At 45.1% G+C, this 72,089-nt stretch overlaps 1 protein-coding gene across 1 annotated transcript; it reads right to left on the bottom strand.

The window, feature by feature from the left end:
• Positions 1-41,850: 41,850 nt before the first annotated feature.
• Positions 41,851-61,991, bottom strand: IGFBP5 (insulin like growth factor binding protein 5). Its single transcript, XM_056534768.1, has 4 exons — positions 61,078-61,991; positions 45,717-45,934; positions 45,455-45,574; positions 41,851-44,672 (listed from the first exon to the last, which is right to left on the bottom strand). Exons 1-4 carry the CDS (start codon positions 61,406-61,408, stop codon positions 44,541-44,543), a joined length of 801 nt encoding a protein of 266 aa, XP_056390743.1. The 5' UTR covers positions 61,409-61,991; the 3' UTR covers positions 41,851-44,540.
• Between the last annotated feature and the right edge of the window lie 10,098 nt (positions 61,992-72,089).

Genomic DNA, 72,089 nt, shown 5'->3' with positions numbered 1-72,089 from the left:
CTTGCCGGATCTTGTTGCCTTAGTGCCAGTGAAAGCGTTCCTTGTGTGTTCCTTGCCTGTGTTTCCAGACCTTCTGCCGTTGCCCCTGACTACGATCCTTGCTGCCTGCCCCGACCTTCTGCTACGTCCGACCTTGCTTTTGCCTACTCCCTTGTACCGCGCCTATCTTCAGCAGCCAGAGAGGTGAGCCGTTGCTAGTGGATACGACCTGGTCACTACCGCCGCAGCAAGACCATCCCGCTTTGCGGCGGGCTCTGGTGAAAACCAGTAGTGGCTTAGAACCGGTCCACTAGCACGGTCCACGCCAATCCCTCTCTGGCACAGAGGATCCACTACCTGCCAGCCGGCATCGTGACAGTAGATCCGGCCATGGATCCCGCTGAAGTTCCTCTGCCAGTTGTCGCTGACCTCACCACGGTGGTCGCCCAGCAGTCACAACAGATAGCGCAACAAGGCCAACAGCTGTCTCAACTGACCGTTATGCTACAACAGTTACTACCACAGCTTCAGCAGTCATCTCCTCCGCCAGCTCCTGTACCTCCTCCGCAGCGAGTGGCCGCTCCTGGGATACGCTTATCCTTGCCGGATAAATTTGATGGGGACTCTAAGTTTTGCCGTGGCTTTCTTTCCCAATGTTCCCTGCATCTGGAGATGATGTCGGACCTGTTTCCCACTGAAAGGTCTAAGGTGGCTTTCGTAGTCAGCCTTCTGTCCGGAAAAGCCCTGTCATGGGCCACACCGCTCTGGGACCGCAATGACCCCGTCACTGCCTCTGTACACTCCTTCTTCTCGGAAATCCGAAGTGTCTTTGAGGAACCAAGAACTCTTGTTCCAAGAACTGTCTAAAACCGGTTCCCAGTAACCCTTGCCGTAACTCTGTGGTTCCTCCAGTAACCGGTCTCCCTAAGGCCTATATGGACTTCGCGGATGTTTTCTGCAAAAAACAAGCTGAGACTCTACCTCCTCACAGGCCTTATGATTGCCCTATCGACCTCCTCCCGGGCACTACTCCACCCCGGGGCAGAATTTATCCTCTCTCTGCCCCAGAGACTCTTGCCATGTCCGAATACGTCCAGGAGAATCTAAAGAAGGGCTTTATCCGTAAATCCTCCTCTCCTGCCGGAGCCGGATTTTTCTTTGTGTCCAAAAAAGATGGCTCCCTACGTCCTTGCATTGACTACCGCGGTCTTAATAAAATCACGGTTAAGAACCGCTACCCCTTACCCCTCATCTCTGAACTCTTTGATCGCCTCCAAGGTGCCCACATCTTCACTAAATTGGACTTAAGAGGCGCCTATAACCTCATCCGCATCAGAGAGGGGGACGAGTGGAAAACGGCATTTAACACCAGAGATGGACACTTTGAGTATCTGGTCATGCCCTTTGGACTGTGCAACGCCCCTGCCGTCTTCCAAGACTTTGTCAATGAAATTTTTCGTGATCTGTTATACTCCTGTGTTGTTGTATATCTGGACGATATCCTAATTTTTTCTGCCAATCTAGAAGAACACCGCCAGCATGTCCGTATGGTTCTTCAGAGACTTCGTGACAACCAACTCTATGCCAAAATTGAGAAATGTCTGTTTGAATGCCAATCTCTTCCTTTTCTAGGATATTTGGTCTCTGGCCAGGGACTACAGATGGATCCAGACAAACTCTCTGCCGTCTTAGATTGGCCACGCCCCTCCGGACTCCGTGCTATCCAACGCTTTTTGGGGTTCGCCAATTATTACAGGCAATTTATTCCACATTTTTCTACCATTGTGGCTCCTATCGTGGCTTTAACCAAAAAAAATGCTGATCCCAAGTCCTGGCCTCCTCAAGCAGAAGACGCCTTTAAACGACTCAAGTCTGCCTTTTCTTCGGCTCCCGTCCTCTCCAGACCTGACCCTTCCAAACCCTTCCTATTGGAGGTTGATGCCTCCTCAGTGGGAGCTGGAGCTGTTCTTCTACAAAAAAATTCTTCCGGGCATGCTGTCACTTGTGGTTTTTTCTCTAGGACCTTCTCTCCAGCGGAGAGGAACTACTCCATCGGGGATCGAGAGCTTCTAGCCATTAAATTAGCACTTGAGGAATGGAGGCATCTGCTGGAGGGATCAAGTTCTCCTGTTATTATCTACACCGACCACAAGAACCTCTCCTACCTCCAGTCTGCCCAACGGCTGAATCCTCGCCAGGCCCGGTGGTCTCTGTTCTTTGCCCGATTTAATTTTGAGATTCACTTTCGTCCTGCCGATAAGAACATTAGGGCCGATGCTCTCTCTCGTTCCTCGGATGCCTCAGAAGTTGAACTCTCTCCGCAACACATCATTCCACCTGACTGCCTGATCTCCACTTCTCCTGCCTCCATCAGGCAGACTCCTCCAGGAAAGACCTTTGTTTCTCCTCGCCAACGCCTCGGAATCCTCAAATGGGGTCACTCCTCCCATCTCGCAGGTCATGCGGGTATCAAGAAATCTGTGCAACTCATCTCCCGCTTCTATTGGTGGCCGACTCTGGAGACGGATGTTGTGGACTTTGTGCGAGCCTGCACTATCTGTGCCCGGGATAAGACTCCTCGCCAGAAGCCCGCTGGTTTTCTTCATCCTCTGCCTGTCCCCGAATAGCCTTGGTCTCTGATTGGTATGGATTTTATTACTGATTTACCCCCTTCCCGTGGCAACACTGTTATTTGGGTGGTCGTTGATCGATTCTCCAAAATGGCACATTTCATCCCTCTTCCTGGTCTTCCTTCTGCGCCTCAGTTGGCTAAACAATTTTTTGTACACATTTTTCGTCTTCACGGGTTGCCTACGCAGATTGTCTCGGATAGAGGCGTCCAATTCGTGTCTAAATTCTGGAGGGCTCTCTGTAAACAACTCAAGATTAAATTAAATTTTTCTTCTGCATATCATCCCCAGTCCAATGGACAAGTAGAAAGGATTAACCAGATCTTGGGTGATTATTTGCGACATTTTGTTTCCTCCCGCCAGGATGACAGGGCAGATCTCCTCCCATGGGCCGAATTCTCGTATAACTTCAGGGTCTCTGAGTCTTCCTCCAAATCCCCATTTTTCGTGGTGTACGGCCGTCACCCTCTTCCCCCCCTCCCTACTCCCTTGCCCTCTGGTCTGCCCGCTGTGGATGAAATTTCTCGTGACCTTTCCATCATATGGAGAGAGACCCAAAATTCTCTCTTACAGGCTTCATCACGCATGAAGAAGTTCGCGGATAAGAAAAGAAGAGCTCCCCCCGTTTTTTCCCCTGGAGACAAGGTATGGCTCTCCGCTAAATATGTCCGCTTCCGTGTCCCTAGCTACAAGTTGGGACCACGCTATCTTGGTCCTTTCAAAATTTTGTGTCAAATTAATCCTGTCTCTTATAAACTTCTTCTTCCTCCCTCTCTTCGTATCCCTAATGCCTTTCACGTCTCTCTTCTCAAACCACTCATCCTCAACCGTTTTTCTCCCAAATCTGTTCCTCCCACTCCTGTTTCCGGCTCCTCGGACATCTTCTCGGTCAAAGAAATTTTAGCTGCCAAAAAGGTCAGAGGGAAAAATTTTTTTTTGGACTGGGAGGGTTGTGGTCCTGAAGAGAGATCCTGGGAACCTGAGGACAACATCCTAGACAAAAGTCTGCTCCTCAGGTTCTCAGGCTCTAAGAAGAGGGGGAGACCCAAGGGGGGGGGGTACTGTTACGCCGAGCGCTCCGGGTCCCCGCTCCTCCCCGGAGCGCTCGCTTCACTCTCCCCGCGGCAGCGCTCCGGTCACGTCCTCTGACCCGGGGCGCTGCGATTCCGCTGCCAGCCGGGATGCGATTCGCGATGCGGGTTGCGCCCGCTCGCGATGCGCACCCCGGCTCCCCTACCTGACTCGCTCTCCGTCTGTTCTGTCCCGGCGCGCGCGGCCCCGCTCCCTAGGGCGCGCGCGCGCCGGGTCTCTGCGATTTAAAGGGCCACTGCGCCGCTGATTGGCGCAGTGGTTCCAATCAGTATGTTCACCTGTGCACTCCCTTGCCGGATCTTGTTGCCTTAGTGCCAGTGAAAGCGTTCCTTGTGTGTTCCTTGCCTGTGTTTCCAGACCTTCTGCCGTTGCCCCTGACTACGATCCTTGCTGCCTGCCCCGACCTTCTGCTACGTCCGACCTTGCTTTTGCCTACTCCCTTGTACCGCGCCTATCTTCAGCAGCCAGAGAGGTGAGCCGTTGCTAGTGGATACGACCTGGTCACTACCGCCGCAGCAAGACCATCCCGCTTTGCGGCGGGCTCTGGTGAAAACCAGTAGTGGCTTAGAACCGGTCCACTAGCACGGTCCACGCCAATCCCTCTCTGGCACAGAGGATCCACTACCTGCCAGCCGGCATCGTGACAGTATGAAGCTGCTGCACCCGTATTCCTCAAGTTCCTGTGACTGTATGAAGCTGCTGCACACATATTCCTCTAGTTCCTGTGACTGTATGAAGCTGCTGCACACATATTCCTCTAGTTCCTATGACTGTATGAAGCTGCTGCGCCCATATTCCTCTAGTTCCTATGACTGTATGAAGCTGCTGCACCTATATTCCTCTAGTTTTTGTGACTGTATGAAGCTGCTGCACCCATATTCCTCTATTTCCTGTGACTGTATGAAGCTGCTGCACCTATATTCCTCTAGTTTTTGTGACTGTATGAAGCTGCTGCACCCATATTCCTCTAGTTTTTGTGACCGTATGAAGCTGCTGCACCCATATTCCTCTAGTACCTGTGACTGTATGAAGCTGCTGCGCCCATATTCCTCTAGTTCCTATGACTGTATGAAGCTGCTGCACCTATATTCCTCTAGTTTTTGTGACTGTATGAAGCTGCTGCACCCATATTCCTCTAGTTCCTATGACTGTATGAAGCTGCTGCACCCATATTCCTCTATTTCCTGTGACTGTATGAAGCTGCTGCACCCATATTCCTCTAGTACCTGTGACTGTATGAAGCTGCTGCACCTATATTCCTCTAGTTCCTATGACTAAAGCTGCTGCACCCATATTCCTCTAGTTCCTGTGACTGTATGAAGATAATCCTTCATCCAGTGAAATGCTGAATTATGTCACAAACCCTCCGGTCACTGTATGAAGAGGGCACCAGGACAAGATCATTACAAGTGCTCCAACCACACACAAAGCTGCAAATTTTTTTGTGCTTCTGACTGAGGTGCAGGGTGTATAGATCCTGTGCTTGATGCCCAAGATTGTAGAAGCCACGGGAAATTTGACTGTGGTACGTTACTCGGCTCGTTGTATCACTTCATGACACCAGGGCACCGTTAACCTACACTGTCCGAGGTTCCAACAGCTTCTCCTTGGCAAGGCGTGGGATAATAAATACACCAATGCCAGGTTACGGATAACTGTCTTTACTGAGGCAGAAGTAGTTGTTACAATCCTCACAGCACAGATTAGAGGAGGGGCAGAGAAACCATTGGGAGCCCTTTAGACTTGCTGGGACTTGTAGTATTTTACACCCACTTGGCTTTACTTGCTGCAGATTTAGGACTTTAGACTTAGTTCTGAGGACTCTCACACTGACTCCCATGCTAAATATTTTCTTTAGGCTTCCCTTGAATCACCTCACACTCCTGCTGACTCTTCTCCCCACTGCACTCACACTGAGCTCGGCACTCCACACACTCTCTCTCTCTCACCTCCAATTAAAGCGCAACTGTCATCAATATTTACCCTCTAAAAGTCATGCACAGTTGGATAGGTGTTGCCTATCCTCTTTTTCAGCGCTGGGATCACGTGTAGTAAGAAAGTCCCTGAGCCACGCCTATCCGACTGTGCATGACTTCGATAAAAGCAGTTTTTACCGTCATAAAGACAGCGGTTACACAATAAAAAGTGTCCCTGCATTACTGTGCCACACTGCTTTTGCATGCTGTGTATAACTTTAGGGGGTAAATATTGATGACAGTTGTTCTTTAACACTCAACTTTATAACTCCTCCCCCCTACACCAAATATGGCCTAGCAAGGGGGCAATCAGGGTCACATTGGTACTCCGCATCATACTGCGGTGACCCACGGTGTATGGCGGGACCACAGGGTGTAGCGGTGTAGGTGGCCGGGCCAGAATGTATTAACTCCTTGGGCAAGATGTTGTTAACCCCTAGTGTTCGTGACGCCAAAGTTTTTTTTGGGTACCGGAACCACACAAATGGTATCTCCGTTATTCCAATGGCTAGGCAGTGAAAGGAGAGTCCACAACCAGTTATGGTTTAACGGACGCTTTCCTGAGGTCAGATAGATGTTATTATCTTCACAGTTAGGCCAGAATCCCAGAGAGGTGGCCGGGAACACAGAAAGGGCCCTGCAGCTTGCTGGGATTTGTAGTTCTTGTAATAGACTTTAGTTCAGCCACGCAGTTTAGAATAGACTTGATCAGTGTCCTCACTGTAGTGGAGACAGCAGACATAGATGAGATGACAATGTGGCTGGTGTGTGGGCTTTGTGGCCTCCAGGTGGACTGGACACAGGATCTGTGATGTCTGTGCTTTACTGTCCTCAGCAGAAAGAGAGAGAATTGTAATGGCCGCCCCTTATATAGAGGGGGGGGGGGGCTGAGCCAAGGCCCATTGGTCAAGCTGCGAGTCATGTGTTAACCTGGTGCTCTCTGGGTAACATCATGTGACAACATAAATATAACATGTGACATCTCACAGGTCCTTTAGATGACCTCTCACAAGTCCTTACAATACACTCGGCTCCCATCTCGGGCTGTTACTCTGAACGCTCCGCGCCACCTTGCCAGCCCGCCCGGAGGAACAGCCCGAGATGGGAGTCGAGTGACCAGAACGTTTGCGGTGAGTGCAGGACACCTGTCCGTTTCTTCTATTACCATTAAAATGCAATCATTGCAATATATATATATATAGAGAAAAATTAGCGCCACTCCGGCAAATACATGTGATAAATATATGTATAAACATTAACCAAAAGTAAGTGTTCTCATATTCTTCAAGGATCGAAGGTGGAGCAGCATTCCATTAAATGTAGAAGACAGAAATCAGGGAGCACATACAAAAATCAGGAACAGTTATGAGTGACGCCACCACGAAATGTGCTCCCTGATTTCTGTCTTCTACATTTAATGGAATGCTGCTCCACCTTCCATCCTAGTAGAATATGAGAACACTTACTTTTGGTTAAAGGGGTTCTCCAGCATAAGGTGATTTTAGTACGTACCTGGCAGACAGTAATGGACATGCTTAGAAAGGGTCTACGCTTGTCTTGGGGATAAATGGCTATGCTGTGAGATTACCATAACACTGTGGCTAGCTTTTTGTGAACTGGTATTTCCTATTTAACTTTTCTTTTTTGTCTACAAATCCCATAATTCCATTTTCCTCCCTCCCACCCATTGAAACATAAATGAGCTGCATTCATTCAAAAGACCTGTGGTTTTCAATCAGGGTGCCTACAGCTGTTGCATTAGTTGCAGATTGATCCCTCCACCCATTGAAGCAGACAGGCTCCCTGTCATCAGCTGACTAGTGATGTCAGGTCTCGGCCTTATTGCAACCTGGGAAAAAGCTGAGACAACAGTAATTTTGTATGCTGGTAAAAATAAATATTGGGGTGAATATCACAGAAGAATTGTGAGAAAACCGTCACACACAGGTACAGACACTGTATTATGGACTAAACGAACTTTACAGCCCCTGTAGCATAGTCAAATAAAAAAATTCCTGGAATACCCCTTTAACGTTTATACGCATATTTATCACATGTATTTGCCGGAGTGACAAGTGGAGATTCTCCCTTTTTCTTTTATATATATATATTGCAATCATTGCATTTTTAATCTTTTGAGGACCAAGCCCATTTTCACCTTAAGGACCAGAATTTTTTTTTGCACATCTGACCACTGTCAATTTAAGCATTAATAACTCTGGGATGCTTCAACTTATGAATTTGATTCTGAGATTTTTTTCTTCATGACATATTCTACTTTATATTAGTGGGACATTTTCGTCAATACTTGCATCATTTCTTGGTGAAAAATTCCAAAATTTCATAAAAAATGCTAAACATTTTGAGTTTTTCTAACTTTGAAGCTCTCTGCTTGTAAGGAAAATAGACATTCCAAATAAATTATATATTGATTCACATATACAATATGTCTACTTTATATTTCCATCATATAGTTGACTTGTTTTAACTTTTTGAAGACATCAGAGGCTTCAAAGTTTAGGAGCAATTTTCTAATTCTTCATGAAAATGTCAAAATCGGAAATTTTGAGGGTCTTGATGTTAGAAATACCCCATAATGGACCCCATTATGAAAACTGCACCCCTCAAAGCATTCAAAATGACATACAGAAAGTTTGTTAACCCTTAAGGCATTTCACAGGAATAGCAGCAAGGTGAAGGAGAAAATTTAAAATCTCCATTTTTTACACTAACATGTTCTTGTAGACCCGTATTTTTCATTTTTACAAGTGGTAAAAGAAGAAAAAGCCCCAGAAATTTGTAACCCAATTTCTCTTGAGTAAGGAAATACCTCATATGTGGATGTAAAGTTTTCTGCAAGTGCAGTAAAGAGCTCAGAAGGGAAGGAGCGACAATGGGATTTTGGAGAGTGAATTTTGCTGAAATGGTATCTGGGGGGCATGTCACCTTTAGGAAGCCCCTATGGTGCCAGAACAGCAAAAAACTAAAACACTTGGCATACTATTTGGGAAACAACACCCCTCAAGGAACGTAACAAGGGTACAGTTAGCCTTAACATCCCACAGGTGTTTGACAACTTTTCGTAAAAGTCAGATGTGTAGATGGAAAAGTATATATATTTTTTTATTAAAATGCTGGTTTTCCCCCAAATTTTTCATTTTTACAAGGGGAAATAGGAGAAAATGGCCCCTAAAATTTTTAACCCCATTTCTTCTGAGTATGGAAATACCACATGTTAGGACGTAAAATGCTCTGCAGGCGAACTACAATGCTCAGAAGAGAAGGAGCGACATTGAGCTTTTGGAGACAGAATTTGTTTGGAATGGTAGTCAGGGGCCATGTGCGTTTACAAAGCCCCCCGTGCTGCCAGAACAGTGAACCACCCACATGCGACCCCATTTTGGAAACTACACCCCTCATGGAATGTAATAAGGAGTGCAGTGAGCATTTATCTCCCACTGGCATTTGACAGATCTTTGGAACAGTGGGCTGTGCAAATGGAAAATTACATTTTTCATTTTCACAGACCACTGTTCCTAAAATCTGTCAGCCACCTCGTCATGCCAGTCTCAGGACCCCCCAGGCGTTAACACGGGATGCCTGGTGAACGATTTCAGCAGGCAACCCGTTCCATTCACCGCCCCGTTACCAGCAGTGAATGGAAACTCCGAGGGTGTACAGGTATGCCCTTGATCCTTAAGTCCCAGAGCACAAGGGCATACCTGTACGCCCTTGGTCCTGGTGGGGATAATGTATATTAATAAAATAAATATTTTTATATGGTAACAAGTGACTCTGGTTTTTCTTTTCAGGTAATTGCTTGGTTATTAGTTCTATGAATCTTAAAGGAGAAGTATCTTGGAAGAAAACCCCACGGGGGCTGCCACAGCCCCTCCATATAGCTCTATGGGAGAGCTGTTCGGCAATCTTTGGCTCTCCTTTCTGTCTGACCACAGTGCTCTCTGCTGACACCTCTGTCCATTTTAGGAACTGTCCAGAGCAGGAGAGGTTTTGTATGGGGATTTGTTCCTACTCTGGACAGTTCCTGACATGGACAGAGGTGGCAGCAGAGAGCACTGTGGTAGGACAGAAAGAAAATTAAAAAAAGAAAAGAACTTCCTGTGCTTCATGCAGCAGCTGATAAGTACTGGAAGGATTAAGATTTTTTAATAGATGTAATTTACAAATCTGTTCTGGAACCAGTTGATTTAAAATCCCCCCCCCCCAGTGGAGTACCACTTTAAAGCATCACCTGAGCAGCAGGGCCCAATGCAGGCACCTGAAGCAATGTTTACCTGACAGGATGCTCTGGTACTGGGACACCACAATTTTATAACAAATTCATGACTTCAATCCAGAGCTGCAGCAGAGTGAAGTGTAATAGCTGTTCAGATACAATGCGAGGGTTCTTTATACTAATTCAGAGACGGCCACCGAGTCCATCTTTTTTCTCCTGCAATGAGAGTGTTTTTAGTATGAAGAATTAAAGGGGTATTCTGCCCTTAGACATCTTTGGATAGGGGATAACATGTCTGGTCGCAGGGATCCCGCCCCCATGTGACGTGACATCATGACAGGCTGGGGCGTGGTATGACGTCACGTCGCCTCTCGGGAACCATTTCCAAAACTGGAGCAGCATCCGGCATTCTGTGCTGCGTCGTGACGAGACCCCAGCGATCAGACATCTTATCCGATATCCTTTGGATAGGGTATAAAGTGTCTTAGGGCAGAGTACCCCTTAAAAGCCACGGGGTGAGTTCCTATTTCTTTATTATTACTTGTTGGCTCATACATTACTGGACTGCACTTTGTGTTCATGTTCAGATCAAAATTTGATAAAAACACAAAAAACAGCACAAAAACATATTTTTCTGTAGAATAATGGGGGTTTTAATGGAAAATTGGCTGAAAAAATGTCTGCAGTGTTTGTAATAGTTGCAAATATTACACTCATTACATTACAATTACGACAATGACGACAATAATGACCAAGTGATGTCAGGAAAGCACCGCAGAGTTTACCTATAGTCCATGGAGTGAACAGACATTTATGGGGCTATAGGGACATCTAGTGGCAGGAAGATAGAATGCAGATTAAGTGTGACTACAGCTAATACCAGGACCATTATAACACATTGAGGGACCAAGCTCAGGTGTCCGTGAGCACCCCCCGCAGTCTGATCCAATCTATGAAAAGGCAAAGATGATGTACACTATTACACATAACACTTTTTAGTGAGTTACACAAATTAAAAATCCATATATACAAAATAAGAGCAGATAAGAGCAGATACTAAGACTTATACCCAGTATACAGGACATGGGAAGTGTTACTGTGCAGTGTATATATATATATAAGGGCAGATACTAAGACTTACACCCAGTATACAGGACAAGAGAAGGGGTACTGTGCAGTATATATATATATATATATACACATAATAAGAGCAGATACTAAGACTTATACCCAGTATACAGGACAGGGGAAGTGTTACTGTGCAGTATATATATATATATATATATATATATATATATATATATATATATATATATAATAAGGGCAGATACTAAGACTTACACCCAGTATACAGGACAAGAGAAGTGGTACTGTGCAGCGTATATATATATATATAATACAAGAATATGGGTGCACTACTGTGGTAGATGTAAACAATACATTGGCTATCCCTCAACACTGATGTTAAAATTGAGACATTCGCCAGTGTATCCTTATATGAAGGACACACCAGAGCCCGCACACCAACGCCAGTATATCCTTATATGAAGGACACACCAGAGCCCGCACACCAACGCCAGTATATCCTTATATGAAGGACACACCAGAGCCCGCACACCAACGCCAAGGTTTCTCAAATTGGTGCGAGACCTAACGCTAATCCTACCTGTGCGTGATAAGCAAAACAGGGGCCAGTGGGCAATTACGGCAGCATTCGGCTGACTCACAACTTCCTTCCAGATACCCTCCAGTGTTACTACGCACACATACAATGGGAGGAGGCAAGCTGCAAGCCCCACCTGAGTTGGCTAATATGGGTGCCTGGCCTCACAGGTGCTTCCTTAATGCTGCCTGATAGATATTCAAGGCGCATTAATGTTGGAGTTTACACACCTCCAAATTTAAAATTTAAACAAACAACAAAAAACGTGGTCTCAAATGGCTGGAGGTGCTCAACCCCAAATGCGGTTGTGCATTTATACTGGGGGAGCAGATCCTGCCCTTGTAGTCCGTTGCTAGGGGCGATCCCCAGCATAAAATGCATACAATGGAGGATGCCTGCAGCGGACTACAAGTGCCACAATAGAATCCTACACCAGATAAACGGTGCGGATGTGTAACAATTAGAATACAATACAAGAATATGGGTGCACTACTGTGGTAGATGTATACAATGACATTGGCTATCCCTCAACACTGATGTTAAAATTGAGACATTCGCCAGTATATCCTTATATGAAGGACACACCAGAGCCCGCACACCAACGCCAAGGTTTCTCAAATTGGTGCGAGACCTACGCTAATCCTACCTGTGCGTGATAAGCAAAACAGGGGCCAGTGGGCAGATACTAAGACTTACACCCAGTATACAGGACAAGAGAAGGGGTACTGTGCAGTATATATATATATATATATATATATATATATATATATATATATTAAGAGCAGATACTAAGACTTACACCCAGTATACAGGACAAGAGAAGGGGTACTGTGCAGTGTATATATATATATATATATATATATATATATATATATACTGCACAGTACCCCTTCTCTTGTCCTGTATACTGGGTGTAAGTCTTAGTATCTGCCCACTGGCCCCTATATATTAAGAGCAGATACTAAGACATATACCCAGTATACAGGACAGGGGAAGTGTTACTGTGCAGTGTATATATATATATATATATATATATATATATATATATATATATAAGGGCAGATACTAAGACTTACACCCAGTATACAGGACAAGAGAAGTGGTACTGTGCAGCGTATATATATATATATATATATATATATATATATATATTAAGAGCAGATACTAAGACTTACACCCAGTATACAGGACAAGAGAAGGGGTACTGTGCAGTGTATATATATATATATATATATATATATATATATATATATATTAAGAGCAGATACTAAGACTTATACCCAGTATGCAGGACAGGAGAAGTGGTAGTGTGCAGTGTATGTATGCATATATATATATATATATATATATATATATATATATATATATACACATACATATATCTATTCACACACACCACATACCTATATAACTATATACACCATATACCTATTTACACACACCACATACCTATATAACTATATACACCACATACCTATATAACTATATACACCACATCCCTATATATATATATACACACACAGAAACATATACCTGTACAAATTTATTATATAATATACACATTGTGGTTTATTTACTAAGAGTGTTGTGTAGGTTTCTTTGTGGGGTTTAATTCCCTACAATTTATTTTCCACGGTATTTACTACACTTTGCACTTTTCCCTACATTTTCCTATTTTTTTACACATGTTCTGATCTGTCGGGTTTTCCTCGGCTCAAATCCACCACATTTTATGTGGAAACCTTAGTAAATATGTTGTGATTTTTCAAAACTGTCTGGACAACGCCCCTTTTGTTGGGACCACCCCCACTTTATCCTGTGGTCACTCCCCCCTTTCGGGTTTTTCTTGTAAAATGGAGTTTTTGTTCTTTTTTTTGTCGCAAATTGTGTCACAAGGGACGTGCAACACAATTTGGGCGCAAAACCTGACAAAAAAGAGTCGTGATCACGTTAGCAAATAAATCTCATTATATCATTATATATATATATATATATATATATATATATATATATACACATATACACACTCACACACAAAAACAATAATCAATAATAAACACAACAAAATAAGAATTTACTCATAATATCCTCCACCTTCCCTATAACCTACACAAAAATATACACAAAATTTTAATCTAATATACATTTTTTTTGTAACAAAATACATAAATCTATATCTTATAAATCTCCCTTCTTTACCTAAACTTAACCAAAACTTTACCATCCCTATACATAAATACATATATATATATATACAATACCTATACAACCCCTATGCATATATACAAACCCCATACAATATACAGTCCCTATACATATATACAACCCCTATACATATATACAACCCTTATACAATATACAGTCCCTGCAATGAACAAAGTATTCAGCTCACCCTCAGCGGCCCCACGTGCACGGACTGTGCAAGGCAAGCACCACATCAATAGAGAAAATAGGAATGTCCAGCGCAGATGGTCGTGCAAAGAAGGTAGTTCTTTATTGGATAAAAGCCATAACAGGAGGAAAAGTAACGCGTTTCAGGTGCGTTTAGCACCCTTAGTCGTACAATATGCAGTCCCTATACATATATACAACCCCTATACATACATATATACAACTCCTATACATATATACAACCCCTATACATATATGCAACTCCTATACATATATACAACCCCTATACATACATATATACAACTCCTATACATATATACAACTCCTATACATATATACAACCCCTATACATAAATACAACTCATATACATATATACAACCCCTATATATATATGCAACCCTTATACATATATACAACTCCTATACATATATACAACCCCTATACATATATACAACTCCTATACATACCGTATTTATCGGGGTATACCACGCACCGGCCTATAACACGCACCCTCATTTTACCAAGGATATTTGGGTAAAAAAAAGTTTTTTACCCAAATATCCTTGGTAAAATGAAGGTGCGTGTGTGTGCATGTGTATACCCAGATACACCGTTTCTTACCCTGCAGAAGCCCCCAGGAAAGGCAGGGGGAGAGAGGCCGTCGCTGCCCGCTTCTCTCCCCCTGCCTTTCCTGGGGTCTAGAGCCCTGCTGCCGGCCCTTCTCTCCCCCTGCTATCGGAGCCGCTGCCCCTTCTCTCCCCCTGGCTATCGGTGCCGCTGCCCCTTCTCTCCCCCTGGCTATCAGTGCCGCTGCCCCGTTGCCTCCCCAATCTCCGGTAGTAAAATTAACTGTTGCCGGGGTCGGGTCCGCACTGCTTCTCGCTCCGGTGTGGCGTCCCCTGCGTCGTTGCTATGCGCTGCATGTCACTCGTCATTGCGTCTTGCAGCGCATAGCAACGACGCAGGGGACGCCACACCGGAAGCCAGAAGCAGCGCGGACCCGACCCCGGCAACAGGTAATTATACAACCGGGGATTGGGGAGGCAATGAGGCAGCGGCACCGATAGCCAGGGGGAGAGAATGGACAGCGGCACCGATAGCCAGGGGGAGAGAAGGGACAGCGGCGCAGATAGCCAGGGGGAGAGAAGCAGCGGCGGCAGCAGGGCTCTACACTCCAGGACAGGCAGGGGCAGAGAAGCCGGCAGTGATGGCAGGTCTCTGGACCTGCAAAAGCCGCTGCAGTTCATTGATTTAAAGCGCCCACTTTAAATCATTGAACTGCAACGGCTTATCGGCGTATAACACGCGGATAGACTTTAGGTTAAAAATTTTAGCCTAAAAAATGTGTGTATAAATACAGTATTTACAACCCCTATACATAAATACAACCCCTATACATATATATAACCCCTATACATAAACACAACCCCTATACATATGTACAACCCCTATACATATATACAACCCTTATACAATATACAGTCCCTATACATATATACAACCCCTATACATATATACAGTCCCTACACCATAACACCAACCCCTCAGGGCTCCGGTTCGATGTCTGTAGCCGCCTACATCTTTTCATCTTTATCAAAACAAAACAAAAATGTCTGGTGACAGCTTCAGCCCATCACCAGGGAGGAGATTACTCGGTCAGGGCACCTTAAAGGAGAATCCCCCTCCACAGGGAAGAGGCTGCAAATTACCTAAACTTTTCATACTCCAAAGAACAAACATTCAGTAAGTGTAGAGTGTTCTTACAAACCTCGTTCATGGGGAGGATTTTCTATCTCGTCGACACTAAACACCTTGCTTGCCACGTGTGATACCTGACCACTACACTGACTAAAAATGAAGTGCACTGGTCCCGAACACCCAGATCTTTGAAAGGCCCATAAAGCCACTCAGCATAGGAAAGGGTAGCCAGCCGCAGCCAGCCGATAGAAGCTCCCACCCTTTGATATACCTCTACATTAAAAGGGCACTGAAGCTGGAAGTGGTCCATGTCCTCCAGCACACCCCCACACTCCTCCCGGGGACAACCCTTTTCATCGGAGTTCCTGTACTTCAGATTGCCCCTTACATATAGCTTACCATGGAAGCCTCACCAGGTCAAGTCCCAATACTTCAAGGGGATCCTAGGTAAATTTAAAAGAGACAACCCAATCCCTTGATCCCGACCTGGGCAATCCTTGAGGGCCAGTGGTTTCTGGAAATGAGTCAGCAAGACCCTGTTATCGAGGATTTTCCTCGGTAGAGTTCTTACCTCCTACATCCTCAGCCTCCACCTCCTGATGACCTTCAGAACCAGGGCAGCATAAGTCGGGAGATGCCCTTGTGGCGTGCGAGGATCCTTCACTTGACCGCCTCTCTCCCATTTCTGGAAGAAAGGCTGAGCCCCCACAACATTAGGAAGAACAGACTGTAGACCCGGGCCCAGAGAGGTTCTGGCAAAAGGCTGACATTGCCCAAATAGATTAACTACGGGAAGAAGAAAGACCTGATCAAGAAGACCCCTTCCCTAAAGGTCAAAGACCAACCTTTCCACTGTTCCAGTCTTTTGGAGACATCGTCCAGTCTGCTTTCCCAATTTTGTGTGAGGTAATCCCCGGGACCAAATTCGATGCCCAGAATTTTTGCAGATTTCAGGGGCACAGGGAGGGTGTCTGGGAGACAAAACTCAGGGTCTCCACCTCCCAACCAAAGACTTTTGCACTTGTCCCAGTTGATCTTAGACCTGGATGCCTCAGAGAGCACCCATTCCACCTCCCCTTGCGAAGAGACAAAAAATGGAGATGTCATCAGCGTACGCCACTACCCATAAGGCAGAATCCGGCCCCGCTGGGTCCATCCTCACCCCCGCCAATGGTCCCTGATCGATCCATCGAAGGAAGGGGTAGATCACGAACACATAAAGCAAAGGGCTTAAAGCCCTGACACACACCAGACTCCACCCCAAAAGGGCAGCCCACCCAACCGTTTACTAATGGAAAAGTCTCAGCCCCTGCATACAATGTTCCCAGCCAATCCACAAACCCCCCCCGGCAGACCATATTTCAAAAGAGTGGACGTGAGATACTCATGATCAATTCGATCAAAAGCCTTTGCCTGGTCCAGCAGAAACCCCTTCCAGTGACCAGCCCAACCCTGCTCCATGGCCTCATGGACACCCAGCACCGCATCAGTGCTACGACTGGGAAAAGAGCAGTCCTGGGACCCCAAAAGGAGCTGGGGTGCAAATCTCACCAACCTGTTGAATGGCACTTTTGCCAGGATCTTTCTGTCCACATTGAGAAGCGCTATGGGACGCCAATTCTCAATGCGGGACGAGTCTTTACCCTTTGACAGGATGATCAGAGCCGACCTCCTCATTGACTTCGGCAGAGTGCCCGAGGATAGACGCTCATTTATTACGTCAGTCAAGAGGGGAACCAAAGTGTCCTTAAAGGTCTTATAAAACTCGGATGTTAAGCCATCCGGCCCTGGCGACTTTTTGAGGGAAAACCTCTCAATCGCCAGCTTTACTTCCTCTTCTCTGATCTTCTCTGTCAAAACACTAAGAGAGGGGTCTACTCCCGACTGGGAAATGGCATCATCCAGGAAAGCCGACATCCTGCCCCGATCTAGAGCCCTCTTTCCCAAGAAGTGCGAGTAAAAGGCTCTGACGACCTCCAGGATCCCCGATCTGGACTTCGTTCAGAGATCCTGTACTATCGATCAGGCCGGTCACGTTCTTACAATCCACTGACATCTTACAGCTCCGGCAAGGGTCGGGCGAGCGGTACTTCCCGAAATCCCTCTCAAAAACCAAAGATGCGTGTCTATCATACTGGCACTTCTTCAGCAAAGATTTCACTATGGAGATTTCCTCTCGGTCACCTCCAGTCTAGACCAGAACCTCGAGTTTCCTCCTTAGTACCTGATAGAGGTGATCACTATTCAGACTCCTAAGGTTCGCAGTCTGGCAGAAGAATCTCGCCACCCATTTTTTGAACATCTCCCACCACTCTGACTTAGTGCTGCTTAAGTTCAGTAATGGTACCTGGCTCTGCAGAAACTCCTCAAAGGACCGTCTTATCTCCTTGACTTTCAGGAGAGACAAATTCAGCTTCCACAATCCCCTTCCCATCCTGGGGGTCTCTGAAACATTCAAACAAAACTTAAAGGGTACCTCTCATCAAATAAACTTTTGATATATTTTAGATTAATGAATGTTGAATAACTTTCCAATAGCATGTTAATGAAAAATATGCTTCTTTCTATTGTATTTTTCCCGATCAGTCCTGTCAGCAAGCATTTCTGACTCATGCTGGAGTCCTAAACACTCAAAGCTGCCAGCCTGCTTTGTTCACAGCCAAACAGGCTGTGAACAAAGCAGGCTGGCAGCTCTGATTGTTTTCCTTTGTGAACAAAGCAGACTGGCAGCTCACAGTGTTTAGGACTCCAGCATGAGTCTGAAATGCTTGCTGCCAGGATGGGAGGGAGACCCCTAGTGGTAATTTCTTCATAGTGGAAAATTAAATAGAAAGAAGCATATTTTTTAATAACATGCAATTGTAAAGTTATTCTGCATACATTAATCTATAATATAACAAAAGTTTTTTTGATGAGAGGTACCCTTTAAAAAGTGGTCAGAGAACTCTACCTCCCCAACCTGCAAAGGTGAAGAGACAGACTCCTCCTAGACCTAATCTCTCTACCTCTAAAGTAAGTAAACCCGCTGTGACCTGGGGTGTGCGGAATAGGGACATCCACCAGGTGAGACTCACTAGCTATTCTATTCAAGGCGACGCAATCGTAATTTAGCCGATCCCTAGAGCCTGCTCTATCGCGAGACCTTGTGACAGTATTAAAGTCTCCTCCAAAGAGGACCTGCCGGCTAGTAAAAAGTAGGGTCTTAATCCTCATGAAGAGACTTTTCCGGTCCCACCTAGTCTGTGGACCATAGATGTTTATAAGGCGGAGCTCTTGTCCCTTCATGAGGATGTCTAATACCAGACATCTCCCCATTTCTAGCTTGATAACATATGTGCATTCTACCTGAGCGGTTTTAAAAAGAACAGCCACCTCGCTATACGGCTTGGCTGCAAGAGACCAGTGAGAGGGCCTATGGCACCACTCACGCTTCGCCTTATGGATAGCAGTTAATTTGATAGCCTGGGGGAGTAGGGTATATGGGGTGTAGCTGTGCCATGACTAAAGGGTGTCTGGTTAACCCTTGCTATTGATGATGCCAGGGTGAGGGCTCCTCAGTAATGCTTGTCCTACGACCACCCTTCCCAAGGGCGATAGGGAGGTAGATAATAATAATATCTGTCTTGTGGGAGTGTAGGGTGTTTAGGGTGTCTTTGTGCAGGATAGTTAAGGACGCTGTTAACCCTTGTCACTCGTGACGCCAGGGTGAGGGTTAAATGCTGTGTTCTTGATAGGCCTATTGCCACCCTTCCCAAGAGCAATAGGTGATGCAGGAATAAAGGATTGTCCACAACCGCTGTTAACTGAAAACTTGCAGGAACTTTTACTGAGGAGTTTCTGTGCATGTAGTAACAGTAACAGTTCAGATAACAAAGTCTCTTTACATACAGCTTGAGCAGCAATTGACAGTCGGTTGGGATCAGATAATCCCAATTTAGCTTCTGAAGGATTATATAGCATAGATCCGCTGGATTTAGGGGAGTAATTAGGTCCAGTGATCTTGCGATGAATAGCGGGGAATTGCTTAGTCTATCCGCTATGTTAGAGGCCGAGGCTGCAAGGCTTTGGCCTAGTAATTTGTCTTGTAAGCTGCAGAGGTCCTACCTTTTCCAGAGTCAGCAACCCAAGAGAGGGATCAAGATGGCGCGGGTCCCTTATATGGGCGGGGGCTGGCCGTTTTGGATTGGTCCGTAACGACTGTCACTCACCGTTACAGTGCATTGTGGGTGAACACATCACGGGGACCTCCAAAGGTCCCAAAGCAAAACCACAGAGCCTCAACCCATCCACGTGTCCCACAGGTCCTGCCACGTTCCGAACAGGTAGATAACTAAATATATACATATATATATCCTTATACTTACATTAATATTGAATAGAACTGCTATATAGTTATAGACTAAATGTGAGGTCCCTGACGTCCTAGGGACTCTGGCTATGGGGACCTCTGTACAGGTAATGTATATAATACGGTACCGGGACACCACAAACCCCCTTACTTAAGATATGTCGACCTCGATGCCTGTCCCCTAAGGCAGAGGAACTAGGACTATAACAGGATTATATATCTATTTTTTATACATCCTGACAAAACCTAAGTAAACATTAAACACATTCACATTCTCTGGACAGTCTTACTAGTATCTTGACTAGACAATACTGAAGCTATCTAGACATTGAGAAGCTATCTAACCTTTAGTTTCTAGCTCCTTAACCATTTACATATAGCTCTCTAGAACATTTCTGAGGCTAACTAGACATTAGTACAGCTCTCTATAACCTTTAGTCTCAAGCTGTCTAAACATTTTGAAATCTCACCACATTTTTCTTTTTTTTGACACAATGAGTCCCCTGTTAGTACACAGAAGGGTATATTGGCTTGCCTGAGGCTATCAATAAGGACCAATAAGGACGGCTACTAGGGTCTATCGGCTACACGCTACTTACCCCTAGAACACGACAGTATAACCTAACTAGGTTACCTTTAGAAATACGTGTTTAATTCCACACTCGCAAGAGCACCTACTGGCCAGGTTGAACATCTCACACACGTAATAGAGAGAAGAAAAATATGAGTGTACCTAACAGTGGCAGGAATTGGGTATCAATAGGCTACAATTCCTAAGTGTTTCTGAAATGTGAGATATACTTCTATTTTTGTGTAGTACATTTAAGTGAGTAGTCTAGAGCACTGATAAGCACTGATAAGTGAGTTATCAAAGGTACCATGTGTGCAGGTACTGAATGTGAATCTTGGTACCTTAAGGGTAGTTTACCCTGTGTAGTCCTTTGAGACCGCCGCAACACCACCTCCGAGTCATCAGGAGTCTCTTCACTTGGTGATTCTTCAAGAACTTCAGTCCCCGAGGGACCAGCTAGAGGGCTGGTAACAGAAGCAATATCTTCGGTTGGACTGGGAGGTTCTCTGAAGTCAGGTGGAGAAGGTGCATCAAGACTTGGAGCAGCCACAGGAGTAGGACTGATGCTCTGTATAGCAACCAATGGTGGTTGATAGGGAGCAACAGCTATTGGTAACTGGCTGGGTGGAGCTGGAAATGGTATACCCCAATATATGGTAGGCTGATGAGAGGGGAACAGAGAAACGTCCATGGTGGGATGAATTCCTACTCCCGGCACGTATTCTCTCACTGGCCTTGTTGGAGGTGGAGTAGGTGGAGTAGATGGAGGTGGTCCAAGCAGGTCTTCTTGCAGGCACACTTTTATTCTGTTCCTGTGGACAACCTGCGGCTCGAACCCATCTTTCTGTATCTCATATACATCCGTTTCAGGGTAAGGAACTGCAGTAATGGTATAGGGTTCCGTTTCCCACAATGAGTCCAATTTATGGGTCCTAGGGAACTTTCGGAGCCACACCTTATCTCCAAGCTGTAAGGGCTGAGCCGAAGCATGTTGATTATAATCCTTCTGCTGGCGCCCATGAACTTCACCCATTTTCTTCTCAACAATGTTGTTGGCTTCCTCTATTCTTCGTTGGTGCTCCGACACCCATCCTTGGGAAACCTGAGGGGAATTGTTGAAGGGTGCCTGCAGCCCGAAGGTCCGATCCTTTGGTAATTGTCCGTGTCGGCCCATCATCAGGAAAAAGGGCGTATACCCTGTAGAACAGTGGACAGTATTTGTTACGCCTAGCGCTCCGGGTCCCCGCTCCTCCCCGGAGCGCTCACGGCGCCTCTCTCTCCGCAGCGCCCCGGTCAGTCCCGCTGATCGGGAGCGCTGCACTGTCATGGCCGTCGGGGATGCGATTCGCACAGCGGGACGCGCCCGCTCGCGAATCGCATCCCAGGTCACTTACCCGTCCCGGTTCCCTGCTGTCATGTGCTGGCGCGCGCGGCTCCGCTCTCTAGGGCGCGCGCGCGCCAGCTCTCTGAGATTTAAAGGGCCAGTGCACCAATGATTGGTGCCTGGCCCAATTAGCTTAATTGGCTTCCACCTGCTCCCAGACTATATCTGATCTCTGCCCCTGCACTCCCCTGCCGGATCTTGTTGCCTTAGTGCCTAGAGAAAGCGTTTACTGTGTTTGTCCATACTGTGTACTTGACCTCCTGCTATTGCCATATTGACTACGATTCTTGCTGCCTGCCCCGACCTTCTGCTACATCCGACCTTGCTCTTGTCTACTCCCTTGTACCGCGCCTTCTTCAGCAGTCAGAGAGGTTGAGCCGTTGCTAGTGGATACGACCTGGTTGCTACCGCCGCTGCAAGACCATCCCGCTTTGCGGCGGGCTCTGGTGAAAACCAGTAGCAGCTTAGAACCGGTCCACTAGCACGGTCCACGCCAATCCCTCTCTGGCACAGAGGATCCACCTCCAGCCTGCCGAATCGTGACAGTATTGTTGTAACTTTCCAGGAGTTCAGGCAACAACCGGGGCCATTCTCCATGTTTTGAGACAGAGGCAGCTCTGAGCATTTGGATGAACATTTGATTGATCCTCTCGCAGAGCCCATTCCCTTGGGAATGGTAGGCCATCGTCCGGAGCTTCTTGCAGTCATGCAACTGGCAAAGTTCTTGGAACAACTGGGCTTCAAAGTTGGTTCCGCGATCTGTGAGGACCAATTCAGGACACCCCAGAGGTTGGATCCAATGATGATAGAAGAGCTGAGCAGCTGTCTTGGTGGTAAGGTCCTTGACAGGGACCATGACCACCCACTTGGAGTAATGATCGACCATGGTCAGAGCATGGCAGGAGCCAGATCGAGTGAGGGCCAACTTCACATGATCCAAGGCAACAATCTGGTTTGGCCTCTCCGTACAGATGGGATGTAAAGGGGCCCTTGCATCCCTTCGCGGATTCTTGACAACATTGCACACAGAGCATTCAGCGCACCATTTCTCGATGTCTCCCCGCATCCCTATCCAGTAAAATCTTCTTCTAACGGTGGCTTCAGTCTTATGGACCCCGAAATGCCCGGACTGGTCATGATAGGCATTCAGGACCATGGCTGCATCTCTTCTAGGGACCCCAATCTGATGTATGCGATCTCCAGAAACTGGGTCCAGGGAATTTCGGTATACCAACCCCTTGTGCAGGAATAAGCGATTCCTCTGTCACCATAGCCGTTTCAATTCAAAGTCCCCTTGTGTCTTGTGCAGCCGAGTGGGCACTTTCTTATGGAGGCAATAGGTCCCCGATAACCCGGCTTTCGTCCTGAAGTGTCTTCCATGTGGACAAATCTTCAGGGACTTTGAGAGATTCAGGTTCGTCACCCTCTTGGGCAGTTAGAGCACTCTGGCTCACGAACCTTTGGTAGAAGGGAGACATCACCACATCTTACCACACATCTTCAGCAGGAGGTGCTTCCCCCGGGGCCATGCGAGAAAGTACATCCGCATTAAGGTTAGTTTTTCCGCTGCGGTACTTGATGTTGAAATCAAAGTTGGTCAACTGGGAGGCCCAGCATTGTTCATGAGCCCCCAACTTAGTGGTGTTCAAATGGGCCAAGGGGTTGTTATCAGTGTAGACCGTGAAGGGAGTAGCAGACATATAGTCTTTAAACTTCTCTGTAATGGCCCAGACCAAGGCCAGGAGCTCCCGTTTAAATGAGCTGTAGTTAGTGTCATTCTTTTCGACACCTTGGAGATGTCGGCTGGCGTAGGCAATTACCCTCTCTTTGCCATCTTGTACCTGAGATAAGACTGCTCCCAGACCTTCGAAGCTAGTCTGTATATAAACGGAACGGCAGGCTGTAATCAGGATATGCCAAAATAGGGGGTTCTGTGAGGAGGTATTACAGGGCGCGTAAAGCATCTTCTTGTTCTTCGGCCCACTGTATGGGTAGCCTCCCATTATAATTCTCCTGGGCAGTTCCTCTCAGTAACTTGGTCAAGGGTCCGGCAATTTGGGCAAAGTGGGGGATGAAGCATCGGTAATAACCAGCAAATCCCAGGAAACTTCGGACGTCTCGCACCATCTTGGGTGTAGGCCACTCTGTCACAGCACTCGCTTTGTCCGGATCAGGCTGAACTCCTTGGGCACTGACGACATGTCCCAAATAGTGTACTTGCGGTTTCAACAAGTGACATTTAGAGGGATTAACCTTGAGCCCATGTTGGATAAGGACTTGGAAAACCTATTTCAGGTGGTCCAGGTGCTCCTGATATGTCTGGGAATAGACAATGACGTCATCTAGATACAACAGAACACTCTGGAAGTTGAGATGTCCCAAACATCGCTCCATTAAGCGTTGGAAAGTAGCCGGTGCATTGCACAGTCCGAAGGGCATACTTTTCAAATGGAAGAGTCCCATGGGGGTCACAAATGCGGTCTTCTCTCTATCTTCCTCCACCATTGGTACCTGCCAGTAACTGCTTGTCAGATCCAGTGTGGAAAAGTAGATGGCAGACCCCAGTGCAGTCAAGGATTCTTCAATACGGGGAAGAGGATAGGCATCCTTGTGAGTTATGCCGTTCAATTTCCGGCAATCTACGCAAAAGCGGATAGTCACATCTTTTTTCTTCACAAGGACCAAAGGTGCTGCCCAAGGGCTCTGGCTTTCTTGGATAACATCAACCTCTTTCATTTCCCCGAGCATCTTCTTTATGGTCTGATACATTCCAGGAGCCACAGGGTGATGCCTCTTCTTAACGGGTGCATTGTCCCCAGTGAGAATCCGATGTTTGATTATCGTGGTCCTGCCAAAATCTGTGGGGAACTTGCTGAAAGCCTCTTGATATTGTTTAGCAACTTGAATGACTCCTTCCGCCTGTTCCCTGGAGGTGTCTTCGTCCCCTATTTGCAGCTGAACCCACCAGGGTTCTGCTGGACTCTGATCAGGTCCTCCTTGGGCCGCTTGTGACTTCGAGACCACATCTCTTGCGTCCAGATGGTGCAGCTTAGCCACAGGGGTATACTTGGGTAGCCGGACAGCAACTTCAGAGAGATTGATTAGTCTTACCGGAACTTTTCCGTTTCATACTGTTACCAGGCTTCTAGCGGCTCGCACCAAGGGACAATCTTCCAGCACGATGGGCTCCAAGAGCGCTTGGTAATCTTGATTTTTCACCCCAGGTCAGGCACGACACCAAATAACTGTCTCCGTCTGTGGTTGCAGAGTAACAGCGCGTATGTCTTGAATCCTGACTCGACAGATTTCTCCTTGATGATTCACAAACTTCTGTTCTGCTTGGAGGATTTTGAGGTGGTGTTGTGCAGCTCGCTGGCCTGGAGGTGACAAATGAGGGAGAGATGCATGCAGTGCACAGACAATATCATCAAAACAGTGCCTCATGATATTCCTAAAATTAAGTCAGCTGCCCCTTCATCCCTAACACTGGTGACAATCACACCCTGCCTTCCTAACACATGCTCTCCCACCTTCACCGTGGGCTCCTGTCAGGATCCGGACTGGTATGCGGAGAGGACACGGGTGGTGGATCCTCTGTGTCAGTGAGGTGATGGTGTGGGCCGTACCAGGGGAACGGAATCTAAGGGGTTACTGGTTTTCACCAGAGCCCGCCGCAAAGCGGGATGGATTTGCAGCGGCAGGTAACCCCCAGGTCGTACAGGCGCGGTACACAAGGACAAGGCAAGAGCAAGGTCGGATGTAGCAGAAGGTGTGGGCAGGCAGCAATGGTTCGTAGTCAGGGGCAACGGCAAGGGTTTGGATACACAGGCAATGGAACACACAGAAACGCTTTATCAGGGCACAAGGCAACAAGATCCGGCAGGGACAGGAAGGGGAAGTGGGATTATATAGTGTAGGGAGTGTTAGGAGCTAATTAGGCCAACCACCAATTAATGGTGCACTGGCCCTTTAAATCTGAGAGACCCAGCGCGTGCGCCGGGACTGAGCAGAAGGACGGGGCCGGTGAGTGACACGGGATGCGACCCGCGGGCGGGAACGTCCCGCCACGGGGATCGCATCCCCGCGATGGGACACAGAGCAGCGCTCCCGGTCAGACTCGTTGACCGGGGCGCTGCAAGCAGGGAAGTGATGCTGCGAGCCCTCCGGAGGGGAAGCTCGGCGTTACAGCTCCCAGTAGCCATGTCTGGGTACTGGTTTCCTGTTACCTGCAATTACTCTAAATTCCACTTCTCTAGGCTCACACAACCTTTCTGGACCCCAATACTTATAGAAAACTACCTGCGGAATGGTGGACACCTGAGACCCCTTATCTATCAGAGCTTGCAACCGGATACCCTTCACAATCACCTGTAGATAAGGGCAAGGAGCCACATACATAGACAGTCCTTTCTTGTCGCCGGTCGGTTCTGGACCTTCAGCAGCTACTCGTGGGGTGTGGTCCTCGACCCCATGGGACGCCCGTTTAAAGCCCAGCATTGGCTCTTCCAATGTCCATTCTTGTTACAATAACTACAGACAGGTCTCTGACTTCCAGGCGGTCTCACAGGAGGGGTATTAGGTGGGTCAGCAGGGCGGGGGTCAAGTTTCTTAGTTGGAGGTGTTGGAGATCTAGAAGAATTGGGCCGCACAGCCATTTCTTTAACTGTTCAATGTTTTGCTTAATGTCTTGTAGATGTCCAAGGGCTAGAAGAAAGTGTTGGAAGGTTAGTCTGAGAAGGGACAGATAACTGGGGTGAGGGCCCCGGGGATTCTGTAGTGGGGACACTAGCCTCCTCTGTCTGGGGTCCTGGTTCGATTACTTTAACTGCTAGTCTCTTAAAAGCTGGGAAAGCCATGTCGGGATTTTGCACGGCCAGCATCCTAAGTTACGCCTTGTCCCATTTGTTCAGAACCCCTTCTATAAAACGGTCCATCAGTACTCGGTTGCCCTGATCGGGCGTGATGCCGTCCAGCTTCTGTACCGCCTCTAATGCGCTCTGTAAAGCTACTGCATATGCTCTGAGAGTCTCACCTGGTTTCTGACATCGCTCATATAGTCTGAGGCGTACCTCCAAGGGGGAATGAGATTCAAACACCTGAGAAAGTCCTTCAAAAATCTGCCCCACTGTGGCTTTGTCCGAAGTTCCTCCAAGGCGGGTCCCTGGAGCTGTCCCAGAAGCAACTGTATCTGTTGATGGGGCGGTAATGCATAAAATCCGAAGAGGCTGTAGAACTTTTCTTTAAAGTCTCTCAATGTGAAAGGGTCACCATTGTAGGTGGGAAGCACAGGATTCCCCAAAAAGACCGGTGCAGCGACAGGGGCTCCCAATACATAGGGAGAGGCTGGAGGTGGACTTAATAGGTCCTGTTCTGCTTGTGATGAAGGTCTTGCTGGAATCACAGGGAGAGCACGTCTTTGTGAGGTAGAGAGTGTTGGTAAAGGCGGCAGTACCCTTCTGACTAGGGGTGGAGACCCCATTGGTGGGGTCACTGGAGCATCGCCCCCCCTGCTGCTCAGGTAGGGACTGTGGCACTGCAGGTTCCGACATCTTTGTATTTAGTATGCTGGCCCTTTAAGTAGATCTTGAATTCCTAGGTCCCGCGGAGATTCGCAGTTGTTCTCTAATCTGGAACTTGAGAGCGTAGATTTCAAATTTGAGAGCAGTGACTTGAAACTCAATAGCCTTTAGTTGAAATTTTAGTGTGTTGATCGGCAGCTGAAGCGCCTCTACATAAGACTTCAATTTGGCAATATGGTGTCTCAGAGTCCCGTACTGTTCCGGCTCTTTACGACTTCCAACCCGCTGTCACACTCTGCGCCTTTTTCCCCGCTGAACTCTCTCTGCTTTGATCTCCAGCTCCAGACTCCAACAAAATGGCCGCCGCGTCACCGAGGGCTTCAGTGGGCGGGCTCTCTGGATCAAGTGCGCAGGAGGGCCTCGCGCTGACTTCAGCTCTTTCTCTTACAACTTGTAACTCCGCTGTACTCTTCACCTCCCCCTTACTTTACATGCGCACTTTCTCCACACAGCACCGTGCGCGCAACCACTTACTCCGGAGTATAAATCACAGTACATGAATAAAGTCTGTTACTTTCTGGGGGGAGTACAACTTCACTAGTGGCAACAGCAGTAGGCACACACCCGAATCCTTTTCGTGCAATGCCAAATAGGGTTGTGGTGGCGGATGAGAGGATACTGTCTTGTGGGAGTGTAGGGTGTTTAGGGTCGTTGTGTAGGATATTTAAGGGCGCTGTTAACCCTTGTCACTCGTGATGCCAGGGTGAGGGTTAAATGCTGTGTTCTTGATAGGCCTATTGCCACCCTTCCCAAGAGCAATAGGTGATGCAGAAACAAAGGATTGTCCACAACCGCTGTTAGCTGAAAACTTGCAGGAACTTTTACTGATGAATTTCTGTGCATGTAGTAACAGTAACAGTCCAGATAACAAAGTCTCTTTACATACAGCTTGAGCAGCGATTGACAGTCGGTTGGGATCAGGTAAGCCCAATTTAGCTTCTGAAGGATTATATAGCATAGATCCGCTGGATTTAGGGGAATAATTAGGTCCAGTGATCTTGCGATGAGTAGCGGGGAATTTCTTAGTCTATCCGCTAGGTTAGAGGCCGCAAGGCTTTGGCCTAGTAATTTGTCTTGTAAGCTGCGGAGGTCCTATCTCTTCCAGAGTCAGCAACCCAAGAGAGGGATCAAGATGGCGTGAGTCCCTTATATGGGCAAGGGCCGGCCATTTGGATTGGTCTTTAACGACTGTCACTCACCGTTACAGTGCATTGTGGGTGAACACGTCAAGGGGACCTCCAAAGGTCCCAAAGCAAAACCACAGAGCCTCAACCCATCCACGTGACCCGCAGGTCCTGCCACGCTCCGAACAGGTAGATAACTAAATATATACATATATATATCCTTATACTTATATTAATATTGAATAGAACTGCTATATAGTTATAGACTAAATGTGAGGTGAGAAGGGGGGCTCTACAACAGAGGGACCCCGGCATCCTAGGGACTCTGGCTATGGGGACCTCTATACAGGTAACGTATATAATACGGTACCGGGACACCACAACTCTATAATGCAGGACGGTGGACCACAAAAAGACATTCTTCTCTAAAGTAATGTTTTCTGAAATAAAGAAGCAGAGTTCATCCATCTCCGTATTATTTTTGACAATTTTAATTAAAAAATCACACACAACAAGCGTTCAATGGTGTAATGATTATTATTCTGGAAAATTCAAGTTTATTACTGAGAAAATTATCATAAAATTTGAAAAAAAATGTACGCAAGAGGGTTTAATAACCCCATACATTGCACCATAAATGTTGAAATTTTAATTAAGGATGTATGTATCTATTTCACAAATTGTAAGATTAAAGTCCCAAGCCCAGAAGCATTATGAAGGCAAGTAGTTCCTGAAAGACACAGGACCAGTCAGTAGTAGGCATCAGCAGTACCCAAGAGACTTTCATAACCCCTTACATAGCACGATCAAACACGAGATCGAGCAATAACAGGTGTGTGATGCCCTCAGATGTCCGGGGCTGCACGTGTGCTACACTGAACAGACCAGCGTGCGTCTATCCTTCACCGTCAAGTGTGGGTAACCCGCTGAACCTCGTTAGTGATAGGGATCAGGGATTGCAATTATTTGCCATGAAAGAAGAATTCCAACTAAGTGCGGGTCATAAGCTTGGGTTCATTAAGTCCCTGGCCTTTGTAAACACTGCCTGTCTCTACTACCGATTGGATGGTTTAGTGAGGTGCTGTGAATGGCCCCGGCGGGGTAGGTGATCATTGTTGAAATTAAGCATGTATTAGCTACTGCTAAACTTCCAAAAATGAAAGGCCCAAGACCAGAAGCATCAGTGAGGCAAGAAGTTCCTGAAAGACACAGGATGAGTCAGGAGCAGGCATTCGCTGTACCCAAGAGGATTTCATAACCCCTTTACTAAAGATCAATGTTGAAATTTGCATTAAGCATGTATTTAGCTACTGCTAAACATCCAAAAATTAAAGGCCAAGGACCGAAGCGTCTGTGGGGCAAGTAGTTCCTGAAAGACACAGGATGAGCCAGGAGCAGGCATTTGTAGTACCCAAGAGGGTTTCATAAATCCTTACATGCCAAGATCAATTTTGAAATTTGCATTAAGCATGTATTTAGCTACTGCTAAACATCCAAAAATTAAAGGGCCAAGGGTCGAAGCATCTGTGAGGCAAGTAGTTCCTGGAAGACACAGGATGAGCCAGGAGCAGGCATTTGCAGTACCCAAGAGGGTTTCTTAACCCCTTACATGTAAAGATCAATGTTGAAATTTGCATTAAGCATGTATTTAGCTACTGCTAAACATCCAAAAATTAAAGGGCCAATGCCCGAAGCATCTGTGAGGCAAGTAGTTCCTGAAAGACACAGGATGAGCCAGGAGCAGTCATTCACAGTATCCAAGAGGGTTTCATAACCCCTTACATGTAAAGATCAATGTTGAAATTTGCATTAAGCATGTATTTAGCTACTGCTAAACATCCAAAAATTAAAGGGCCAAGGCCCGAAGCATCTGTGAAGCAAGTAGTTCCTGAAAGACACAGGATGAGTCAGGAGCAGGCATTCGCAGTACCAAAGAGGGTTTCATAACCCTAATTGATAACCCAAGAGGGTTTCATAACCATAATTGGGAAATGTTGGTGTAGCAGCATGGTCAATCTACTCTGAGGCATCTGTCATTGGTGGCTGGAAATCCTGGCTGATCCATCCCTGATTCATCTTGACAAACGTCAGTCTCTCCACATTTTTAGTGGACAGACGAGTTCGCCTTGGGGTGACTATGGTCCCTGATGCACTAAACACCCGCTCTGATGGCACACTTCTGGCCGGGCAGGACAGCTTTTCCAGGGCAAACTCTGCTAGTTGCGGTCATAAATCAAGTTTGGCTGCCCAGAAGTCCAGCGGATCTTCAACGGTTGTTGGCTTGTTCATGTCAAGGTATGCCACCACCTGCTGGTTCAGGTCCTGCTTCATGTCCACCTGTGGCTGATGAGTTGCTTCACTATGCGGGTGAAGAAACCTACTCATCAGCGACTGTAGACTCAGGCTGCTGCTGATTGAGCTGGTACTCCTGCCCCCCCCCACCTCCCCAGCAGCCATGGCAGTGGAAGATGAGCGCAGAGGGCCCTCCGAGTCAGACCTGCGAGTGGATGGACCATGTCGCCGATAGGCATCGGCCAACTGACTACGTAGGATCTCTCTGTAGTAGGTCAGTTTGTCCTCCCTCTCAGTGGGTGTAAAAAAGGTCCCCATTCTGTGACTGTAGCGAGGGTCCAATAAAGTGGGGATCCAGAAGTCCTCCCACTGACAAATTTTGACAATTCGGGGGTCACTACGCAAGCAACTGAGCATGCATCGTGCCATTTGCACCAGTGACTCGGAGGGACTACCTGCCTCCATCTCCACTGCATACTGCCACGGTGTGTCTGGGTCCTCTGTCTCGCCTTCCTCATAACCCTCCAGCTCCTCTGGCTGCTGCTGCTCCTCCTCTCCTGTCCGATGACTAGAAACACCGGCCATTTCATCCAACCTAAACTGTGCTCCGTTCTGCCCCTCACCCTCCTCCCCACAGGGCTCATGTAGCCTTGAGATGTAAGCGCAACGTCTCCATTGCCGTGACCAGCCATGGTTTCAATCATTTGTTGTAGGAAATGTAGGAGTCGAATTACGTCATTCATGGCGTAATCCAGGCGACTTACAAATAATGTGGCTTCCTCAAAGGGCCTCAGCAAACGGCAGGTGTCACGTATGAGCTGCCACTGGTTCACATTGAAGTTACACAGGGGAGTACTCCTATCTGCTTGGATCATCAAGAAATCAGTGATGGCTTTTCTTTGTTCGTATAGTCTGTCCAACATATGGAGGGTGGAATTCCAACGTGTGGCAACGTCACAATTAAGACTATGTTGTGGGATACCGTTCTGACGCTGCAGCTCAAGGAAGGTGTGCTTGGCGGTGTACGAGTGGCTGAAGTGCATGCACAGTTTCCTTGCTATTTTCAGGATGTTTTGCAAATGGGGTGAAGACTTGAGGAAGTGCTTGACAACCAGATTCAGCACGTGTGCCATGCAGGGCGCATGTTTCACACTTCCTTGTCGCATTGCGGACACCATGTTCTTCCCGTTGTCAGTCACCATGGTACCCATTTTCAGATTTCGTGGAGTAAGCCATACTCGGATTTCTTTACGAATGAATTTTAGCAGTTCCTTGCCTGTGTGACTCCGTTCGCCAAGGCAAACCATGTGAAGAACAGCTTGACACCGCCGTGCCCTACACACATGGTACGATGAAGGGCCACCGAGATTTGAACGTGCAGTGGAGTCCGAGGACACGGTGGAGGATGAGGAGGCGGCGTCGCACACTGTAACAGGACCAACTGCCTGAGAGCGAAAGCGTGGAGGAGGAAGCGGTGTGACCTGTCCAAGTTGCTGTTGTGGCTGTGCAGGAACGACACTTACCCAGTGGGCCGTAAAAGACAAGTATTGTCCCAGCCGGTAGTTACAGCTCCACTCATCGGCGCTGCCGTGCACTTTTGAACACACCGACAGGCTCAAGGACTGGCCCACCTTCTCTTGTACAAACTTATGCAGGGCTGGTACTGCCTTCTTCACAAAGAAATGACGGCTTGGGACTCTCCACCTCGGCTCGGCACAAGCCATCAATTCTCTGAAAGCTGCAGAGTCCACCACTTGAAAAGGGAGGGACTGCAACACCAGCAACTTGGACAGGAGCACATTCAACTTCTGCACCGTTGGATGAGTGAGCGCATACTGTTGTCTCTTGGACATGGCTTTGCCGATGGAATGTTGGCGGAATGGATGACTAAAAGCGGGAGAAGCAGGAGCATCTGGAGTGACAGAAGGAGGGTTTGACACACTGCTCACTTCGGCTGAGGTGGTGGAGCCTTGGCTGGATGAAGGAGGGAGCGGATGGCCACTGGGTGATGCAGCAGACTGGACCACTACATCGGAGCCCCGGTTCACCCAGGCCGCTTTATTGTGGCGAAGCATGTGTTGATGCAGGGCCGTGGTGCCGACATTGGGACCCTGGCCACGCTTCACGTTCTGCTGACAGATCTTGCATGTGGCTGTGTCAACTTCCTCCGGATGCCTGATGAAAAACTTCCACACCACCGAGTAGCTGATTTTCCCACCTACAGTCCGCACTCATAGACTGCTACTGGCGCCGTCTCCAGGAACCCCTGTTCCATTACCTCCCGGAAAGGTAGGCTGCCGCAAAGCAGGTGGTCTCCCCCGGGCATGTTTGGCTGCTGAATTTCTACTCCTGCCACCACGCTGACTGCCAACCGTGCTACCGCCTTGCTGCCTCAAGGGCAACCTGCAACTTGATTATGATGAAGCCCCTTCTGCACCCGGCTCCCAATTGCGATCGGCTTCATCCTCATCAACAGTTGTGTGCACGTCACTGATGTCCTCCTCAGGTTCCCCAACAGTGTCTGCTTCAGGACCCTGAACACTTGCAACACCGCCTCCCATGTCACTCTCCGCATCACTACTTGGCCGCCTAGAGGAGGAAGCGGCGCATGTCTCCTCCCCTTCTTGGCTGTCCAGTAGCTGCTGACTGTCCTCTATTAGATCTTCCTCAGTAAATAGTGGAGCTGAACCCACAGCATAAGATACTTCTCTAGGAGAGGGAACAGCATAGGACAAAGGCAATGGGAGGACAGGGACTGCTCCCGGGCCATGCCAACTGAGGGTTGTGTCTGAAGAACCCACCGACTGTTGACTGGGGGTGTCAGATGTCACTTGTGATGATGTGGATGAGCGTGTTAACCAATCAACTACGGAAGATGGGTTGCTGGTGGAGACACGACCGCTGGCTGATAACGGGAGCTCAGGCCTCTCGATGCGACTCTTGCTGCCACTCGCCCCTAGTCTGCTGATGAGGGCAGTAATATGCGCAACAATATGCAGAAAAAACTCTGTATTTTTGAAAAACACCAGCCGGCGAGTACTATTGTTTGGACTTTGACAGTATGTAGCCCCTTGACAAATTAACAGGTACAAAATGGTACACTACTTGGATGTACATATCTGGTATGCACTGACGAGGGCAGTAATATGCGCAACAATACACAGAAAAAACTCTATATTTTTGTAAAACACTAGCCAGTGAGTACTGTTGTTTGGACAGTATGTAGCCCCTTGACAGATTAACAGGTACAAAATGATACACTACTTGGATGTACGTATGCGGTATGCACTGATGAGGGCAGTAATATGCGCCACAATACGCAGAAAAAACTCTGTATTTTTTGAAAAAACACCAGTCAGTAAGTACTATTGTTTGTGTAACAATACGCAGAAAAAATAAGTATTTTTTAAAAACACCAGCCGGTGATTACTTTTGCCAGGAGTCAGGACTTTCCCTGTATGTAGACTTGTTACAGATACAGAATAGTAGACTGCTTGGATGTAGTCATGTGTTATGCACGTATGAGGGCAGACTAATACACTACAGTCCGCTGAACAATCACGTATTTCTGAACAGCAGCAGGACCCAACAGTGCAGCACCACAATAAAAAAAAATACAGGGATTAACCCCTAAATTGCACTCTGTCACACAATTCTGAGCAGCAGAAGATTTGTGGAACAAATAAAAATAAACTCAATTGTGCTGTAAAATGAGGAGATGAGATGGTTGATAAAGTTGAGGCAGCTTGGAGATGTGTATGAGGCAGCTGACAGCTATCTGCCCCTCTCTGCTGCAATGCTCTATAACGGGAATAGGAGGTTTAGCAATCAATGATCCTTCTCAGAGTAACAGCACAGCACTCTGCACTCCTGCCTTTCCCTAATGCTGATGTGACTAGCAGTTGCAGTGTAATGCTGTCGTATGAGCTATTCACACACACACAGTCCCGTCCTCTCCATCTGACTGCATAGATGAAATGAAGTGAGGCAAGATGGCCGCCGATTATATAGGGGCTGTGACATCACAGGGGTCAGTGAACACTGATAGGCTGCATCTCACATGTGATTCAGGGTCAGCCCGCCTACCTTCATTCCCGCCCTCCAATAATCCCCTGCCCCATGTACTCACATGTGGATCCGTCATCTTAGGTCTCCAATAGCCTGGAACGCTGGAAAATAGAGTTTAATGAAGTGATTCGTGCAGCGGCGATATTCGTATTCGCTGCGAATCGAATATTTCATGAAATTCGTAACGAATTCGGGTTTGTCAGCTTTGATTCTGTCATCACTATATATGATGTATACTCCTCTGTATATGATATATACCCCTCAGTATATGATGTATACTCCTCTGTATATGATGTATACCCCTCAGTATATGATGTATACTCCTCTATATATGATGTATACCCCTCAGTATATGATGTATACCCCTCAGTATATGATGTATACTCCTCTGTATATGATGTATACCCCTCAGTGTATGATGTATACGCCTCAGTGTATGACATATACTCCTCAGTATATGATGTATACTCCTCTATATATGATGTATACCTCTCTGTATATGATGTATACCCCTCAGTATATGATATATACCCCTCTGTATATGATGTATACCCCTCAATATATGATGTATACTCTTCAGTATATGATGTATACTCCTTAGTATATGATGTATACTCCTCATTATATGATGTATACCCCTCTGTATATGATGTATACTACTTAGCGTATGATGTATACCCCTTAGCGTATGATGTATACTCCTCAGTATATGATGTATACCCCTCTGTATATGATGTAAACCCCTCAGTATATGATGTATACCCCTCTTTATATGATGTATACCCCTCTGTATATGATGTATACCAGTCAGTATATGATGTATACCCCTCAGTATATGATGTATACCCCTCTGTATATGATGTATACTCCTCAGTATATGATGTATACCCCTCAGTATATGATGTATACCCCTCAGTATATGATGTATACCCCTCAGTATATGATGTATACCCCTCAGTATATGATGTATACTCCTCTATATATGATGTATACTCCTCTGTATATGATGTATACCCCTCAGTATATGATGTATACGCCTCAGTGTATGATGTATACGCCTCAGTGTATGACGTATACTCCTCAGTATATGATGTATACTCCTCTATATATGATGTATACCTCTCTGTATATGATGTATACCCCTCAGTATATGATATATACCCCTCTGTATATGATGTATACCCCTCAATGTATGATGTATACTCTTCAGTATATGATGTATACTCCTCAGTATATGATGTATACTCCTTAGTATATGATGTATACTCTTCATTATATGATGTATACCCCTCTGTATATGATGTATACCACTCAGCGTATGATGCATACCCCTCAGCGTATGATGTATACCCCTCAGTATATGATGTATACCCCTCAGTATATGATGTATACCCCTCTGTATATGATGTATACTCCTCAGTATATGATGTATACCCCTCAGTATATGATGTATACCCCTCAGTATATGATGTATACTCTTCAGTATATGATGTATACCCCTCAGTATATGATGTATACTCTTCAGTATATGATGTATACTCCTCAGTATATGATGTATACCCCTCAGTGTATGATCTATACCCCTCAGTATACGATGTATACCCCTCAGTGTATGATGTATACCCCTCAGTGTATGATGTATACCCCTCAGTGTATGATGTATACCCCTCAGTGTATGATGTATACCCCTCAGTGTATGATGTATACCCCTCAGTTTATGATGTATACCCCTCTGTATATGATGTATACCCCTCTGTTTATGATGTATACCCCTCTGTGTATGATGTATACCCCTCAGTGTATGATGTATACTCCTCAGTGTATGATGTATACTCCTCATTGTATGATGTATACCCCTCTGTATATGATGTATACCCCTCTGTATATGCTGTATACCCCTCAGTATATGATGTATATACCCCTCAGTATATGATGTATATTCCTCAGTATATGATGTATACCCCTCAGTATATGATGTATACCAGTCAGTATATGATGTATACCCCTCTGTATATGATGTATACTCTTCAGTATATGATGTATACCCCTCAGTATATGATGTATACCAGTCAGTATATGATGTATACCCCTCTGTATATGATGTATACCCCTCAGTATATGATGTATACTCCTCAGTATATGATGTATACCCCTCAGTATATGATGTATACTCTTCAGTATATGATGTATACCCCTCAGTGTATGATGTATACCCCTCAGTGTATGATGTATACCCCTCAGTGTATGATGTATACCCCTCAGTGTATGATGTATACCCCTCAGTGTATGATGTATACCCCTCAGTGTATGATGTATACCCCTCAGTTTATGATGTATACCCCTCTGTATATGTATACCCCTCTGTTTATGATGTATACCCCTCTGTGTATGATGTATACTCCTCAGTGTATGATGTATACTCCTCAGTGTATGATGTATACCCCTCTGTATATGATGTATACCCCTCTGTATACCCCTCAGTACATGATGTATATACCCCTCAGTATATGATGTATATTCCTCAGTATATGATGTATACCCCTCAGTATATGATGTATACCAGTCAGTATATGATGTATACCCCTCTGTATATGATGTATACCCCTCAGTATATGATGTATACTCCTCAGTATATGATGTATACCCCTCAGTATATGATGTATACCCCTCAGTATATGATGTATTCCCCTCAGTTTACAATATATATCTTTCAGTGTATGATATTTGCCACAGCTGGAGGCACACTGGTTACTGAACATGGCCTTTTTGACACAGATACTTACACAGAGAGGGGGCAGTCTAGTCTATTCTGATAACAACCAATCAGAGCTCAGCTTTCACTTTACCCGAGCAGTGAGAAGAGATTGGTTGCTATGAGCAACAAAGACAGTCCCCAGCCAGTTGTGCGCTTCCTATTGTGTTCCCTCACTGTTGAGACCCCCACACTAGTTCCTACTCCACGGAGCATGTGCGAGCAGCCTGCTGAACTACAGGTCGTAACCCTCGGCAACCGGATATAAACGTCACATTTGGGGCGGTAAGTGGGGAGAAATAATGTGCGGATACTACTGAAAATATTTCATTACTCTTAGTTGTAAACACTTTGGCGCAGAACTTAAGTCTGCAAACTGTGGACCTTCAGCTATTGCAAAACTACAATGCCCAGCATGCCCAGCCAACCAACAGCTGTCCAGGCATGATGAGAGTTGTAGTTTTTGCAGCACCCGGAGGTCCATATTTTGGAGGCAGACACCTTTTACCGCCTATGACCGCCGCTCCGACCTTTTTATATGCTACAGGGGTATTGGCAGCGGATCGGTTGCACTAGTTTCTCATTCACCGCCTTGAGGCCGATGTTCGTGTGTGAAAAAAAAAAGTGGCAAAATTAGATATTGAGCGTTTTATAGACTTTTTGCAGCGCCCCTGACCAGGGGGTGTGGTTAAAATGGAACAGGGGTGTGGCTTAGGATGAGACAAAATGTACCAAACTATTAATTTTAAGGGCCCATGCACACTACAGATTCCATGGGGAGATTCCCTGAAGGGATAAATTGGCGCTATAATGGCATCTCTTCATTGACAGCAATGCAATTCCAGGTGAATTACTGCGCCATGAAGTTTCGCAGTTTATACAATGCAGCGCAATCTTATTGAAGACATCAGGACGCTGCTTCACTGGAATCTCTGCCTGGAACAGACTCATTGGGGGGAGATTTATCCAAACCCACGCAAATTAAAAGTTGACCAGTTGCCCATAGCAACCAGTCAGATCGCTTCTTTCATTTTAACAAGGCCTCTGACAAATAAAAGAGGCGATCTGATTGGTTGCTATGGGCAACTGGTCAACTTTTCCTCTGCACGGGTTTTGATAAATCTCCCCATTGCTTCTGCAGTTTCCAATCAGAAATGAATTGCTGTCTATTGAGACGGCGAAGATTAAAGCGGTCTTGGCACCGGCAAAACATACAAATGTGCGGAATGGCCGCCTGTGTTTTTCAGGTGGACATTCTGCACATTTCCCACCGTGTGAACGTAGCCTTAGACTTCCTTATATCAAGTAGTAGCGCGTATGTACAGATTTTGCTGCAGATTTTCCACTTTGGATTTTGCCGAAAATGGCGCAAAAACTGCACAAAATGGCACAAAAACTGCATCTTGGGTGGGCGCAATGAGGGGGCAATCTTTGTGGCACCCTAAGGGAATCTCCAGGGCTACTGCTTTGCTGTTTATGTGCTGACTAGTGACTACACACCAGTGGCCATTGCAGGCGTTTACCATATAACAGAGGCCTCATTGTATATATATATATATATATATATATACACACATACAGTGGTCCATCAACATACGATGGTAATCCGTTCCAAATGGACCATCGTTTGTTGAAACCATTGTATGTTGAGGGATCCGTGCAATGTAAAGTATAGGACAGTGGTCTACAACCTGCGGACCTCCAGATGTTGCAAAACTACAACACCCAGCATGCCCGGACAGCCGTTGGCTGTCCGGGCATGCTGGGTGTTGTAGTTTTGCAACATCTGGAGGTCCGCAGGTTGAAGACCACTGTTAGAGAAAGTTGTACTCACCTGTCCCCGCCGCTCCGGACCGTCACCGCTGCCCTGGATGTCGCCTTCCATCGCTGTCGCCGCATCCCCGGGGTGTTCCCGACGCTTCGGCAAGGCCTCTTCTTCCCCGGCAACCGCGATCTCCATCGCCGCCATCACGTCGCTACGCACGGCGCTCCTATTGGATGACGGGACGGCGTGCGCAGCGACGTGATGATGTCCATGGAGAGCGCCGACGATGCAGGGGATCCCGAAGAGGATGCGCCGGAGCCCCGAGGACAGGTAAGTGATCGTCACCGGACCACACAGGGCACTGTAAACAGCTATCCGGTGGTGGCTGAAGCAGTCTGCGCTGCAGGATAGCCGTTTATGCGATGGACCCGACCTAAAAAAGCATCGTATGTTGATGCTGCCTCTGAGAGGCCATCGCATGTTGAAATTATCGTATGTCGGGGCCATCGTAGGTCGAGGGGGTCACTGTATATATATTTAACATTTTTAAATAAAGGGCATCAGGGGTTCATGAACAACAGTTATAAAATTGTATCCATAACTTTATTAAATAAATGCTTTGTCATGACAAAAAAAAAAAAAACTGATCAAAAGAGTAACAAATTATACGATGAATAAATAGTATACAGCAATCTTCACTTCTGTAATAAAAGGGGAGATTTTTCTTCTTCTTCTTTTATTAAAGTACAAAATGTTAAACAGAACTTTTTCCACAAACTTTGTTTTCAACTCTATAGAGATTTTTGTCTTTTATTCACTTATTTTACACGTTTAAATCTATGAATAAATGTAATGATGGAACAAAGAGCAAAAAAAATAAAATAAAAAATAAATCCATACAGCAACCTTAAAAAAAACAACTGCAGTGAATATCGCAGAACAAGAAAAACAACAAGAAGAACAACAATAAAAACAACATCATGGAGTCTGCTCATTGAAAAGGCAGAAAACTGTTGTGGTTGAGTCGGCATCCGACCTGGCAAAGTGATTGTGTTTTCACAAAAGTGGATGGTTTCAATAAAAAATAAAATAAAGTCAGACTTGTTTCCAAGTCCACTGGCTGGAGCAATGTGAATGATTATTTTTTTTATTTTTTTTTTTGTTTGTTTCGTTTTTTTTAAAAATAGTGCAAACATACTCCTGAAGTAGTGGTTAAAAAAAAAAAAAATACACAAAATACAAACAAACAAAACAACAAGGCTATATTATTGCCACATTAGAAAAAAAAATAATAAAAATAAAAAAATCACACACAATTTTTATTTTTTTGTTACTATACCTTGAATCATTCCTCAGCTGGCCTGAGCACATTTAGAAAGCTTTAGGGGAATATTCACAGGATTTATATTTTTCCGACGTCTGTTCCATTGTTTGCGTCCTCTTCAGAACAATATAGGGTAACTCTGCACAGACTTTGCAGTCGGCGTTTATGGCAATGTTACAAATTTGCATTCGCTGAGTGTCCACGTGATATTACTAATACTAAAAGGTCAGGAACGTTCAATTTGCCGCTAAAGCCTCATGCATACTGCCGTCATCTGGAGCCATAGGTTTCTTTAGGGTCGTTTAGTGCCTCAAATTTATATACTTGTTACAGTGGATGCAGTTTTAGGGTAGGGCAGTGTTTTCCAAACAGTGTGTCTTCAGCTGTTGCAAAACTACAACTCTTAGCAAGCCCGGACAGCCAAAGGCACACACTGGAGACAAACTGTTTGGAAAACATTGGGGTAGGGTCCCACGTGCCACATTTTCTGCAGGTGATTTTTCTATACTTCAACAAGCGCCGCTGTAATGAATCGCCGCTATGACCTCGCAGACATGCACTGTCCCAACTGACGGCTACACAGTTCCAAGTGGTATTGCACCAAAAGAGTGTCACTAAGGCCCCCCAAAAAAATCTAAATCATCTCATCACTGACCAAACTAACGATATTCCAATATTTCCTATAAACTTACTAAGGACCAACTTACTACTGCCAAAGGAAATAAAATAGAAAAAAAAGTTCCGCTAAATGTGATATCTTTCTTCTTTACCTAATAAAAAAAATGTGGTTAACAAAAAAAAATTCGAAAAATAAAAAAAAGGAGATATATATATATATATATTTATGTGTGTGTGTGTGTGTGTGTGTGTAACTTGTGTTTTATAAATATATATATATATATATATATATATATAGTAAAATATTATAAAAAAGGAGAAATATATATTATTTCTATTTCCTTTTTTTTACCAATGTAACTGTCATTTTATAATCCCATATAATCTTCCCCTTCATAATCATCCTGAATAGTCTGCAGAGATGCTGAACCTCCAAACCATGAACATACATGAACCATCCTGAGCCTAACCAGATGCCATCAGTGATGGCAAAAGTGCAAGGTGTTTAAAAGTAAAATACATTTATGAAATCAAAAAAAGGCATATGAAAAAAATAAATCTAACTTTTGTTTAAAATAAAAAAAAATTTTTAAGCAACCCTACAAAGCTCCATAACATTAGAACAGTGTTATTCCACCTACTATAAACAGTTATATAGAGACAACCCTCACTTGAGATTTGTACGAGACTGCTCACATTATGTGCACCCCAAAATCCAAGAGTTTAGGTGCAGACAACCATGTAATGGCTCAAGCTCTGTTATTATTGCACCCACACAGGTCTATGGTCCTAGACTGGACCCCAGAATCCAGAAGACCTCAGGCTATACAATATGGCGGCCATGTGCATGAGGCCAAAGAGACAGCGCTTACCCCCTTCTCATCCGTAATAGTGCAGGAGCAGAATAAATCGGGTTCTCTAAATGGTTAAAGCCAGCGGTGGTCTTAAAGCAACAAAGATAAAAATAAAAATAAAGTTTTTTTTTTTTTGTGCCAGGAGTAATAAAAAGCATTCAAGAAAGGGGGCACCACACAAATTGGATAACATTCAGAAATTGCATCTCCCAAAGAAAAGTGAATGAACGTCTATTGTCAGTCCCACGGGCGTTCCAGTACATTAGGGTCTTTTTTCCCTCTTGCAAAGTCCATGTAATAACTCATTGTCTTGCATTTCCATATAAAGATTAAAAGGCAGCAAATTAAGGAATAAGCGTAACCATCAGCAATTCTTCTCAATGATAACTGGCAGAACATGGCGGCTCCACCTGCAGTCCAAACCCAAACAACTACTACGTTATTTTATTTTCCTTATTTTGGCTTTTGTACCTTGTCTCATTTCAGTCTCAGCACACTTAGGGTTAAAACATTTTGTTCTTCCGTCCATACTGATAGCACGTCTGGCAGTGTTCTTTTATTTCATCATTTTGTCCCTTTATGAAACAAGTGGTAGATTCCATGAGACTCGTCACCATGTTTGTCGGGATAGAAAATATTCAAAAGGATCCTGACTTAAAAAAAAAAAGTCTGTTCCACAAAATTATAACCAATTCCCAAGGAAACTTCCCTATGGCTTTGTAAGACTTACAAAAGTGGTAGCTAAAGCCTTCATTTTAGTCATGTGACCTCTTCATCACTCGCAAGCCGGCAAGTTTCCATCTTTGACTCGAGGAGCAACCGGGAGCTTGTAGCTTATATCTTTTTCAACAAACTATTGAAAAGTCATAAAAAAAAAAAAAAAAAATAACGCACCAATATATACTTTAGTGCCCATTTGCCCTTAAATTCGTGAATAGGAACCTGGACCAGCGGGGGACACCTTCTACAAGAACGTGAGGCAGATCAAACAGGCAATTCAAGATTAGGCAAATAATAGTTGGCAAGATGCTTTGGCAGACAAGGGAAGGGGGTGAGGACTGATATCTTAATCTCTTGCTACTACTGAAAAAAAAAAAAGCAAAATAAGAAAATTCCTAAAATATATATACTGTAATTCTACATAAAAAAATAAGTCACAGCTTTTCTGCAAAAAACGAACAAAAAAAAAAAAAAGGCATGGGACTTACTACTGTATTGAAAGCATAAAAGAACCTGGAAGGATTCTCTACAGATCCAGCTGTGATCAAATGTAAGTGACCCTGTCATTTTTTTAGATTTTTCTTTTTAGATTTTATTGGCACCAATAAAACAGGGTCTTTGTGAACCGTAAGCTGGCACTGGGAGTCACCTATACCATGTCTCATGTGACATGGAGTCAATGTGCTGAGTAAATAATTCTAGGAACAGATAGCAACCATTATACATGTGGAGTGTATTTTCACAAGTGTCCTGTGCCCCTCAAATAAAAAATAAAAAGTTCAAAACAGTTAAAGTGACAGGTTAGTAATTTCTGGAGCTTCAGTCAGTGAGAAACCGGTCAGAATATCACCGCCTCACATACGTGTCACCATGGTCTCCTTTATACCAAGAGACACTGAGGAGGCAGCTGATATATGCTGTAGGCCTGGACAGGAGGACCAATAGGCCTTCTCTGGGACATCATTTTAGGTGGGACCAGCCTATTGAGTTACCTGTCACCAAGTACTTAACCGAATAGAAAATATTTTTTTGTGAATGTAAAAATAAATCGGATTGTGCTAGGACTTAGTCAACACCAGAAGAGGGACAGTATGGAGCCAACATGAGCCTACCGGACCTTCTCCCTTTGTCAAAAATAAAGAAAAAAAAATAAAAGCAACAGATCGTCTTCTGGGGTCGGCCCAGACCTTCTCTAATCTAGAAAAATGTTTCACTTGTCTGTTGCCTCAAGCTTTACACTGTCTTATGGAGAAGTTCTCTCCTTTCCTCAGCTTCTTCATCATTGTCTTTTTTTTTTTTTTTTATATCTTCCAAAGCTTTTAAGATTTTATATATTTTTTTGCTATTGCCGATGAGATGAGGAAAAAATAAAATAAAAAATAGGAAAGATCATTGTGGACATCCCAGACAAAATAATCAAAAAAACCACGAGTGATCAAGTCCATCCAGCCATAGTAGGTCATCGAGCAGGGAATCATTCAATGTTGCTGCTGTCGAAGCTGTGACACTGCAGATCACCGGTAGCATAGTCAGTGCCTGGAAGCTTAAGTCCATATTTGTCCACACACCAGCAGATTCCACGTTTACGGCCTCTAGAAGGTTTGCACTATTAGAAAGAAAAATGTAAGAATGTCAGAATAGAGCAGTACATGCTAATGTGGAAAGAGCTAGTTTCTCCATAAACAACATTATTTTATGACATTCTTCCACCTGGGTCGACTTACTATAATAGAGCCTATAACTAAACAAACTACTATAATACTGCTCCTATATACAAGAATATAACTACTATAATACTGCTCCTATATGCAAGAATATAACTACTATAATACTGCCCCTATATACAAGAATATAACTACTATAATACTGCCTCCTATATACAAGAATATAACTACTATAATACTGCTCCTATATATAAGAATATAACTACTATAATACTGCTCCTATATACAATAATATAACTACTATAATACTGCCTCCTGTATACAAGAATATAACTACTATAATACTGCTCCTATATACAAGAATATATCTACTATAATACTGCTCCTATATACAAGAATATAACTACTATAATAGTGCTCCTATATACAAGAGTATAACTACTATAATACTGCTCCTATATACAAGAATATAACTATTATAATACTGCTCCTATATACAAGAATATAACTATTATAATACTGCTCCTATATACAAGAATATAACTGCTATAATACTACCTCCTATATACAAGAATATACCTACTATAATACTGCTCCTATATACAAGAATATATCTACTATAATACTGCTCCTATATACAAGAATATAACTACTGATAAATTGAGATTATGCATTTCATAGTTACTATTACTGCATATTACGGTATTCTCTATCGCTCTCATACCTGTTTTCTCTTGAAGAATCCTTTCCTGTCACAGTTTGGGATGTAGAACGCCCGGGGATACACACGATGGGAGACTTTCATGTCTTGCATGACGGTTTCCATCTGTCTACGACAGGGGCCCTGAAAAGAAGGTCAGGCATTAGACTGTGGTACATGGGGTGAGCGGTCATTCCTATAGTGGGCGCCCTTTTATTGTGCACAGGACCTGTGGAAAGATTGATGTCTCTTTAACCATTTACTGTCCATGTCCAACAACACTCACCAGTTCAGACTCAATGCTGTACTCTGGAGAGGAGAGGGTTTGGGACTTGTTCTCCCCTTGCACCACCCTGGCGGCCGCCTGCTTTTTCCGCTGATAATTGTTCAGAGCTCGGACCTTCTGCTCGGACACTACAGGCAACATCTTACGAGAACTCTGCTTCTGGTGGTAATGGTCTTCTGTGTCCGAAGTAGTCGGATCTTCCTCTCTCGATTCTCTCTCTGTGAGAAAATATACTGTACAATCACTATTACAGGTTTAGGGGTAGGATAGGCCAAAATTCAACATAAACATTAACAGAAGTAGATCTCAATATCCAGGAATATTCTAAGACAACGCAAGTCCACGGGAAGCACCTACAGGAGGACACGTGAGAGGGGTTTTAACCTAATACGGAGCCTCCTAGTTCCTTGCCATTGTTTGCCCACAGTGAAGGCCAATTTTGGATTTAGTTGAGAGAAATCCAAACTTGGTTGGTTGTTAGAATCTCGAGCAATTGGATTATCTTGGTGGTCAAGAGGAAAAAAAATCATCATAAGAGCAGTCACACCATGTGTGTATGAAAGGGCTGTCTCATAAAGACTAAACCCCTCTGTGGTCACGACAGAGACATGGACTGGAAGTTGGACGTTTATGTGCAGGATTCTTTGGCAAATTGCTAACCTTGTTTTCCAACATAACCTTAAAATTACATTTAAGTGTAACAGAGGACCAAAAAATAAATAAATAATAAATAATTGTAAAAATCTGTCTCCTCTTGTTGACAGAGTTTTGTATATTTTGTGACACTTCACGTATAGTGGTGTAAAAGCACCAGGAGACAGATTTTCAGAAATCTTTAATATTTATTTTTGTTCTCTGTTGTAATAAAAGTAAAGTTTTAGAAGAACTGTTGGGAAACAAGGTCAGTGATCAGTGGTCAGAGGTCAGTGATCAGTGGTCAGTGGTCAGTTGTCAGAGGTCAGTGATCAGTTGTCAGAGGTCAGTGATCAGTGGTCAGTTGTCAGAGGTCAGTGATCAGTGGTCAGAGGTCAGTGATCAGTGGTCAGTTGTCAGAGGTCAGTGATCAGTGGTCAGCCTAAAGGCAAATAATATTGTAACATTACAGTAGGAGCTTCTTCTCTGTCGTATATCATTTCTGTGGTTTAGTCATTTTTCCACCTCCTGTGACAAATTTGTCAAACATCGCACAACAATATTATAAATTGGGAAACTGCAAGTTTAAAAGTGGAGTAAAGAACTCATCTGAACACTGTATGGAGCCACAGTCTCAAAACTATGAAACTCCAGATGTTTTAAAGTCTTTTTTGTGATTTGGTGGTCTATAGTACGGAGACCACTGGTATAGAGAACATTTGGATCCTCATACTCTTACTGGACTTTACAATCTAAAATTTCCCACAATGTCTTGGAGGAATCTCCTAAAATGCTGGAAGGAAAATCAGAATCTGTGCCCATCCCCCGGCTCTGCATTTCTGGGCAGAAAAGTGGATTCAAGAGCAGCAGCCAAGGCAGAAACCACTAGAGGGCGACAAATCCCAACATTTCATGGCCCTAGTCCTCACCGCCGCCGCATTCACCATCAACTCTTTGTTTCCTCTTTCAGCTGATTTTCCTCCCCCAAGAAAAGTCCTGTAATTGTTAGTAAAGTAAATTAATCTGGAAGAATCAGATTTTTAGAAATCTGAGCACCGATCTCCAACCTGAGCGCTGATCTCCAAAACACAAACTCTGCCCCACTGTTTTCTCTTACAATGCTCAGTCCTGACAATCACCAGGACCCACCCTCCCCCTGTGCTCTCAGGACCTTCCTTGGAACCCATTACCAAGACACATGGCTTCTGGATCAGCTGATGTTAGATATGATCTGGTCTAGTGGAGAGACCCATTGTGGAGGCCTCTTTTAATCTGGCCATAGAGGATGCCATAGAGCAAACCAAATCAAAATACACATAGTATTACAGCAAAGACTTCCTCTGTTCTGTGCAGGGTCAGAGACTTTCCTCCAGAGGACCTTAACCCTGAACAAAGATAATGCCCTATAGAGCCCAGTACTCCAGGAAGCCCAAAAACCAGGAGAACCTCTGCAGGAGCCCAAACGTTGGCCATTAGAAGACTAACCAATCCTCTACAAAGGGGTTGTATATGATCACAAAAACATAGCTGTTTCCTTCCAGAAACAGCACCACTTCTGTCCATTGGTTATGTCTGGTATTGCAGCTTGGCTCTAATGAATCCAATGGGAATACCCTGCAAAACCTCACACAACCAATAGACGGGGGCCATTGCTTAAATAAGTGTAGTTGTTTGTCACAACTTGCCGACTCACCTTGGCACGTGTCTCAGTCATGACCATTGGTCCGTACACACATAATGTGCTGGTTACTTATGTCTTAAAGGGCCAGTGCATGCCTATTGCTCCTGCAGAGATAGGTTTGATCCTGCTCCATTTTTGTGGAACCAGCTTGTGTTCTGGACCTCACCTGCCGCTCTCAACTCTACCAGTATATTATTCTGGCCCGCTATCTCTGTACTGTACCATAGTGACTTCTGGGTAACAGCTATTGGTAATAGAGACTTATCTAGGGGCTGCAACCTGAGGATTCTCTTTGTGGATCCTTCACACTTCGGGTGCGTTCACACGCTATTACTAGCAGTGGGTTTCACGCTGCAGGAAACCTGCTGCGAGTTGCACTACCATTGATTTGAATGGGTCCACAGACAGTCCGCAAGAGTGTCAGATTTGCGGACTGTCCGCGGCCCCATTTAAATCAGTCAATGGTAGCGTAATTAGCAACGGGTTTCCCGCAGCGGGAAACTCGCTGCTGGCTACTAGCGTGTGGACGCACCCTTACAAAGGGTGTTGACTTTTCCAGTCCCTTAGACTAGTGGTCTCTCAATCTCCAGATGTTGCAAAGTTACAACTTCCAGCATGCTCGGACAACCAATGCCTGTTTGGGCATGCTGGGAGTTGTAATTTTGCAATGTACACTATAGCAGTGGTCTCCCAAACTGTAGGCCTTCAGCTGCTGCAAAACTATACCTCCCAGCATGTTTGGAGACCACTTCCTTAGCCTTTGCTCCCTGACTTGGCCCATAAGCGATCCTGTGGGTCCACGTCTCTGGTCGGCCTCCTAACATTGCACAAACCTTATGATGCTAGTGCACCATATTAGATTTAAGAAAATCTTCCAAAAATCCATCAAACCAGTATTATCAGCATCTCTGTGTTGTGTCCATAAAGCTGCGGAGCACAATCATCTTAAGACAATATTTAAAGATTGGATTAGGTCTCGGCTGATCACCTTGTACCCCCCTGGCTTTCCATTCTCTTGTCACCATGACCTTGCAGTCAGCCATTCAATACACTCTGAAAAGACGGATGACATTCACACAGCCCCTCAATGATCTGATTCTGCACCACTACCCCCAACCACAAAGCCAAGAAAAAACAAAACCCAATTACAGCCGCTCAGTAGAGCTTTTCCTTTATGCTACAAGGTGCAGCATTAACACGGGGTCTGGGGGTCAAGCTGGTGAATGGCGCAGTGCGAGCGCTAATGAAGATGACACTTAGGGAGGGAATGTAGAAGTAAACATGACTCTGCATTCCCTCATGTCCACCTGGGCTCCTAGACAAGTGGCCCCAGCTGCTACCCACAGGCCAGACATCTGCTCAGCCGTCTGCGATACCTGCTTCTGCGAAACGCAGGGGATCCCAAGTCTCACTCTCCACAATGTCTCCAGTTCTGGCACATAAACACAAAGACACATAGTAACATAATTATCAGAACCTGTCCAGAGGAAAAGTTGCTGAGCTGTTCATAGCAACCAATCGGATCAACCAATCAGAAAAAAGAAGCGATCTGATCGTTTACTACGAGCAACTCACAACTTTTCCTCTGGACAGGTTTTGGTAAATCTCCTCATAGTGTGTGAGGTTGAAAAAAAATAAAAAATAAAATAAAAATAAAACCCTACTGGGTTGATCCAGAGGAAGGAAAAAAAAAATTCCTTCCTGACTCCAATATGGCATCAGAATAAATCCCTGGATCAAAATTCTATCCTCATAAATCTGGTGTTCATAACCTGTAATTTTTTTTTCATAATGTCACTGCTCTTACAGTAAAGAATGGTCCATCGGAACATCATGTGGCAGAGAGTTCCATAGTCTGACTGCTCTTACAGTAAAGAATCTCTGTCTGTGATGATGGTGAAACCTTCTTTCCTCTAGATGAAGAGGATTCCCCCCTTGTCATGGTTACCGGCCTAGGTATAAAAAGATCACTATGAAAGATCTCTGCAAGGTCCATTCATATATCTGTACATTGTGATCAGATCCCCCTAAGACGTCTTCTCTCCAGACTACATAACCCCAAGTGATAACCTGCCTTGGTCCTGTAATCCCCCCCATACCATAATTATCTTTGTTGCCTTCCTCCGCACCCTCTCCAGTTCATCCATGTCCTTCTTATCTATCCCAATAGATAGTGACCCCATTCAATAGCTCAGGCCCTTACAGAATAGGAAGCTTAGGGACCCCTAACCTTATGGGCCCCTATGAAGCTGCACCAATGTATGTCCGCCCGCCCTAGAGGACTCTCACTTGTGTCACAGACTGGATAATGGGAAACGTTCAGTCGATGGCTCCTCATTTCCCTCTGTAAGGCAGGATGACAGAGAAGGAGGATTGGTGGGAGCATGGAGAAGTCCAATAATCTGAATAATCAGAAGACTTCCTCATGGACGCATTATACTGGATCCACACTGACTGCAGCCATAGTTATAATGTATCAATGTCCCCCCTGATGCTGCGGCCGCCAAAGCTTCCTGCTGACTGCAACTTGTGAGCAACCTGATACAGAAGAACAAAATTCTCCTTCAAGACGAAGAGGAGAAAGCGACAATACTGACTTGTGTCAGACACGCTTATGGGATCGGCCATCATCCTATAAAAAAAAAAAAAAAAAAAAAAAAAAACTGCATCACCCTATTGAATTGAGTAAACCCAGCCCAAGCTGTGGCCTTTATTTCTAGGTGGAATTGATGCAATATCTCTACCGTCCCAAGGATCAGGTGTAAAGACAATTTATTAGTTATGGCACTCCCACCAGTTGGATCCTGCTTCAATTTCCACCCCCCATTGGCAGGACCCCTGTATTAAACCCAATATCCACGAATCCCCCCTTACATTGGAGCGTGCATTACACTAGGATGTGGTCTCTCTTTCTCTCTCTCTCTCAGTTTTAGATTTGGAAACACTCCGGATTCCTTCTCCTCCGATCACAAACCCTTTAGTTTCCAGGAGGACTGCGGGGCCTTGGATTTATGGCACCTCTGGGAGAGAATGGGTGAAGCCAAAGTCGGTCCTCTATTACACAACCATGACCCCGACCAGAGACAAGTAACCTTGTTACACGTGCAGCCATGAGGCACACAATCCCCCCTTGTTCAGGACCTGGCCTCCATTCGCAATTACGTGTTGAAAAGCATGGACTGTTTGAGACATACAGGATTTGTCTAGCTTTACATGGGAGTCAGTAATAGCCTGTGTGTTCTGGCTTCTAACCAGTTCCAAGCCTCCATTTGTAAGCCCCGAGCCCAGCTAGGCTCCCCCTTCCCACACCATTTTTATTTGGCTGCAAAAAATAGGGGGAGTCACTATAGTGAAGATTCAGAAGCCAAGTCCCAAACCATTCAGTCCTCAGAGTCTTATAGGTCACCACTAACTCAGCATCAAGTCCTGGATGTAGCAGAGTGGAGTTTATTAAAAATAATTTTCAGAGAGGCTCCATTAAGTTCCTTCTAAAATACCATATTCAAGTATAAAAAAAAAACCTTTAGAAATCAGGTGAAACCTAAAATGTGGCCAAATGACTCCAGGATCATAATGCAACAGCAAACTCTGCTTTTCTGCACAGATAACTGGAGCTCTACTACATTTGAGCAGCTGTTTAAGTGCTAAAGGGGACTGACTAAGGGGTATACACATTATGGGCCAGCGAGAAAACAGGAGCCAGCTAGGGATGGCTCATCCATGGTGTGAAGGAGTGGACAGTCCCTGTTCCCACAATGCTACAAACCAGGAGAAGAGAATTAGGGCAGGGGTCACCGTGTCCTCCTCTCCTGCAAGGCGTAGCAAGGATTAAGGGCCCAAAAGCATCTGGCTCTTTTGACTAGCAGTAGATGGTAGACCATTGGGGCCATATTTTAAGACTGCTTCTCTTTACTCTTTATGGACCATAGCAATGTGATCCATCTGCTCTCAGTAAATCTTCTCAGCCGCCACTTTGGTCCCTGGTAGAAAAACAATAAAACCTGGGAACCTGAAGATGACGCAGGTTACAAAATAGCAAAGAGGGCTCCATGTCCAGTCCTGGCCCCAATCACCAAGTGAATGAGAAGAAAGACGCCATAAAGCCCCAGTGATTCAACAAGATATTATGTCACATCGACTCCAATATCATCTGTGAAAACCGCACTATGGGGAGAATACAAACAAGAATCAATAGCCGCACATCTCCAGAGCTTCACATGTTCTGCAGTATACAAACTACATCTCAGTGACCAAGAACTGGTGACCTGTCCAACAATCGGTACATGTGAACCCTTGGACTATGGTGGGTGGGGTTCAATAACTTGGCATCACTTGGACATAGGAGTCGTCTGAAGATTGAGCCAGTTAGGTTTTTAGCTTGGAGACCTAAAATGTTGATGTACCAAGTATGTTCTCCCTGTAGATCCACCACCAAGGTTTGGAAACCTTCAAGCAATGGACCAAAGAGGCTGGGAGCTCAGAAGAGGGCTGGGAAGTTTTTGTTTATGTTAGGGAGCCCACCATTGATGATTTTACCATGTTCCTACGAGGTGCCAAGATGTCTTTTGTCACTTTCAGAGTCCGCCCTACTATGGTGATGAAACTGATTACACCCGGTTCTTTATTGCTTTACGTTTCACCTCAAATCGTGACTCCTAAAATAAAAGTACCAGACTATATATCCCCCCTCTGAGGTAACTTGCAGATGTTCCTTGGCAGGAGGGGGGGGGGGGGGGGTAGCCATTCACCTCCTGCACTGGATTATCAGCGCAGTTTTTAAATAGCCTGTGTGTCAGGTCATCGGGACGAAATCAAATAGACTCATCTCTGTATGTCGGATTTCACCATGGATATCAGCTGTGGAAACATGACCTCTTAAGTATCTGAGAGACTCTCAAACAAAATCAGGCCTCAATTGTCTTCTGTGCATACACACCTGCTGCACCACAGCCCCCTCCACCCCCCATCAGCAAACACCCGCACCCCCAGGAGCCGCCATCCTGCAACCTAAGCAAGAAGCTGTCAGGCTATTTATTGCCCCAGGAGCCCAGGGCTAAAAACCATTTCCCTCACACAGTCACAGAGAGGACAGAGCAGGTGCCAGAACCTGGAGCTCCTCAGCTGCCGGCCGACCAGTCCAATAAAGAGGAAATAGTCCTGGAGTCTACCGCGCCAAATTACACTTTATAACCGTATCCCCTGGATATGTGCAGCTGTGGAGAAACAATGTAGAGTTCTCTAACCTGTAGCAAAACAACAACTCCCACCGTACCTAGGGATGCTGACAGTTGTAGTTTTGCAATAAATGGAGAAATACTGTACAGAGTTCAGCCTATTAATCCTTTAAGGGCTAGTAAGACATGAAGACTTCCAAGCCATTTACAGAAAACTCTGACCCAATTGTGTCTGCCTTATATAATATATTATACAGTCAGGAAGGGGTTCTGTTTTCTTCAGAAATAATTCTTGAGAAGAAAACTGTTTCTCAATGGTCAAAAATCAAGTGAATCTCCCAGTTCTGGAGCGATATTTCTTTTAAAGTTATTGCAAAAGTTTTAACCAAGTCATTGCTACTACAGCTGGTGGCGCTGTTGCATGGATGCTTATGGAAATTGTTTGTTACCAGCAGTGGTGAAAAGCGGTACTGCAATTGTTAGAAATCACCTTTTTGCAAATCTTAGAAAGTTCAGTATGTCCCAAAAATGTTAGATCCTTTCACCCTTACTCAGCGTTTCCCAACCAGGGTGCCTCCTGGTTGGGAAATACTGCCTTGACATCTTGGGAAACTGGAGACATTATTATTGAGACCACTAGGAAGAAGAATGATATCACAAAGCAACCGGCATACAGCATATTTCATCAGCATCTTAACCAGGGCAGGCAGGGGTTAAGGCACAGGACAGGGCAGGCAGGGGTTAAGGCGCAGGACAGGCGGGGGTTAAGGCGCAGGACAGGCGGGGGTTAAGGCGCAGGACAGGGCAGGCGGGGGTTAAGGCGCAGGACAGGGCAGGCGGGGGTTAAGGCGCAGGACAGGGCAGGCGGGGGTTAAGGCGCAGGACAGGGCAGGCGGGGGTTAAGGCGCAGGACAGGGCAGGCGGGGGTTAAGGCGCAGGACAGGGCAGGCGGGGGTTAAGGCGCAGGACAGGGCAGGCGGGGGTTAAGGCGCAGGACAGGGCAGGCGGGGGTTAAGGCGCAGGACAGGGCAGGCGGGGGTTAAGGCGCAGGACAGGGCAGGCGGGGGTTAAGGCGCAGGACAGGGCAGGCGGGGGTTAAGGCGCAGGACAGGGCAGGCGGGGGTTAAGGCGCAGGACAGGGCAGGCGGGGGTTAAGGCGCAGGGCTCCTCACACCCGTCTTGGCTCATTATTATTTCTTGTCCTGACTCTGCAGTTTCAGCTCCCCCTCCCCCCAAACCTCATTCTTTTAAGGGAAGAAAAAAAAAAAAAAAAAGAGTCTGCAGGCCGTTAACCCTACACGACATCTCTCTATTGACAGACATTTGTGCCCACCCCATCAGCTGATCCAGAGAGAAGCCCCTGGACACAGCTGGTGGACAATAGTCGCACAGTATCCAGCTGCAGAGCATTGCGTCACTACGCGGCCACGGTGTCATTTTTTTCTCTTCCCCTTTGACCCTCTTCTGTATCGCTGTATTTTTCTGATGCAGTCCGGATAGACCACACGATAAGGCGGCTGATCAGCAGATAATCCCTTTAAAGGGGGTCTCCTCTGCTGTGGACAACCCCTACAAGGGTTTTTTTTTCCCAATAAGCTGATCAAAAAGTGTCTCCTCTTGGGGCCTCCGGTGATCAGCTGATCTGTGAGGGATCCTGGCAGCACTGCAGCACCACCACAGGAGAAATGAAGTATTACACTGTGCTCATTCACTATGATACAGGATGGGTCCTCCAGAGCAGGAGACGCTCTTTGTATCCTCCCTCCATTTACTCACCTAATAGGGTGTATGGAATCGGCTTTTCTGGACTTCCCCTTTAAGCAGAGGCTCAGATGGTTCCTTAGAACTAGAAAGTATCATCATTTTGGGCCCCTGGTAGAGATTTTACTTTGGGGCCCAGCAGGCTTAGGCTACATTCACACTAGGAATCTCCAACTGGAATATCTGTAGGTAAAGGAGTACTCAGCTGATTCTGGGGCCCCCGCAATCTCTGGGACAGGAGCCGACGCTCAGCGAGAAGCAGGTGCTGCAGACAGCACGCGCTCCATTCATTTGTATGGGAGCGCCAATGATGCCCGAGTGCTGGACTCCCATAGAAATGAATGGAGCGTGTGCCGTCTGCAGCACCTGCTTCTCACTGAGTGATGTCCTGGAGATCGCAGGGGGCCCAAACGGTCGGACCCCCGCAATCAGCTATTTATCCCCTATCCTGTGAATGGGGAATAAGTTAAAAGGACATTTCAGGAAAAAACATTTTTTTATTACTCCTACTAAAAAAATCTTATTCCTCCCAATAATTATCAGCTGCTGAAGTTGAGTTGTTGTTTTCTGGCAATAGTGCTCTCTGCTGACATCTCTGCTTGTCTCAGGAACTGCAGAAGAGGTTTGCTATGGGGATTCGCTTCTACTCTGGACAGTTCTCGAGACAGGTGTCATCAGAGAGCACTTAGACAGAAAAGAACAACTCATTTTCAGCAGCTCATAAGTACTGGAAGGATTAAGATTTTTTAATAGAAGTAATTTACAAATCTGTTTAACTTTCTGGAGCCAGTTGATTTACGTAAAAAAGTTTTTTTTCCTGGATAACCCCTATAATTTTTGCCATAGTTCTCCTTTAAAGTGGTTCTCCGCCACTAGACATCTTATCCCCTATCCAAAGGATAGGGGATAAGATGTCTGATCGCAGGGGTCCCACCACTGGGGACCCCCGCGATCTCAGCTGTGGCACCCCAGACATCCGGTGCACGCCCCTCAATGCAAGTCACGCCCCTTCCCATAGACTTGCATCGAGGGGGCGTGTCCGTGACATCACGAGTGGGGTGTGGCTGTGACATCACAAGCCTCCGACGCTGCATTCAACGCTCTAAACGAACGCCATGTGCAGCAGGGAGATCTCGGGTGACCCCCCGAGATAGAGGATAAGATGTGTAGGGGTGGAGCACCCCTTTATGGAGGATTCCGCCTGGAATAAGCCTCACATTGAGTTCAGTAGGACATCTGTGAATTTCCATGCTGTCAGTTCATGAGACGGAATCCACAAGTAAAATCTGCGCCAAATTAGGCCCCAATCCCCCTCATTTCTGCTCCAGATTTTTGTCCTTTTTTGTCAGTTTGCCCATATCTTTGGCCATGGCCTTAAAAGAGAACACCTGACCCATATATGGCTAATAGATATGGATGACAACAATATGGCGCCATATATGGGACCACAGCCTGCGGTATGAAGATATTCTGCACATCCCAAGTGTTATGCCGTTCATACTATACTGACCATGAACACCATGTGACCTCTGAGGCTACCAACTGGCTGCAGAGATCATGTGCTGCCATCTTGTAATCAAAGTTCTGCAGGTACCGCCAAGGGGGGGGGGGGGGGGGGGTAGAGTATATAGCACTGTAATATAAAAAGAAAAAAAAACCTCAAGGGCAGGAACAGGTTAAATGCCTTCTGTATAATTTTCCCATCAAATCTTTGGTTTTGGCAAACACTTGACTAATCCTTGATTACTGATACAAAGTATGAGCCCGGGGCGGTATTCTGTGTTACTCAATCCAAGCTCAGAATACCGCAACAGAAAGACGAATATAGAAGAGAAATGGATCCTGGTGCGCAGAGAACCAGACTGTAATCCAGGATGCCAGAGCGGCATAAGAAATGTGATAAACCTGACAGTAGGGGGCAGTATTATAATAGTTATATTCTCGTATATATAGGAGCAGTATTATAGTAGTTATATTCTTGTATATAGGAGCAGTATTATAGTAGTTATATTCTTGTATATAGGAGCAGTATTATAGTAGTTATATTCTTGTATATAGGAGCAGTATTATAGTAGTTATATTCTTGTATATAGGAGCAGTATTATAGTAGTTATATTCTTGTATATAGGAGCAGTGTTATAGTAGTTATATTCTTGTATATAGGAGCAGTGTTATAGTAGTTATATTCTTGTATATAGGAGCAGTATTATAGTAGTTATATTCTTGTATATAGGAGCAGTATTATAGTAGTTATATTCTTGTATACAGGAGCAGTATTATAGTAGTTATATTCTTGTATACAGGAGCAGTATTATAGTAGTTATATTCTTGTATATAGGAGCAGTATTATAGTAGTTATATTCTTGTATATAGGAGCAGTATTATAGTAGTTATATTCTTGTATATAGGAGCAGTATTATAGTAGTTATATTCTTGTATACAGGAGCAGTATTATAGTAGTTATATTCTTGTATACAGGAGCAGTATTATAGTAGTTATATTCTTGTATATAGGAGCAGTATTATAGTAGTTATATTCTTGTATATAGGAGCAGTATTATAGTAGTTATATTCTTGTATATAGGAGCAGTATTATAGTAGTTATATTCTTGCATATAGGAACAGTATTATAGTAGTTATATTCTTGCATATAGGAGCAGTATTATAGTAGTTATATTCTTGTATATAGGAGGCAGTATCATAGTAGTTATATTCTTGTATATAGGAGCAGTATTATAGTAGTTATATTGTTGTATATAGGAGCAGTATTATAGTAGTTATATTCTTGTATATAGGAGCAGTATTATAATAGTTATATTCTTGTATATAGGAGCAGTATTATAGTAGTTATATTCTTGTATATAGGAGCAGTATTATAGTAGTTATATTCTTGTATATAGGAGCAGTATTATAGTAGTTATATTCTTGTATATAGGAGCAGTATTATAGTAGTTATATTCTTGTATATAGGAGCAGTATTATAGTAGTTATATTCTTGTATATAGGAGCAGTATTATAGTAGTTATATTCTTGTATATAGGAGCAGTATTATAGTAGTTATATTGTTGTATACAGGAGCAGTATTATAATAGTTATATTCTTGTATATAGGAGCAGTATTATAGTAGTTATATTCTTGTATATAGGAGCAGTATTATAGTAGTTATATTCTTGTATGTAGGAGAAGTATTATATTAGTTCTATTCTTGTACATAGGGGGCAGTATTACACCAGTTATATTCTGCCATGAATGTTTGTACAGTTACCTGCTTCCACCAAAACAGAATCATCCCTTCTGCACTCTATATTAACAAGAATATTATGCAAACCCCAACTCTCATAGTTTTTGGCAGAGGTTTATCTCCCCATGCCAGTCATCCTTTTTTTTAGAGCCAAGTAACGCAGGATTATAAAAGTCATAACCAGCTCTATAATTTACAGCCAGAAACTTGTCCTGAAGCCTAACAACAAGATATGAATTTATCACTTTGCTTAGAGGAATGCAGGCCCAGCACTGCCCCTGGTGGTGACATGGTGGAATGCAGGAGAATTCTTCCTCAATGCAGAACAGACCTCTAGTAATTTATGTACCAACCATTAATTTACAAAAAGGTGCAGCCACAGGAGCCCTATGAGAAATCTACAGCGGTTTACGTGTACAAGGCCATGTCCGCCATCTATTGGGCTCCATGTCTGTTCCTGGAAATGGTCCAATACACTGGGACATGGATTTCAGCTCCGGGGGCTGTAGTATCCCTGACTGATCCATTCTGCTTTTTATTATAAATACAGTGTTACATAAGCAATTGTTGTTTGCCAGCTATACCCAGCAAGAATAGTCGGGCTCTTCAGGGCAGCCTGCCAGCAACAATGTAGGTGGAAGCCTTGTAGTTAGGAGTAACCCTTTAAGTGCTGCAGTAACACTGGACTGACTGGTCTCTATATGAAGAACATATATTACAGGAACGCAATGTTTCCCAACCAGGGCGCCTCCAGCTGTTGCAAAGCTACAACTCCCAGCATGCCCGGACAGCCAAAGGCTGTCCGGGCATGCTGGGAGTTGTAGTTTTGCAACAGCTGGAGGCACCCTGGTTGGGAAACACTGCAGTATGGCATTGATTGACCCTTCACGGTTCTGTACAGACAAAAGTATCCTGGAAAATTGTGAGAGCAATACAGTAAGAAATAAATGTAATACAGAGATATTACTGCACCCATTGTGTCAAAATGGGATCCAGTGGATCCATGTCAGGTAGGTCCAGCCTCAGGGATCAGGGTGGGGAGGCTGGGAACACAGAAGGGATCAGGAGCCAATTCTAATGGGGCGGGACCCCCACAGTGATGATTTCTGAGGCGTGGACCCTCCATTCCTCAGGGTGTTGACAGGTCAGTTATGGGATTTCTCGCATTAACAAGTTATTAACCAATTCCTTTCCCTCAGTTCATGAAAATTCTTATGTGTCCCCCCCAAAGTGTCATTAACCCTTCAGATCATGTGACCCACAAAAGCAAGGCAACTACGGACTGTTTTCACGTGTCCATCGTGGGAGCGAAGAACGTTAGTAAGTTCATGGCCACCAAGGGTTAATCTCTGCCCATCATCTCTGTGACTTATCACTGCAGACAACTCTGACTAAGAAATCACGTGTAACGTGCAAATGGTGACAGCAGTGAACGCCCTTCAGTCTGCAAAGCAAAGGGTTAAGACAGTGGTCTCCATCCTGGCACTCTCCAGCTGTTGCACAACAACATATCCCAGCATGCCTGGACAATTACTGGAGAGCCACATGTTGGGAGTTGTAGTTTTGCTACAGCTGGGGTGTCACAGGTTGGTCAGGGCATGGTGGGAGTTCTAGTTTTGCTACAGCTGGGGTGTCACAGGTTGGTCAGGGCATGGTGGGAGTTGTAGTTTTGCTACGGCTGGGGTGTCACAGGTTGGTCAGAGCATGGTGGGAGTTGTAGTTTTGCTACAGCCGGGGTGTCACAGGTTTGTCAGGGCATGTTGGGAGTTCTAGTTTTGCTACAGCTGGGGTGTCACAGGTTTGTCAGGGCATGGTGGGAGTTGTAGTTTTGATATGGCTGGGGTGTCACAGGTTGGTCAGGGCATGTTGGGAGTTGTAGTTTTGCTACAGCTGGGGTGTCACAGGTTGGTCAGGGCATGGTGGGAGTTGTAGTTTTGCTACAGCTGGGGTGTCACAAATTGGTCAGGGCATGTTGGGAGTTGTAGTTTTGATACGGCTGGGGTGTCACAGGTTGGTCAGGGCATGTTGGGAGTTGTAGTTTTGCTACAGCCGGGGTGTCACAGGTTGGTCAGGGCATGTTGGGAGTTGTAGTTTTGATACGGCTGGGGTGTTACAGGTTGGTGAGGGCATGTTGGGAGTTGTAGTTTTGATACGGCTGGGGTGTCACAGGTTGGTCAGGGCATGTTGGGAGTTGTAGTTTTGCTACAGCCGGGGTGTCACAGGTTGGTCAGGGCATGTTGGGAGTTGTAGTTTTGGTACAGCTGGGGTGTCACAGGTTGGTCAGGGCATGTTGGGAGTTGTAGTTTTACCTCACATTGGAGACCACTGAATTAAACATTGCTGAAAGTTGCCCCAAACCTTTGCCCAGAATTTTAGGGATGGACAAAATGCTGCAACCTGGGAGCCAGAAACCCAGCAAAGAATGACACTTAACTATTTCCACTGCAAATGTGATGTCATCACCTGGGAGGATTAACCCTTCAGCGCCGCAGGTTATTTATACATCTGCATCCCAGAGGGGACATGACACGCAGCAGAAGAAGATATTTTTGGAACTCCAGAAAGTTTACAAACTTATAGGAGTAAAAATAATTCCTGATGGGGGGGGGGGGGGGGGAAACTGGTACCAAGTCCTCAGGACACCCTGGGAGATTCTGCTACATCATGAACCTGATGGGAGGAGGTGGTGGAAGGTTACAGGCTGGAATCTGCCAAAATACTGAAAAAAATCCAAGGAGCCAAATGATTGACATGACTGTCAATCACTGCAGCCCAGATAAACACCCAGCTGTGATTGACAGCTCCCCTACTAGTCAGTGCAGAGAACAAGCTAAAATAACAGTCACCCTATAGAAAATCCAGGTGCACTTACCTATTTTGACCTGGTCCCTGTAGATCTTCTCATTGAGGCAGACCCCCCGGCCATGGAGCAGGGCATGCAAAGGCTTCTCCTCCCCTTGTTTAGGAAGGCAGCGGAGCCCCCCAGCACAGCGCTCAGTGTAGACCCCACAGGACTGTCCCTCTGCCAGGGCACAGGTCATACAGCAGCCACAGCCTGGCTCCTTCACCAGCTCACAGCCCACAGGGGTCGGTGGGCACATAGACATGGCCTTCTCATCACAAGGCTCACAGTGCACAAAAGAGCCCAGACACTGGCAGAGCCCAAGGCACAGGGTCAAGATGAAGCAGACAGACAGGATCATTGTATAGGAGATTTGGGAGAGAGGGGGGTTTGCAAAGTGCTCCAAATACCCCAAAAAAGGAGGGGGGGGTCCCTGCAAAAATAAATGTAATCCCTAAAAAAAAAAAAGCAATGCAGTCCCCTTCCCTGGTGCAAAAACAGGGATGCACTGTAAATAATGAGTGCAAAATAAATGCAAAAAGGTGTATTCTGCAGCAGCTGCAGTCTCCAAACAGCAGGAACCGCTCGGATTGTACCTGTTGCTGCAGCCAAGTCTATGGTGCAAAGTCTAGAACAGGTAGAAAGAGTCAGAGCCTATGTGTTCTAGATCACAAGCGTCTGTCCTGGTGTTTCGTGCACAGTAAATCCAGAAAAGGGTCTTGAAAATTCCTGAAAACAAAAATAATAATAAAAAATAATACAAGCAAAAAAATAATAATAAATAATAGAAATAAAAAAGCCTTTTTCTTTGCTAAAACCTGCAGCCTTGCTTTAAGTCTTTACTGGGCAGAGAATTCTCTCCCCCCCCCAAAAAAAAAATGTGGAAGAAAAGTGCGAGAAGAAAAGCAGAAATACTTGGTCAATCTCCCACCAGTTGTGCCCTGCAGAACTTTCTAAAGAGACTGATTACTGAGAAGCAAGCTGTCTTTTAAATAGACTACTCCTGGCTGCCTGCCAGCCTTACTGCAACTCGATATCACGACAGCCAGGCTGAATAGCTGCCAGTAACCAGGCAATATAGTGGAGCATAATATGACCAGGTCTCTCATTGTGGATTAACCCCTTCCTCCCTGCAGCCCCAGCAACCACCACACCACACTCTTGCTGACTCTGCTCGCTAACCTTCGGGCAGTGCTTTCCAAACAGTGTGTGTCTCCAGCTGTTGCAAAACTACAACTCCCAGCATGCCCGGACAGCCGAAGGCTGTCCGGGCATGCTGGGAGTTGTAGTTTTGCAACAGCTGGAGACACCCTGTTTGGGAAATAAAAACACTGCTTTAAGGTTTTGATCAGCAAACTCCTCACACCCCTCCCTGGAATTTTTCTTCTCTCTTTTTTTTTTTTTTTTTTTTTTTATTCCAAAGGCTGTCTGGGTATGCTGGGAGTTGTAGTTTTGCAACAGCTGGAGACACCCTGTTTGGGAAATAAAAACACTGCTTTAAGGTTTTGATCAGCAAACTCCTCACACCCCTCGCTGGAATTTTTCTTCTCTCTTTTTTTTTTTTTTTTTTTAATTCCAAAGGCTGTCTGGGTATGCTGGGAGTTGTAGTTTTGCAACAGCTGGAGACACCCTGTTCGGAATAAACTCCTCACACTGTGTTTGAAGCAAACTCCTCACACCCCTCCCTGGAATTTTCCTTCTCTTTTCTCATTCCGAAGGCTGTCCTGGCATGCTGGAAGTTGTAGTTCTGCAACAGCTGGAGACACACACTGTTTGAACCCCCCCCCCCCCCCCAATACTGCTTTAAGGTCTTGACCACTAAACTTCTCACACCCCTCCCTGGAATTTTCCTTCTTCCTTCCTTTTTTTTTTAAATTATTCATTCCGAAGGCAGTCCTGGCATGCTGGGAGTTGTAGTTCTGCAACAGCTGGAGACACCCTGTTTGGACCCCACCCCCACCCATACTGCTTTAAGGTCTTGACCACCAAACTTCTCACACCCCTCCCTGGAATTTTCCTTCTTCCTTCCTTTTTTTTATTAAATTATTCATTCCGAAGGCTGTCCTGGCATGCTGGGAGTTGTAGTTCTGCAACAGCTGGAGACACCCTGTTTGGACCCCCCCCCATACTGCTTTAAGGTCTTGACCACCAAACTTCTCACACCCCTCCCTGGAATTTCCCTTCTCCTTTATTATTTTTTATTATTCATTCCCGAAGGCTGTCTTGGCACGCTGGGAGTTGTAGTTCTGCAACAGCTGGAGACACCCTGTTTGGGAAGTAAAAACAGTGTTTTAGGGTCTTGACCACCAAACTCCTCACGCCCCTCCCTGGACTTTTCCTTCTTTTTCCTTTCTTCTTTTTCTTCAGGGCGGAATGAAAGTTTCTTAGAAATTCACTGAATTGTTTCATGTTTTATTTTCCAAGGTGAAAATCCAGAGCGCAATGTGTTAAATAAAAAATGTTTCCCCCTCTTTAAGCAAAGGAATGTGAACATGTGGACTGGGTGGGAGGAAGGGGTTAACTCCAGGGAGAAAACGACTCTGCAGGTTTTTCTTTGTGGAGCTGTAACAGTTTCCCCTTCTGCTCTTGTTACTTTGTATCTTTCGAGTTGATTTGTTTTGTATTTTTGTTTCGGTTGCCTTGTTTTGTGTTTTGTGTTTTGTGATTTGCTTTGTTGTTTTTTGGGGGTTGTGGCAGCTCCCGGGTGCGGAGGGGTTAATAAGCCTCGCAGAGCCAAAGAAGGGGGGGGGGGGGGGGGGGTGAAATCTGAAAATAGCCCCTTAATGTAGAATTATTGGCAGGGGCAAGGTGAGAAGTCCTGAGATAATGCACAGAGACCCTAAATATTACAAGACACCAGGCTCCTTATTCCCTCTCCGCTTCCTAAAGCATTGCAGACAGTCCCAGAAATGAAGCGGAGTCTTGTGGGTGAGACCGTGGAAGACCCCAAAGGGGGAGCTAGAACCAGGTCATAGAGCTAGTGTGTGTATCAGTCCTACAAGAAATATCACCGCTATATGGTCAGTATATATCACTGCTATATGGTCAGTATATATCACCGCTATATGGTCAGTATATATCACTGCTATATGGTCAGTATATATCACCGCTATATGGTCAGTATATATCCCCACTATATGGTCAGTATATATCACCGCTATATGGTCAGTATATATCACCACTATATGGTCAGTATATATCACTACTGTATGGTCAGTATATATCACCGCTATATGGTCAGTATATATCACCGCTATATGGTCAGTATATATCACCGCTATATGGTCAGTATATATCACCGCTATATGGTCAGTATATATCACTACTGTATGGTCAGTATATATCACCGCTATATGGTCAGTATATATCACCGCTATATGGTCAGTGTAAATCACCACTATATGGTTAGTATATATCACCGCTATATGGCCAGTATATATCACCACTATATGGTCTGTATATATCACCGCTATATGGTCAGTATATATCACCGTTATATGGTCAGTATATATCACCACTATATGGTCAGTAAATATCACCACTATATGGTCAGTATATATCACCGCTATATGGTCATTATATATCCCCACTAAATGGTCAGTATATATCACCACTATATGGTCAGTATATATCACCGCTATATGGTCAGTATATATCACCACTATATGGTCAGTATATATCCCCACTATATGGTCAGTATATATCACCGCTATATGGTCAGTATATATCCCCACTATATGGTCAGTATACATCACCGCTATATGGTCAGTATATATCCCCACTATATGGTCAGTATATATCACCACTATATGGTCAGTATATATCACCGCTATATGGTCAGTATATATCACCGCTATATGGTCAGTATATTTCACCGCTATAAGGTCAGTATATATCCCCACTATATGGTCAGTATATATCACAGCTATATGGTCAGTATATATCCCCACTATTTGGTCAATATATATCACCGCTATATAGTCAGTATATATCACCACTATATGGTCAGTATGTATCACCGCTATATGGTCAGTATATATCCCCACTATTTGGTCAGTATGTATCACCACAATTTGGTCAGTATATATCACCACTATATGGTCAGTGTATATCACCACTATATTGTCAGTATATATCACCGCTGTATGGTCAGTATGTATCACCACTATATGGTCAGTATATATCCCCACTATATGGTCAGTATGTATCACCGCTATATGGTCAGTATATATCCCCACTATTTGGTCAGTATGTATCACCACTATTTGGTCAGTAGATATCACCACTATATGGTCAGTATATATCACCGCTATATGGTCAGTATATATCACCGCTATATGGTCAGTATATATCACCACTATATGGTCAGTATATATCACCACTATATGGTCAGTATATATCACCACTATATGGTCAGTATATATCACCGCTATATGGTCAGTATATATCACCGCTATATGGTCAGTATATATCACCACTATATGGTCAGTATATATCACCGCTATATGGTCAGTATATATCCCCACTATATGGTAAGTATATATCACCACTATATGGTCAGTATATATCACCGGTATATGGTCAGTATATATCCCCACTATATGGTCAGTATATATCACCACTATATGGTCAGTATATATCACCGCTATATGGTCAGTATATATCACCGCTATATGGTCAGTATATATCACCGCTATATGGTCAGTATATATCACCACTATATGGTCAGTATGTATCACCGCTATATGGTCAGTATATATCACCACTATATGGTCAGTATATATCACCACTATATGGTCAGTATATATCCCCACTATTTGGGCAGTATGTATCACCACTATTTGGTCAGTATATATCACCACTATATGGTCAGTATATATCCCCACTATTTGGTCAGTATGTATCACCGCTATAAGGTCAGTATATATCACCGCTATATGGTCAGTATATATCACTACTGTATGGTCAGTATATATCACCGCTATATGGTCAGTATATATCACCGCTATATGGTCAGTATAAATCACCGCTATATGGTCAGTATATATCACCGCTATATGGTCAGTATATATCACCACTATATGGTCAGTATGTATCACCGCTATATGGTCAGTATATATCCCCACTATTTGGGCAGTATGTATCACCACTATTTGGTCAGTATATATCACCACTATATGGTCAGTATATATCCCCACTATTTGGTCAGTATGTATCACCGCTATAAGGTCAGTATATATCACTACTATATGGTCAGTATATATCACCGCTATATGGTCAGTATATATCACCACTATATGGTCAGTATGTATCACCGCTATAAGGTCAGTATATATCACTACTATATGGTCAGTATATATCACCACTATATGGTCAGTATATATCACTGCTATATGGTCAGTATATATCACCGCTATAAGGTCAGTATATATCACTACTATATGGTCAGCATGTATCACCACTATTTGGTCAGTATATATCACCACTATATGGTCAGTATATATCACTGCTATATGGTCAGTATATATCCCCACTATATGGTCAGTATATATCACCACTATATGGTCAGTATATATCACCGCTATAAGGTCAGTATATATCACTACTATTTGGTCAGTATGTATCACTGCTGTATTCAGTATGTATCATTTAGTACATATAATTGTTACTTTATATAGTTAGTATGTGTTAGTGTCATATAACTGTGTAGTCAGTATGTATCAATGCTATGTACTTAGAATATAATACCGGTCCCCCCTCAGTATATATCACCGGTCCCCCCTCAGTATATTTCACCGGTCCCCCCTCAGTATATATCACCGGTCCCCCCTCAGTATATATCACCGGTCCCCCCTCAGTATATATCACCAGTCCCCCCTCAATATATATCACCGGTCCCCCCTCAGTATATATCACCGGTCCCCACTCAGTATATTTCACCGGTCCCCCCTCAGTATATATCACCGATCCCCCCTCAGTATATATCACCGGTCCCCCCTCAGTATATATCACCGGTCCCCCCTCAGTATATATCACCGGTCCCCCCTCAGTATATATCACCAGTCCCCCCTCAATATATATCACCGGTCCCCCCTCAGTATATATCACCGGTCCCCACTCAGTATATATCACCGGTCCCCCCTCAGTATATATCACTGATCCCTCCTCAGTATATATCACCGGTCCCCCCTCAGTATATATCACTGATCCCTCCTCAGTATATATTACCGGTCCCCCCTCAGTATATATCACCAGTCCCCCCTCAGTATATATCACCGGTCCCCCCTCAGTATATATCACTGATCCCTCCTCAGTATATATTACCGGTCCCCCCTCAGTATATATCACCGGTCCCCACTCAGTATATATCACCGGTCCCCACTCAGTATATATCACCAGTCCCCACTCAGTATATATTACCGGTCCCCCCTCAGTATATATCACTGATCCCTCCTCAGTATATATTACCGGTCCCCCCTCAGTATATATCACCAGTCCCCACTCAGTATATATTACCGGTCCCCACTCAGTGTGTATATGTATGTGTATATATATATATATATCTCACGGCTCTACACACAGTATATAGCACAGTCTAACAGCTGCACTATGAAGCCTTATGGGCAGCGCTCAGTCTCTTCCAGTGGAGGATGGGCAGACACCTGCATGACTGATACCTATAGTCCAGAAATATGGGGGGCCCTGATCATACACAAAGGCTTGTAAACCACTGATCCCTGTAATGTCTTCTGTCCTGTATACAGGGGGGCTCCGCTTCTTCTGGGCTGGGAGGCAGCTTTCTGAGACCTCGGTCTGCAATAGGGGTTCCTGCACACTGTAACGAAGCCTCAGCTGTGTGTCAGTCCCTGCACTATGAGGAGCCCAGAGGTTTTATTCCAGGATTGTTCTCTCCAGGACCCCGCAGGTTGTGTCGCTGTGTGACCCTCTGCGTTCAGTTTTTTTCATGTTATTTTTTCCTCCATTTATTTTACGTCCCTTTAAATCCCACCTGTCGGGGAGACGCACCTATAGAGGTTTGCCGGGGACTCTTCTTCATGCCGAAAGTCCTGAATTGATTTTAGGAACTGCTCTAAAGTGATGGGAAGAGATTGTAGAATAAGAACAACTATTTCATCATCCTCCTTGTGTCCCCATTGGACTTAGAGCTGAGGATATTGTCCTCTCTTACCTTCCCTCCTCAGCCATATCACCTTGTTACTGCAGAGGCTCCGCTTCTTCCCTGACAAGCAGGGATCAGACAATCTATATGCTTAGGCCTGGCTATGCAGACAATTACTGAGCATGTGTGTCCTCCAGCACTCAGCTAAACAGGTGGACGAGGAGGGAGTCTGAGCATGTGTGTCCTCCAGCACTCAGCTAAACAGGTGGACGAGGAGGGAGTCTGAGCATGTGTGTCCTCCAGCACTCAGCTAAACAGGTGGACGAGGAGGGAGTCTGAGCATGTGTGTCCTCCAGCACTCAGCTAAATAGGTGGACGGGGAGGGAGTCTGAGCATGTGTGTCCTCCAGCACTCAGCTTATTGGATAAAGGGATACAGTGACTGAGTATGTATGTCCTCCAGCACTCAGCAGAACAGGTGGACGGGGAGGGTGACTGAGCATGTGTATGTCCTCCAGCACTCAGCAGAACAGGTGGACGGGGAGGGTGACTGAGCATGTGTGTGTCCTCCAGCACTCAGCAGAGCAGGTGGACGGGGAGGGTGACTGAGCATGTGTGTCCTCCAGCACTCATCAGAACAGGTGGACGGGGAGGGTGACTGAGCATGTGTGTCCTCCAGCACTCAGCAGAACAGGTGGACGGGGAGGGTGACTAAGCATGTGTGTCCCCCAGCACTCAGCAGAACAGGTGGACGGGGAGGGTGACTGAGCATGTGTGTCCTCCAGCACTCAGCAGAACAGGTGGACGGGGAGGGTGACTGAGCATGTGTGTCCCCCAGCACTCAGCAGAACAGGTGGACGGGGAGGGTGACTGAGCATGTGTGTACTCCAGCACTCAGCTGAACAGGTGGATGGGGAGGGTGACTGAGCATGTGTGTCCTCCAGCACTCAACAGAACAGGTGGACTGGGAGGGTGACTGAGCATGTGTGTCCTCCAGCACTCAGCGGAGCAGGTGGACGGGGAGGGTGACTGAGCATGTGTGTGTCCTCCAGCACTCAGCAGAGCAGGTGGACGGGGAGGACGACTGAGCATGTGTGTCCTCCGGCACTCAGCAGAGCAGGTGGACAGGGAGGATGACTGAGCATGTGTGTCCTCCAGCACTCAGCTGAGCAGGTGGACGGGGAGGATGACTGAGCATGTGTGTCCTCCAGCACTCAGCTGAGCAGGTGAACATCATGTGGTGCCGTACTATGTAAACAAATGTTATAACTGTAGACCTCATTGCTCAAAGAACATTGCATCAAGCTGAGGAGGGTGATAGATTGATTCATTTAGTAAAAAAATGTCCCATATAACTGTATTATTGTCATGTGTAGTGCGTGGGTCATGTTGGGTGTTGTAGTCATCTATGTATAGAGTTTATCAGAACTGTATTATGTCTAGCGATTAGTTCGGATATGTTATTTGGATATAGGTCATAGTTTTGATTGGCTCCTAAGTCACCTTCATGTAGAGTTGTCTTCTCCTGGACGTCTAGTGTCCATATTTGTGTAAGGTGTGCACCCTCTGTACTGTCCTCTCATAGTCTGGTGGGTGTCAGGTGTGTTCTCTCTGTACTGTCCTCTCATAGTCTTGTGGGTGTAAGGTGTGCACCCTCTGTACTGTCCTCTCATAGTCTGGTGGGTGTAAGGTGTGCACCCTCTGTACTGTCCTCTCATAGTCTGGTGGGTGTCAGGTCTGCACCCTCTGTACTGTCCTCTCATAGTCTGGTGGGTGTCAGGTGTTCTCCTCTGTACTGTCCTCTCATAGTCTGGTGGGTGTCAGATGTGCACCCTCTGTACTGTCCTCTCATAGTCTGGTGGGTGTCAGATGTGCACCCTCTGTACTGTCCTCTCATAGTCTGGTGGGTGTCAGGTGTGTTCCCTCTGTACTGTACTCTCATAGTCTGGTGGGTGTAAGGTGTGCACCCTCTGTACTGTCCTCTCATAGTCTGGTGGGTGTCAGGTGTGCACCCTCTGTACTGTCCTCTCATAGTCTGGTGGGTGTAAGGTGTGCACCCTCTGTACTGTCCTCTCATAGTCTGGTGGGTGTCAGGTCTGCACCCTCTGTACTGTCCTCTCATAGTCTGGTGGGTGTCAGGTCTGCACCCTCTGTACTGTCCTCTCATAGTCTGGTGGGTGTCAGGTGTTCTCCTCTGTACTGTCCTCTCATAGTCTGGTGGGTGTCAGATGTGCACCCTCTGTACTGTCCTCTCATAGTCTGGTGGGTGTCAGGTGTGTTCCCTCTGTACTGTACTCTCATAGTCTGGTGGGTGTAAGGTGTGCACCCTCTGTACTGTCCTCTCATAGTCTGGTGGGTGTCAGGTGTGTTCCCTCTGTACTGTACTCTCATAGTCTGGTGGGTGTAAGGTGTGCACCCTCTGTACTGTCCTCTCATAGTCTGGTGGGTGTCAGGTGTGTTCCCTCTGTACTGTACTCTCATAGTCTGGTGGGTGTAAGGTGTGCACCCTCTGTACTGTCCTCTCTTTGTCTGGTGGGTGTAAGGTGTTCCCTCTGTACTGTTCTTTCATAGTCTGGTGGGTACAAACCAATAAATTGAGGCCAAAAACAAACAAGGTATAGACCACTGTTCGGTGCCCAAAAATACTAGAGAACCTATAGAGATGCACCAAACTGACACAGTATTATGAATAAATATAAATCTTTATTATAATCAGATAAGATAAAACATGATAAAAAATCATCAGCAGTTAGAAAGAAAACGACTCCGAACACAGATATCAGATAATGTCCAATAGGCACATGGAATGGCACATAAGTATAGGCATACAATACTCAATGAAAAGTGGACTTAAAAGCAAGACACAGTACATATATATATATATATATATATATATATATATATATATATAAAAGGATACACCTAAAGATACCTCAGTAAACCCAGTACACTAATGTAAACAAAAAGGACATATAAAGAAGTATAGCTAGTAAAGTGTCATTTGCCCAGTGCTATCGACAGTATAAATGCAGGGAGACAAGGATGTTGACGTCACCAACATGTACGCACTCCGGTGGTGCCGTGCGCATGCGCGGTCGAAAACAAGATGGCGCAGACCATTACATGCCGCGCTTACAGCGCGCACAGCTGTACCAGGTATTTAATTCATATAGAACTTGTTTGATTGGTCGATATTATGTATATAAACTTCCGTTTACCCTCCATATGACACTCCCTGAGGAAGCGAGTGAGCGAAACGACGTAGGGGTAGGCTCCTGACCTTTGTAAGTATAGCTGGGTGTCAGTTGACTAGGTGCATGGACAGTCTTATATGTTTAAATTTTTTTCAGCGACAACCGATGCTCCAACTTTTACTGAGGTGGTTTGTTTCCCCTCAGATATGTATGGTCAACATCCTTGTCTCCCTGCATTTATACTGTCGATAGCACTGGGCAAATGACACTTTACTAGCTATACTTCTTTATATGTCCTTTTTGTTTACATTAGTGTACTGGGTTTACTGAGGTATCTTTAGGTGTATCCTTTTATATATATATATATATATATATATATATATATATATATATATATATATGTACTGTGTCTTGCTTTTAAGTCCACTTTTCATTGAGTATTGTATGCCTATACTTATGTGCCATTCCATGTGCCTATTGGACATTATCTGATATCTGTGTTCGGAGTCGTTTTCTTTCTAACTGCTGATGATTTTTTATCATGTTTTATCTTATCTGATTATAATAAAGATTTATATTTATTCATAATACTGTGTCAGTTTGGTGCATCTCTATAGGTTCCATAGTCTGGTGGGTGTCAGGTGTGTTCTCTCTGTACTGTCCTCTCATAGTCTGGTGGGTGTCAGGTGTGCACCCTCTGTACTGTCCTCTCATAGTCTGGTGGGTGTC

Source organism: Hyla sarda, chromosome 8 (assembly GCF_029499605.1).
Source record: "Hyla sarda isolate aHylSar1 chromosome 8, aHylSar1.hap1, whole genome shotgun sequence".
NCBI lineage: Eukaryota > Metazoa > Chordata > Amphibia > Anura > Hylidae > Hyla > Hyla sarda.
This window is presented reverse-complemented; position numbering and strand designations above follow the sequence as displayed.

What these genes read in the sequence shown, in the direction of transcription:
- IGFBP5 (XM_056534768.1), bottom strand. Translation starts at nt 61,408, where the DNA reads ATGATCCTGTCTGTCTGCTTCATCTTGACCCTGTGCCTTGGGCTCTGC. An exon ending in CAGGGACCAGGTCAAAATAG is followed by an intron (nt 45,935 to 61,077) that starts GTAAGTGCACCT and finishes ATTTTCTCACAG; the next exon opens with AGAGAGAATCGAGAGAGGAA. An exon ending in GATTCTTCAAGAGAAAACAG is followed by an intron (nt 44,673 to 45,454) that starts GTATGAGAGCGA and finishes TCTTTCTAATAG; the next exon opens with TGCAAACCTTCTAGAGGCCG.